This window comes from Telopea speciosissima, chromosome 6 (genome assembly GCF_018873765.1).
Source record: "Telopea speciosissima isolate NSW1024214 ecotype Mountain lineage chromosome 6, Tspe_v1, whole genome shotgun sequence".
Lineage (NCBI taxonomy): Eukaryota > Viridiplantae > Streptophyta > Magnoliopsida > Proteales > Proteaceae > Telopea > Telopea speciosissima.
The window spans coordinates 43,354,397-43,426,485 of record NC_057921.1 but is presented as its reverse complement, the minus strand read 5'-3'; the positions used below and the strand labels follow the sequence as shown (position 1 = coordinate 43,426,485).

General features: G+C 39.3%; 3 protein-coding genes across 5 annotated transcripts in view; all 3 read right to left on the bottom strand.

Moving 5' to 3' along the window:
- The window catches only part of LOC122663645, a 22,795-nt gene extending 6,736 nt beyond the window's left edge, over nt 1-16,059 (bottom strand). Inside the window, exons 1-3 of one of the 2 annotated variants that reach the window (XM_043859251.1) lie at nt 15,856-16,059; nt 15,489-15,555; nt 14,602-14,732 (exon numbers count right to left, since the gene is read on the bottom strand). In XM_043859251.1, coding sequence (XP_043715186.1) covers nt 14,602-14,732; nt 15,489-15,515 — 158 coding nt within the window. In that variant the 5' untranslated portion in view covers nt 15,516-15,555; nt 15,856-16,059. Of the gene's footprint in view, nt 1-14,601; nt 14,733-15,488; nt 15,563-15,855 lie in introns of both variants that reach the window. The other variant, XM_043859250.1, reaches the window with a different exon arrangement.
- Nucleotides 16,060-32,198: 16,139 nt separating this feature from the next.
- LOC122663656 (CDT1-like protein a, chloroplastic) lies at nt 32,199-58,916 on the bottom strand. 2 transcript variants are annotated; one of them, XM_043859267.1, is made up of 9 exons: nt 58,632-58,916; nt 58,412-58,531; nt 57,376-57,601; nt 56,282-56,971; nt 54,601-54,802; nt 54,407-54,497; nt 53,341-53,402; nt 52,286-52,296; nt 32,199-32,327 (listed from the first exon to the last, which is right to left on the bottom strand). In XM_043859267.1, the coding sequence occupies exons 1-7, from the start codon at nt 58,856-58,858 to the stop codon at nt 53,345-53,347; spliced, it is 1,614 nt and encodes a 537-aa protein (XP_043715202.1). In that variant the 5' UTR covers nt 58,859-58,916; the 3' UTR covers nt 32,199-32,327; nt 52,286-52,296; nt 53,341-53,344. The 2 variants fall into 2 exon arrangements, with proteins under 2 accessions (XP_043715202.1, XP_043715203.1); XM_043859268.1 differs by having other exon boundaries at nt 54,601-54,799.
- A 6,900-nt stretch (nt 58,917-65,816) lies between these two features.
- Nucleotides 65,817-68,023, bottom strand: LOC122665777 (CDT1-like protein a, chloroplastic). The gene is made up of 4 exons (XM_043861914.1): nt 67,705-68,023; nt 67,485-67,604; nt 66,524-66,749; nt 65,817-66,077 (listed from the first exon to the last, which is right to left on the bottom strand). The coding sequence occupies exons 1-4, from the start codon at nt 67,929-67,931 to the stop codon at nt 65,817-65,819; spliced, it is 834 nt and encodes a 277-aa protein (XP_043717849.1). The 5' UTR covers nt 67,932-68,023.
- Between the last annotated feature and the right edge of the window lie 4,066 nt (nt 68,024-72,089).

Here is a 72,089-nt window from a genome sequence, read left to right as displayed (position 1 = left end):
TATATCAATTCCCCCCATTGTTGGAAAAAAAATTCGTCTTTGAGTTTAGAAGTGACAGAGAATTAGCACCACACGACCAACTTTCATTCTAAAATATAGTTCTAGCTACTCTTTAACAAGAAGAACAAAAATCAGCAACTCTTGAACCCTTCTCGTCTAAGACATAAAGGATTATCATAAACTCCATAAGCTCTTCAGCAGTAGAAACAACATTGTGAACTTTCATGGCTTCAAGTTGATTTACCTTTTAATTCTTCTCAGCCATGACCTCATTTTTTATGCAATGAAGCTCATCAACTCTAAACACTTCTTCCTTTGTTAGATCAGCAACCACATATGCTTCCTTGGTAGAAATTTCTCTGTGTTGAACCTCTTGCTTCCGAGGGACTTCAGGAGTCTCATCTTTAGGAGGAATAGTGGCCCTTTGGTGCAACCTTCTGAGCTAGTTTTTGAATTATCTCAATGAGCTGGTTGATGGAAACTTGTAATTTTCCCGTAGAATCCATAGCGCTGATCATAGTTGTCACAACAACCCAAGATGGTGGCCAGACACCTAGGCATCTTCTTGATTCTAAATTTCGACAACATCATAGGAGGCTATGGAGGAACACCAAGATCCTGTAGAAGGCCTTTAAGCCAGAGTACCTCACAAATACCATGCGCCATGGCTCGAAACTCAGCCTCTGCACACGATCTTTAAACCATAGTCTGCTTCTTGCTTCACCATGTCACAAGGTTTCCTCCAATAAACGTGTAGTAGCCAGTTGTGGACCTGCGGTCATCAGGCAAACCAGCCCAATCAGCATCAGTGAAAGCTTCAACTTTCATATGACCATGTGGAGAGAAAAGGACTCCTTTGCCTAGGGCTGACTTCAAATATCGTAGAATACAATTTGTTGCCTCTAAATGCGTGGTATGTGGATCGTGCATGTGGCTCACCAAACTCACTGTGTGTACTATATCAGGCCGAGTATGAGAGAGATAAATCAGTTGACCAACTAGTCGCTGGTACTATCCTTTATCAACTGGTTCTCCATCCTTGCTCTTCAAGTGAGAATTAGCCTCAACAGGCACATCACTTGGACGACTTCTGAGTATTCCAGTTTCTAACAAAAGATCCAAGGTGTACTTTCTCTGGGAGAGGAAGATGTCGTGGCTTGAACGAGCCACTTCTATGCCCAAAAAAATATCGAAGGTAACCCAAATCCTTGATTTTAAACTCCTAACCCAAGTATTTCTTAAGATTGGAAATTTCACCTAGATCTCTTCTTGTCACAACTATATCATCGACGTACACAATAAGAACCATGATATGTGGACCAAATTGTTGATGAAAAGAGTATGATCAGCATTGCTCTGTATATAACCCACGGATATCATTTCCTTGTGGAATCGACCAAACCATGCTCTGGGAGACTACTTTAACCCATACAGTGTACGTTTCAACCTGCATACTTTCCCATGAGTCTCCTTGATTGCAAATCCACGAGGAATTTCCATGTAAACTTCCTCTTCAAGCTCACCATGAAAGATTTTTGACATCGAATTGTTGCAGTTCCCATCCCTGATTGACAACACATGAAAAGATTACCCGAATGGTATTCATCTTTGCAACAGGTGTAAAGGTCTCTTGATAGTCTATGCCGTAAGTCTGAGTGAAGCCCTTAGCCACTAATCTGGCCTTATCTGTCCACAATAACGTCAGCCTTTTGTTTCACAGTAAAGATCCATTTGCAGCCCACAAGCTTCTGTCCCTGAGGAAGAGTCACAAGTTCCCAAGTGTCATTCTTACCAAGTGCATGCATTTCTTCTAACATAGCTTCTTTCCAGCAGGAGTGTGTCATAGTTTCCTGCCAACTCTGAGGAATGGAACCAGAATATACAGAAAGCACAAAGGCACGATAGGAAGGGGGAATCATAAAATAAATTTGAAAATAGGATGTTGAGTACACGTCCTAGTTACTTTTCGGACAGCAATGGGTAACTCAAGATAAGGATCAAGTGAGGGAAGAACATTACCAGATTCAGTGGGAGGAGAACTTGGATCCGAGGGCAGCGATTGAGGTGGTAGAGCAGTAGTGGTAGTGGTGTTATCTTGTTGTTTGTGAGAATGACTCCGAACAAATACCTTCAATGGTTTGGTGCCTATATTCACCCCCTGGACAGAACGATCATCACTAGTAGACTCCGCTGAATAGGAGAATCGGCATCAGCTGGAGGAACCAAAGAGTCATCAACAGATGTGTCAAACGGGAAAATCAGCGCACCTTCCCCAAAACCAGACTCCCCCTGAAGAAGTGCTGACCGTTAATAGTAAGCCTCGTTATCTTGAAAAACCACATCCAAGGTGACCAACAAGTGACGAGATGGAGGATGGTAACATTTGTAGCCCTTCTAAGTAGCAGAATAGCCAAGAAAGATGCAGCGAAGTCTGCAAAAATCAAGTTTTCCTTTCTGATGATGATTCTAGGCGAAACAAACACACCTGAACACTTTAGGTGGGACAATGAAAGTAGTATTGCCTTGGAGAGCTTCCAAAGGAGAGCGACCATCCAAAACACGAGATGGCATCTAATTCATTAAATAGGCTACTGTGAGAATGGCATCACTCCAACACTGGGAAGGTACATGCATCTCAAACATTAACAAGCGAGCCACCACCAACAGATGGCGGTTTTTTCTTTCGGCAACCCCAATCTAGGCAGGTGTGTCGACACAACTTGTTTGATGAATAATAATATGATCGGCCAAGTAGGACTGAAATGCACCATCCTTGTATTCTGTGTCATTATCACTCCGGAAAAGTTCACTTTAGCATCAAACTAAGTCTTGATCATATTGTGGAATGTTCGAAAGCAAGAGAACACTTCGCTCTTGGAATGAAACAAATAAACCCATGTAGTACGAGCGTTACAATCAATGAAAATCACAAACCAGTGGTAACCCGTCACAGACACGCATCGAGCAAAAACCCAAACATCAGAGTGGATTAAAATAAAAGGACAACCCAGTCACATGATCAGCTCTTGAATCAATAATCCAGGTAACAGGGGCTACAGATGAACTATGACCAACAAAAGCCAATACCTGAGTTGACAAAATTAGAAGAAGCTGGGGCAAAGATGGCAGCAACATATGTAACACCCCGCAAGCAGGTCATGAATATATTGTAATTTGATATACTAAGGTATATTTATCTGTACAATGGTAGGTATTATATGATTTTAAGATGTATTGACCTGATACTTTGGCTTGATATTTTAAGACTTGGAAGACCTAAGTGGTACGATAACCGGGTTGAAATTGTGAATCGTTGTATCAAGCAAGGAGAAGGATTATTACTGTAGTCTTAGATTGGTAGGAGGCCAACTAGGAGCCAATACTACAGGATCTAATATGAACTAGTAGTCCAATGGGGCAGAACAAGGTTTTAGGTCAAAATTAGGGTTACGGTTTGAGGTGTTGGTTATCCTAGGCAGGTGTGGGGGAGTCTATCAGTGAAGGTTACTTTAAGTTTTGATGGAGGAATGTGTGTTGGAATGAATTGGCAGCAAGTTAGGTTTAGGGTTTTGGGTTTTGAAAGGTGGAAGATGATGGGATCTTGATGCAAGTTTATCACCAAAATGGGCTTATTTCTTTAGAAATAAGTCTAGGGTTGGGATATAAATATGTTGGGCCTTTGATCCCATGGGTTTTCTATGTAATAGGCCACTTTTATGGGCCTAAAATATGGGTAATTAGGTTGCATACGGAATTAGTTGTTTTCGTTCCATACTTAGTTATATTTTGGTGTTTTTGTTCATAAATTGAACCGGTTCAACCAATGGTTCAATTTAAGTTATTTTAGTAGTTTTCTTTCAAGTGTTTAGTGGGGCTAGACTAGGACTCTGTTTGAGTCTATTTCAGTTTCCTTGTTAGTTTAAGTTACCTAATAGGTTAAGGATTGGGTTAGGCCTTTCCTTTTTAGTGTAGCAGTCTATTTTTGAGTCTTTTATATAAGGTTGTAATGGGTTCAATTATGGAACACGAATTTTGATATTAATAAAAAGTTTTTGCTGCTCTTCTTCTCCATTGAAGATTTTTGTCTTATATTTGATCAAGGCTGGTGGGATCGGTGTTTGATCCGATTGAAACCTTACGGTGGGAAGCCCGGGTGCTTCGTTGGTAGGATTAGTGTTTGATCCAATCGACACGTTACGGTGTGAAGCCTGGGTGGTTCTTTTGAAGCTCTCCTTCAAGTTCAAGATCAAGATTCAAGATTTATTCAAGATCTTCTAACCAACTGAGCTAGATATATTCAAGATCCTCTAACCACTAAGCTACATATATTCAATATCCTCTAACCAACTGAGCTGCCCTTGCAACAACAGTAAGTTTGATTCATCCCATCCCCTCGCATTCTTCTCCTAATCCTCCAAACCACCCTAAAACCCTAATTTTCCCACCCATCTCCCAAAATTCTTAACAAACCATTCAACTAACAACACCTTCACATAATTGGATCGAGTATTCCCTTGCCCAATTGGAATATTCGAACCAAGCTGTTTTCCCATACACTATTCAAACCACAACATCCCTCCATCACTGAACAACATTCCCATAACCTAGATTCTGCCCAGACCAAACCGGTCAGCAAAATCCCTCCTTTTTTAGTTCGAACTCTCCATACCTACCCATATAGCATTCGATCCAAACCCTAACCCTAATTTCACCAAAAACCCTATTTTGACCTAGCCAATTCACCTATTTATAACAGATCCTGGTTTACTGGCTCCTAGTTGGTCTCCTACCAATCTAGGACTACATTAGATCTAAGGTTTATAATAATAGGAAATCAGGTAGTTGAATGGGCTTAATATTTAGGTTGAGTGTGGGTAGGGTGGAGGGGAATATATGCTGAAAGTTACGGCTAAATCAGATGGTTAAATCTAGAGTTATGGAGGTTTCCTAGTAGAGAGAGGAGAGGGGTAAAAGTGTAATTTCACACAATCGGCTGGGTGGATGGTAATGAAATTTGGATTGAGTCGTTCTTAGAGTTTGAGGCAGATTCGATCAAAATTTTAGTAGGTTCGAACGGTTAGATTTGGCTGGGAAGAATTCTCACGAAAATCACCTTGCATGTGACCTTCTAGAAGGGAAGAAGAAATAGTTGAATGGGCTTAATATTTAGGAAATCAGGTAGTTGAATGGGCTTAATATTTAGGTTGAGTGTGGGTAGGGTGGAGGGGAATATATATGCTAAAAGTTACGGCTAAATCAGATGGTTAAATCTGGAGTTATGGAGGTTTCCTAGTAGAGAGAGGAGAGAGGGGTAAAAGTGTAGTTTCAGACAATCGGCTGGGTGGATGGTAATGAAATTTGGATCGAGTCGTTCTTAGGGTTTAAGGCAGATTCGATCAAAATTTTAGCAGGTTCTAACGGTTAGATTTGGCTGGGAAGAATTCTCACGAAAATCACCTTGCATGTGACCTTCTAGAAGGGAAGAAGAAATAGTTGCAGGTTTTCAGTTCTAGACTTGTTTGTGGATGAAGAACAGATTGAATCAGACTTGGGGTGATGTTGTAGACTTGAACAGTGCTTGATGATGTAGAATCACTCTTGAAATCAGAACTTCAATGTAGAACTTGAACATAACAGCAATGGAGAAAACAAATAACCAATTCAAACCACCTGGGTTTCACACCGCAAGGTGTCAATCGAATCAAACACCGATTCTTTCAAACGATCCAACCAAGCTTCACACCGCAAGATGTCGATTGGATCAAACACCAATCCCACCAACCTTGATCAAACACAAGACAAAAATCTTCAATGGAGAAGAAGAGCAGGAAAAAGCTTTTCATTAATCAAAATCCGTGTTCAATGTTTGCCCCCCTTACAACCTTATATAAAAGACTCATAAATGAACTCCTACACTAAAAAGGAAAGGCCTAACCCTATCCTTAACCTATTAGGTAACCTAAACTGACTAGAAAAGTGAAATAACAAAGGAAATAAACTCAAAACATGGCTGGACTTATAGAATCCTAATCCAACCCAACTTAAATAACAATTTAATAGTCACATGACCACTTAACCAAGTCAAATGATCACTTCAGTGATCATATGACCACTAACCAAATAAAAAGAAATCTACCAACTAATCCCGTATGTAACCTTAGCACCCATCCATAAAAGCGGCCTATTACATAGAAAACCCATGGGATCAAAGATCCAACATGTATATAACCCAACCCTAGACTTGTTCCTAATAAAATAAGCCCATTTCGGTGATGAATCTGCATCAATTATATACTGTAATGTACTATAATTGTATGAATGTGTTTATATTTATGAGGAAATGTTATAAGAATCTTTTTATTTAATTCAGTTTCATATGATTTAATAGCTTTATGTTGAGAATGTGAGGGAATCAGACTAGTTTTGCTATATTAAAGAATGACTGTTTGGTATACTTGAATATACTTGTATCATTGCTTAATATGAATTGATATAAGTACTAGTATCTTTGCTTGGTTTGCATAAGCATGGGTTTGGTTATTTGCTTTATGAAGTGTTATTTGGAAATTGAGCATAATGTGAATTATTGAAAACTTATCTTGTGTACATGATCGGAGAATGTATGTGGACTGTATATGACATGCAAAATGATAAGAGGTTTATATTGAGATGTTACATGACAAGTGGTGTATGTATGTATGTGTACGAGACATGTGAACAAGAGTACAAGTTATGTGAACAAGTATACAAGATATGTGAATCAAGTGTATGAGATTGGCAATAGTAGTATTAAGAGAACATGACCCTGTGAATACTGTCCCTTTTCAGTAGGAGGTTAGCTACTGGATGACGTTTCTTACAAGCTGTCATTCGGGACTATGGGTTATTCCCTTGGGATTACGAGTCATCCTTTGGGACTACGACAATACGAGTCATCCTTCGGGCCTACGAGAACACGAGTCATCCTTCGGGACTACGAGAACACGAGTACGAGTAAGAACCATGTCATTCCTCTCCCAGGTTGCAGTACTGGGATAAATAATTGAATAAATGACATGAGGCCGGACACCTCAATTGTATGAGTACTACCGGTATTTCACAATATTGGCTAAGACCTAACATAATAGTAACACGTCATATTTGTACACTATAATTAAAGCACATGAACACTTGTTTGTATTGTATTATGTTTTCCTCACTGAGCTGTTAGCTCATCCCTGTTATATACTTCTTTTTCAGATGATGAGTTCAGAGGAGAGGTAAGCACAGCTCCAGATTCTATAGGTTGTTAGTGCACATGGCACACTAACCTTAGAGGTAGGTCATGAGAACTTAAGATGTTTGGATAAACAATGTGATAATACAATATTTTGATGTAATATAACTATTGATAACTAAGTTGAACTTTAGTATTTGCCACCAGTAGATGTATATACAATGTGTAAACCTTAAATCCAGCTCCAAGTGTTATTAAGTCTTCCGCTGTGTATGTATGTGATGTATGGGAGTTGGGTTATTATACAAATGTAAATGATGATTTCTGACCAATGCCCATGAGGGCAATACCTAATACCCTATCTGAATCTGGGGTCGTTACAACAAATGGCGTGGCTTGCAAGCTCAAGCTTGGTCATAAGACGCTTGAGAAGACGAGCTCATCCTCAAAGAGTGAGTTACCTATGGGTGCAACTGGGGTAACTTCCGTATGGTGAGCATGGGCTGAACTAGAGGAGCCACAACCACGTCCACAACCTCTACCACGACCACCATTAGCAGGTCGACCATGTAGCTTCCAACAAAAATCCTTTGTATGGTGCTCTTTCCCATAATACTCACAATTAACAGTTTCCTTATCAGATGAAGAACGATCACTGGAACATGTAATACCACGGTTGGGCATGAAACCAGGCCTAATAAACAATGCAGATCGCTCCTGAGTGATAGGTTGTAACATGGCAGCACACCTACTTTCTTCCAACTGAACAAGAGCATACGATTGTTCCAAAGTGGGAAAAGGGTCGCGACTAAACACCTGGGCACGAATCTGGTCGTATTCAATGTTAAGAGTTAAGACCAGCCAGAAAATCATAAACTCAGAGCATGTCTTCACGCTTCTTGAAGTTAGTGGCATCAGTGGTACATGAGGCTTGAAAGGTTTCATAAAAGTCAAGCTCTTACTAGAGACTGCGTAGTTCATAATAATACTGCGAAAGAGAGAGCTCTTTTTGTTTAATTTCGTGGACCCTCTTCCTTAATTCATAAATCTGGGCCGCATTCCCAACTTGAGAGTAAGTCTCCTTCGCCGCTTTCCAAATTTTCTCAGCGGAATCCAACAACATGTAACCGCAGGCGATGTTTGGTTGCATAGAATTGATAAAAAATGACATAACAAGAGAGTTATCAAAACTCCACTTCTTCCAGGAGGGATCAGCAGTAGAAGGCTTCTTAACTTCACCTGTGAGATATCTAGTGTACGCACGAGAATCAATCGGCAAGAAGCACGAACGTGACCAGATAAGATAATTAATCCCATCAAGCTTTATAGGACTAATAGGAAAGTAAGGAAAAACATCTGGGTACCCTGACCCATTCCCTCAATGTCGGTTGATGTAACATTGCCGTCTGACATGACTGACATGCAAGGAAGCAACTTTGGAAAGAAAGGAACATCAAATAGCACGAGCAACACCACAATATCCAAACATGATCACAAAAAAATCCTGCGAGCAGTCCGACGAGGCTGGATTAATGCATCAAGGGAACCGCGAAAAAAAAGGAGGGCCCTCGGTGGAGAAAAAACAGCCACCGAGGGTTATATCAATGGCGGCCCTCAATAGAGGACGGAAAAGAGAGAGAAGGCGGAGGTGAGAGGCGGGAAAGAGAGAGAAAGGCGAGAGGTTGAGGGGGCCAAGAGATGGTGTTGGGTGTTTGGCGGCGGCGGTATTAGCTTAGGATTATGACGGTACCGTGGCTAGGGTTCGGATCCCAAGAGATTTCCCAGCTGTGATACCATGACGAAATTCTTGGGAGAGAATAATGACTTGTGTCAATGTGACACAGGCCAGCTTTATATATAATAGAAAATAGAAAGATCTAGAATAGGAACAATTACAAGATTATCCCTAGGATAATTCTAACCTTGAATCCCTTATTACAACAATCACATTGTATGTAAATAATGAAACCAATCAAAATGTTAGAGAAGGCATCAAGTTTATAAAACAAAAAAAGTGTGCAAACAACTAGGGGTGTGCATGCCCAAGTGATGCAGGTTCAACATAGATATTGGCTTATTTCTTTAGAAATAGGCCTAGGGTTGGGTTATATACATGTTGGGCCTTTGTTCCCAAGGGTTTTCTATGTATTATGCCACTTTAATGAGCCTAAACTAGGGGTCCATAGGTTGCATACGGGATTAGCCCAATACTTAGTTTATTTTTATGTTTTCTAATTGAACAGGTTCAAATTGGTTGCATCCAATTGGTTCAATTTAAGTGATCATGTGACTTGGTTAAGTGGTCATGTGACAACTTAAGTGGTCATGTGATGTAAGTTGGGATGGATTAGGACTCTATAAGTCCAGCCATGTTTTGAGTTTATTTCCTTTAGTATTTTAGTTTCCTAGTCAATTTAAATTACCTAATAGGTTAGGGATAGGATTAAACCATTCCTTTTTAGTGTCTAAGTCTATTTTTGAGTCTTCTATATAAGTTTGTAAGGGAGGCCAGCATTGTAGACCAATTTGATTAATGAAAAAAGCTTTTGCTTGTTGGCTGCCATTGTTGCTGCTCCTGTGCTCCTTGTGAATATGCATCCTTGTGGTTCTATCAAGGTGGAAAGGGACTGGTGGAATCCGGTTGACTCCTTACGCCGTGACGGCTGGGAGGATCTTCTTCAAATTTGAAGGTGGCTTTATCCTTCACAACTGTCGAAGCTTGCTGCCAGTGGAATCTCCAGTAAGTTTGATGCCAAAATTCTTCTTCTAATCCTCTAATCCTTTCCCCCAATTGATCCCCTTTACTTTTTGTTTGAATCCCATAAACCCTAACTCCATTAAAACCCAAAATCTGCAACTCAATTCTGTCCAGAATTGCAGAATTTCAAAACTCATCCAAACCCTAACCTTTTTATACCATATTAACCCCCTAGACCTACCCATTACTACCCTATAAACCCCTTTCCCAATATCCAACCCAAACCCTAAGAATTGACCTAAATCCTAGTGCTGTCCATTCGAACCAGCAGCCCCTTTTGTTATTTGATCCGGTTGTTTGGCTCCTAGTAGGTCTCCTACCTATCTAGGACTACATTAATTGGTATCAGAGCTATGGCGGAGGGAAGCTCCAACCAAGCCTCGAAAGACCCACCTCCATTCGTTTTTAAGACCCGAGTTCGTCTACCCAATGGGAGCACAACCATATTAATTGTTGATGAGAGACGACGTAACAACATTATTTCACAATCCGTGGTAGATATGTTGTCCCAATCAGGAGAGATTTGCATCATGCCTACAGGTAAAGTCTGTGTTGAATTTGGGTGTTCTTCATACCATGATGGTGCTTGGTGTCAACCGGTACCCATAGTTGTCACGGCGTCACGGCGATCCAAGTCGGTGGAGGGGTGTCACGTCGATATATCGACATGTCGCCCGCCATGGCGTTGCCATGGCGAGCATGTCGACCATGTTTTATTTTTTATTTTCTCTATTTTTAATGTGTTAATAGATGTATACTCAAGCCATGTTTTATTTTTTCTCTATTGTTTCTCAAGTTTTACGAAGAAAATTCAGAAATCGAAGAAGAAATCGAAGAGGGAAAGAAGACATCTAAAGAAATTGAAGAGGGAAAGAAGAAATCGAAGAGGGAAGAAGAAATCGAAGACAGGAAGAAGAAATCGAAGAGGGAAAGAGAGACAGGAAGAAGAAATCAAAGAGGGTCGCCATGGCATAGGTCGCCATGCAGCCCTCTCCAGCGCCAGGACGCCATGGCGACGCCATGACAACTATGCCGGTACCACATTCAAAGAGTTTTATTGCAGTAGGTGGTGATTGGTTGGACGAGCGACAAGGTTGGATTGAACCTGAAAACAACTCGTGTGTCCTACCTGATCGACACCGTCTATACCATTTATTTACTCTAAAAGGGTTACAACCAAAGGTGACCACATCGACTGTACAGCCAGAGGGACTGCCCAACATGTCAACTCAAACGCAAGTGGCATCGACTGTGTTTGAAGTTTCACCAATGGCAGATGCACCAACAGAAGATCCTACTGAAGTGATCTATATTGAAGAAACCAATATAGATAAGGCTGAACCAGTAGAAGATGAAAAGCTGATTGAGAGCATTCCAAAGGAAAACAATGACCTTCAAGATGCTGCTCTTGAAGAGGTGGAGCTTGTGTCTCATGCATTAGATGAGAAGGTTGCTAGCACTGAAGGCTCTATGGACGAGACATTGATAGTTGCTGTTGATTCAAAGGCAGAACACATAGAGTTTGTTATGCCACCATGGATCTTCGAAGAGAAAGCTCCACGCATTGAAGACTTTATCCCCAATGTTCCTGCCTCACCGGAATTTTGTTTGGGGATGGTCAAAGCTGCTGGTCACATGTTGATTCCCCCTCATCACTGCAAAATTCGAGAACGAATTTTTTCAAGTTGGGGAGAGTTGATGCAAGTTCAACATAGATATTGGCTTATTTCTTTAGAAATAGGCCTAGGGTTGAGTTATATACATGTTGGGCCTTTGTTCCCAAGGGTTTTCTATGTATTATGCCACTTTAATGAGCCTAAACTAGGGGTACATAGGTTGCATACGGGATTAGCCCAATACTTAGTTTATTTTTATGTTTTCTAATTGAACCGGTTCAAATTGGTTGCATCCAATTGATTCAATTTAAGTGATCATGTGACTTGGTTAAGTGGTCATGTGACAACTTAAGTGGTCATGTGATGTAAGTTGGGCTGGATTAGGACTCTATAAGTCCAACCATGTTTTGAGTCTATTTCCTTTAGTATTTTAGTTTCCTAGTCAATTTAAATTACCTAATAGGTTAGGGATAGGATTAAGCCATTCCTTTTTAGTGTCTAAGTCTATTTTTGAGTCTTCTATATAAGTTTGTAAGGGAGGCCAGTATTGTAGACCAATTTGATTAATGAAAAAAACTTTTGCTTGTTGGCTGCCATTGTTGCTGCTCCTGTGCTCCTTGTGAGTGTGCATCCTTGTGGTTCTATCAAGGTGAAAAGGGACTGGTGGAATCAGGTTGACTCCTTACGCCGTGACGGCTAGGAGGATCTTCTTCAAATTTGAAGGTGGTTTTATCCTTCACAACTGTCGAAGCTTGCTACCAGTGGAATCTCCAGTAAGTTTGACGCCAAAATTCTTCTTCTAATCCTCTAATCCTTTCCCCCAATTGATCCCCTTTATTTTTTGTTTGAATCCCATAAACCCTAACTCCATTAAAGCCCAAAACCTGCAACTCAATTCTGTCCAGAATTGCAGAATTTCAAAACTCATCCAAACCCTAACCTTTTTATACCATATTAACCCCCTAGACCTGCCCATTAATACCCTATAAACCCCTTTCCCAATATCCAACCCAAACCCTAGGAATTGACCTAAATCCTAGTGCTGTCCATTCAAACCAGCAGCCCCTTTTGTTATTTGATCCGGTTGTTTGGCTCCTAGTAGGTCTCCTACCTATCTAGGACTACATTACCAAGTCTTTAAAAAAATGCTTTGTTGCCTAGGAAACACCTTGACAACTTTGGCTATGAATTATGATACCAAGTAATTTAGAGTGATCCTGAACCAGAGAAAACCAGTGGGAGATTAGCTTGAACAGCAGAAATTTGATATCTGAGACTACGTTATTTAGAGCAACAAAAAATTACAGTCGAGATTAGGTATGACCCTGTAGAACCGCTCTACAAAATATCTCAGAAAACAAACAAAGGATTTGTCCTGCACAGGCTATTTCTATTAGCAATAAGAAACAGGGCAGCAGTTCTGAAACTAGGACTCTAGCTGCTGTAAAGTAGAATTTAAGAGGAGAGCAAACCACAAACTAGTATGCTAACTTTGAAGTAAAACAGACCTACAACTAGTGAGAAATTGAAATAGAAAATAGACAGATTTGAAGGGTAAAACAAGGGTGCCCCAAGTAGCAAAAAAATAGATAAATCTAACCTGTTTGAATAGGGTAAGTAGAATAGGAAGATAGAAGGAATAATAGGGCAGTAACCCACCAACAGTGCTTTTGGACACCTTAGCCTTCAGCTGGAATCCACAACAGCAAAATTCAGAGAAAAAAAAACAGAACTGATTTTAACTTTAAATCCATGGAAGGCCTATGGCTTTTACATATATTTATAATGTAAGCTAACCTACGTAAGATAGAGTCAGAACTGATGATAGATAAGCTGATCCAAAATAAAATAATAAAAAACAACCACCTATTTTACTAAAAGACAGACACGAGATAGAGACAAGAGATAAGAAAGGGACAAACTGGATTGCTATCATTAGACCTATTCCAGCTAAAGTTAATATAAAATAATAAATAAGAAGAGAAATAGAAAATAACTACTAAGACCCCAACTTAAGTAGCTAATAAATGCTGTATTCCTCTCTCCTATCCATATTTTAGGCTCATAGCCCATTACTTTGAAACCCCTTCAACCAAAGGCCCAACACATATGTAACCTAACCAAGTACTTATTTCCACTCAAATAAGCCCACTTCTGTGGTTTGTCTACATCAAAGTGTGACATGTGGAAACCTACGTGCTTCCTAATAACCTCTTTTATCCCTTGGACATCAGCTCAGAGCTCTAGACAAGGAAAAAAATTGGTTGGGTAACTACTGCAGCTACCAATTTATGTCCATTAAGATTTTCTCATATACAACCATATCATACCGTATCATCACAAAAGAAATATATATTCTGGGCTGTCCACCAAAGAGTTCCCGAACATATGTCCATATAACTTGTATCAAGATAATTCTCTTCTGGAAGGAAAGCACACCTAAATCTCCCGTAATTTCTGTCTGCCTACATATGATAGATAGTTGCACAGAACTCTCTCTCTCTCTCTCTCTCTCTCTCTCTCTCTCTCTCTCTCTCTCTCTCTCTCTCTCTCTCTCTCTCTCTCTCTCTCTCTCTCTCTCTCTCTCTCTCTCTCTCTCTCTCTCTCTCTCTCTCTCTCTCTCTCACACACACACATGCACATATCTCTGCTGCACCTTGATTGTCTTGGGCCCAATTCCAATACCTGCTTACAAATAAGACAGCAAAATAACAAGTGATTGTGGCACTACTCATCTGACTGGCATAGAATACATCTAGATGACAGCAATAGGCCTCACCAAAACAACTTATCTAGGTTCAGAGGAGACTCGTTTGAAGTCATCCATACAATAAAAGAGTGCCTTGCTGTAGAGACCTTGAACCAACTTCAATACTTGCTTTGATATGTGGAAAGAAGATATGAACATCTAAATAGAGCATATCTGTAGACATACTTTCCAAAATAATCTTATAATATAAACATTAAAAAGAAAGTAGCATTGATGCATTCATTGAGGGCATATCTCACACCTTAAATGGAGGCGGTGCTTCGAAGAGGTCCATCCATCTGATCTCCTACTTAACTGACGAGCTACAAAAGGTTTCAACTTCACTCCTTTGGTCGATGAGATGGGCGTTGAGGAAAAGGCCGCATAGGAACCCTAAAAACCAAAGAACATCAACTATAATCAACAGAGCAAACATACCACATGAGACTTAAGAGGTGGGTCTAGTAACTTCTTGATCTGTAATTAAAGCCACATTGCTACAACAGATAAGTTCATGTCCACAATTATGTCAGGTATGCTGGTTCACAGAGCAGAGGGGGGCTCCCAGGTTCTAACACCAGTGATCGTGTTACGTGTGTATGAAAGGCCTCATGTACATGAGAGGCCATGGCTTGCATGGCTATGTATGGGTAATTTACATATATTACGGTGATAGAAATGGTTATCGTAAAAGGTAGCGTTGTGCGTGAGTTGAATTGGTTTTCAGTAACTATGAGAGTTAGTGGGTTAGTTATTTATATATGGAAGGAGTCATGAGTGGTAAGATGTATAACGGCTATACAGCCAATCCTATTTATTAATAATTACAAATGAAGAGGATAAGTGTTCAAATCCCTAATTTATCTTCTGCGATAGAGGGTAGGCTTCCTCACCCGAGGCAGAGGCCTGGCTTCCCTTAAAGCCAACACATAGCTCTCTCTCTCTCTCTCTCTCTCTCTCTCTCTCTCTCTCTCTCATCACATCTCCCACCAGGCAAGTGACAGACCGTGCAACACATTTTCTGTGTGATGATCAGACAACCACAACATTTTTGGTGCACTTGCATCAACAAATTCGAACATCATGGAAGACAAGGTTCACTAGTTCTCACAAGACTCGAGAATTTCAAGTTATGGTAGCTGTAAATACCTGTGTCTGATTGGCTATTAGTGCCATTCCCTCCTCCTCAAGCACCCATTCATCTACTCGAGCATGCCTGATATCTGAACCACATAATAGTCAACAATACTACTCTTTGCAAATTGTAAAGATCCCAAGCCTCAACCAAATGATTACTTATGAACAAAAAGAATATAGAACAAGAAATGAATCAAACAAACCAGCTGAACAAACCCTAATATCAAACAGCAGAACCCAAAGTTATAGAAAACACCAAAGGGTTCCCATTAATGAAGACTGCGGAAAGTTCTAACAGAAATCGCTCCTCAATTGATACTAAATATGATCAAATTTTCAAATAATAACAATAAATAATCAGAAAAACCAAAATACGTACCAAAGAAGATTTGCTGTCGAGATAATTGGAGAAAACAAAACACCGCCAAAGAGGAATTATAATTAAAAGGTATAAGATATAAAAGCAAAAGGATCAGCTCTACCCCGAAAGAAAAATGTAAGCTTTCTGCTTTCCTTCCACGGGTTCTGAAAAATAAAAAGATACTTCAAATCAGAGAAGCGTTATAAGCAAAGAAATTTGCAGATAAAGAGGGGGAGAGGAAGGGGATGGGAGGGAGAGAGAGAGAAAAGGCCTCGAAGCAGAAATTGCGATAAGATGAGAAGTGACTGCGGTTTGGTCGTATTAAACCCGGTCGGAATCAAACCGACTGGGTCCGAGCTGGATTGAGTGGGCCAATCTCTGGTCAGGCTGGTTAGGCCAGTGCTCTCATGCAGGAATGTTATTTCCACCATGGAAATGCCAACTAGTAGGGGTATAACTTGGGCCTGAAAAGCCCGAGCCCACTCAAAAATTTATGGGTTTGGACTGGGTTATTTCATCCCACAATCTGAGCTTGGGCCCAGAATCTCAATCTAAGGTCGATTAGATTGGGGCTTTGGGGTAAGGCCTCAGGATAGGCCCAGCCCAAATCCAACCCGAAGCCAGTGGGCTGCACTTGGGCTGAGGCCATCATAGCTCGATGTTGGGCCGATCCAGGCCTGGCCAAGGCTAAGGTAACTTGGGCCAGCCCGTCCAAGTTTCATCTCCTAAAGACTACTATCAAAAAAGGGGGGGAAAAGGGGAGTATTTGTGGTTGACAACTGACGGAAAAATTTTGTAGGTGGACAAACTTATTGTGCCATGTGGAAAAATGTTTCGACAATTCTGAACCATTGGATTACTCAAAATTATCAAAAAATGTCGTGTCAAATTTTAGCCCCAAATTCACTCATTTACCCTCCCATCTAATTGCATAAACTCTTGTTTAGCCATGCACTCTTCTGGTAGTCTTGAAGTTTTTCATACTTTGTTTTGCCACATGGCCAACTCTAATTGTGTTGAAACTTGACATATGAGTAGGAGACATTGGGTCTACCTATCCAGAAAATTTCACCCCACTAATTTACCAAATGGTAAATCTAAGCACTCAACCATCATTTTTTGCTTGTGGGTTGCCATCCATCAAAGTTGATTTATAAATATTAAGTTCCATAGTAGTTGTTTTGGTTTTTTGAGCATTATTGTAGCATCTATCAAGGATGTTCTCTTAGTCCTTATTTATTCATTCTTGTCATGAAATCATTAAGAGTTGAATATGTTTAAGGGCATTAAAATTGGACAGGAAGCTCCTCAGATTTCTCATTAGCCTTTCGCAAACTATACATTAATTTTCTGTCGTGGCTCTGAAAATGATGACTGCTCTATCCAAGTTGTTTTGAATTTGTTTCAGTATCTATCTAGGTAACAAATTAATTGTGTTTGACATTCTTGGTGTCTCTCCAATGGAGGAGGGTTCTCTCTATCTTGGTACCCTAGTGGTGCCCAAGAAAGGGAAGAAAGTAATTTGGAGTAGTTATGTGGATTGGGTCCGTTCTAAAATCGAGTGGTGAAAAGTGCCTCTTCTCTCCCAGGCTATAAGGACAATCTTAATTCAATCTAGCCTCAACCGAATTCCTTTTTATTGGATGTCGTGTTTTTATTTCTCAGTTTTGGTTTATAACCAATTGGATTCAATGAATGCAATATTTTGGAAGAGAAGTCATGATAATTGTAAGGGTTGCTCCCCCATCTCTTGGGATTTGATGTGTTTACACAAAACGTTAGGTGGTTAGGTTTTTTTGGGGAACTCAACTTTTAAAGCTGAATTAGATTACATAGCCTCGATTCCACCTTTCTGGTGTGTCTCTTCTCCACCTTCCTGGTGTGATCTTTTCTAAGTTTCTCTACCTTGTCTCTGGTTCTTATTCCCTCTCTTTCTTTTTTCATGCATCATCAACGTCCTAGTTTACTAGCCCCACCTATTCCACCTCGGCAACACGAACCTCCTAATATGAATCATCCACCAACTAATCACTCCCATACTCCATCAGATGATTCAACTGAATATCTCAACGATGAGGATGATGTTTTCTTTGTTGATGATAATCTTGAAAAAACTGGGCAACATCAATGGGATCTGACCCTTGTAGGCTTGGTTCTAGCAGGAAAACCTTATAGAAGACAGGCTATTGACGAAGCTCTTCTCAAAGCATGGAATACTAGGTTTTCAGTCACTGTTTCAGCGGTTGACAAAGATTTATTTTACTTTCATTTTCAGCATGAATTGGATCTCCAGAATGTAATCAATGAAGGACCGTGGTCTGTGGCCAACAATCTAATTATTCTGAAAAAATGGAATGAAAATAGAACTTAGGCTTTCTCTCATACTTATTTTTGGTTACAGCTTCATGAGGTTTCTGAAGAGTTTCTACAATTGGATTTTGCTTCAAGGATTGCAACCAAATTTGGTACTCCTTTGAAAACCATGATTATTCGATCTTTCAGGGGTGGTATGAGACAACAATATATCAGATTCAGAGTTCTGCTGGATATAACGAAACCATTGAAGAATCATTATAGGATTATTCGCAGAGATGGCTCCTCTCATGTTCTTTTAATTAAGTATGAGAAGCTTCCTCAATTTTGTTTTTATTGTGGTATGATTGGTCATGAAGTTCAACGTTGTACTACAGCTTATGATGAGGAACTTCTGCATCGACGTATTCATGGTTGTCCTCCATCATCGGAATGCCCAAAATTTACATATAGGCACTTCAATTTTGATCTTCGAGGAGCTATGCCAAATGCTCGCTAATGCGAGACTGCTCCATTCAGAGCTCTATCTTTTGCTGGGTTGCCGAAAAGACATCAACATGGTAATTCTCCGTCATCTTCTCAAGCCGGCAACACACCAGGATGAATTTCCTATCGTCCTCTCATTTTCCAAGAGGCTCCTCGTACTACTCAACAAGGTATTAACTCCTCTCCACCCAATTTGCATTCCAATGGCTCCCATAACCATCTTCCAACTCATACAACAGCCAACGATTCCAATTCCCATACATCCACATTTCCCAATAACCCTCCATTAGCTCAATCTCAACTAACCGCATTACAAATGCTCCAAAATTCTGAATTTTCTCAAACACTCTTACACCTTCTCCCATATCTTTCAAACTTTTCACTTTCTAACCCCTCTTTCAATGCCGTTGGTTCCCATGCTACTCCAACTACCCACCTTCCCAATGTTATCCATCCACTTCCAACATCCTCAATTAACTTGAACGCACCCCCACCTAATGTGCATTTCCAATATTCCATTGATCACTCCCCCCAACAACCCACAACCCAAAGTCTTCTTTCTCACCATCATGACCCTGACAAAGCCTGCCCATCCACCAAGAGAGCTCGATCTGCTATGGAAGATGACTCCTCCAGTATTCATGTCTCTGATGGTATGATCAAGGATGAAGATGTGGCATCCCAGCATTTTTTATCATCTGGCCTCGTGGCGGCTGTGGGTTATCAGCCCCACGGGTCATCATGAAAATCATAAGCTGGAATTGTCAAGGTCTTGGGAGTCCCTTGACAATTCAGAGCCTCAAGAATCTCCTCAAATATAAAAGACTTCACATTCTTTTTTTGATGGAAACCAAAAGTAATAGGAAGAAGTTTGAAAAAATTAAAGTCAACTACCTTCTCATTCATCTTTTGTCGTTGACCCTATCAACTCTGTTTGCGGTCTTGCTCTTCTCTGGTGGTCAGATCTTCAAGTTGATATTATTGATTCTTCCCAGCATTTCATTGATGCTCAAGTTTCGTTACATGGATTTCCCCCATTCTTTATTAACTGTGTTTATGGAGAAGCTAGGCAACATCTGAGATAGGAAATTTGGGATCAAATTCTTTCTTTTGGAAGATCTAGAAGTGCTAGCTGGCTTTCATTTGGAGACTATAATTCCTATCTCACTTGGATGGAAAAATCAGGTGGTGACTCCTCTACTAATAGAGATTGTGATGTTTTTCGAGAATTTACTAATGCTTGCAATTTCATTGATCTGGGATATAATGGTTCACTTTTTACATGGAATAATAAAAGGAAAGGGAGAGATAATATTCGAATCAGGCTGGATAGAGGTTTTGCTAATCCAAGTTGGATTCAAGATTATCCTAATTTTTTGGTTTTGGTCAAGGCCGCCCTTGGGTCGGATCATGCTCCTATTGTCATCAACTCCTCTGATTTTACATCATGAGCTAAACGGCCTTTCAGATTTGAAGATATGTGGTTTACTCATCCGGATTGCGAATCTATTTCGGCTTCTAGTTCTCCATCTCAGCTTATTTCTAAGAAGTTGGAAAATACTAAAATTTCATTTAAAAAGTGGAACAAAGATTGTTTTGGCAATATTCATTTCAAAATTTAGGAACTCAAGGAAGAATTGGAGCAACTCCAAAGTCTCCCTGCTGACCGTTATTCTCAAGATAAGGAGAACGCCATCATCTCTACTCTTGAAAGGGAGTTGAATAGAGAAGAAATTCATTGGAAGCAAAAATCAAAGATTGATTGGCTTAAAGAAGGGGACCGAAATTCAAGATTCTTTCATGTTTTGACTCTCAGGAAACCATATAATAACAGAATTTTGAAGCTCAAGAATCCTTATGGGTCTTGGACTTCTTCTGCAAATGAAGTGCAATCAGTTCTTTGTAATCACTTTAAAGCTATCTTCAAGGAGGAACCCACGGATATTTCTGCTATTGAGGAAGTTCTTCAAAATGTGAGCTCTGTTATTTCTATAGAGATGAATGAAGAATTGATCAGAATTCCTTGTATTGAAGAGATCAAGTCCAGTTTATTCTCCCTTAGTCCTTTAAAATCTCTAGGCATTGACGGTTTTCCTGCCAAATTTTTCCAAAATTATTGGGATTTCATGAAGGAGGATATCTACAAATTTGTGGTGGATTTTTTCAAGAATGGTATTTTCTCACCTGATTTGAATAAAACTCCTATTTGTCTAATTCCTAAAGTGAAGTATGCTAATTATGCTGACCTTTTTCGGCCCATCAGTTTGCACTTTGACAATAGAGAAATATCTTTTTTTGTCTCAATGTTTCATCTTGCATAATATTCTTGGTGAACTTTTCTCACCAAACATCAGGTTGCCAAGGGCACGTTCCAGTAAAATTTCTTTATTATACTCCCTTATCCCCCCCTTCTGTGGTAAAGGGAGTAGGGGGCATCTGTTATACATAAAATATACATATATACGTGGTAGGGCAACATGAAAGCTCTGACAGCAAGGTGGGACCCTCTGCGTCCCATATCACTTAATGTACTTAAGATATTAAGCCTTCTATTCACTTCCAACCAAGTGAGTCACTCCAACCAACCAAACCCTGTGGGGTTGTAATAGCTCACCATCTACCCTAGTGGGTTGTAGCTCAAACCGACCCGAAGTATAAAAGAAACAGTGATGGACAGGGGTAGGTATTCACATTTATTGCTCATGAAGAAGGTTCTTTTTGTTTGTTGTATACAGGTCAAAATTTTCATTTGCATAGTGTTTTTTCAAGAATTTTTTACAGCTTGAAAATTTTACTCTTCGTAATGAAGGCAAAACAGTTGCAAATACAACATACTGAATGCTAGTTTTGCAATAAAATTTGCTATTACCTAAAAAAAAAATTGTTGGTTTTGCATCTATACTGTAATAGCATAGTAGATAGAGGCACTTTTATGAAGAGTTGATTTTAAGCTGTCGATTCTTTTTTTCTGATTCAAGTTATGTACTGGTTTTCATTACTGTCTCATGGAAAGTAAGTATCTAGAGTTTCTGGCGTGCAAGGCTCCACTTCCGCAACTCTCTCAAACTGTGAAGGAAAAGAAAATAAAACAAGAATTAGCATACTATTGAATAAGAATCTCCAAAAAATATAAAGTGCCAGTAAAAATGGTTGGCAAACCTTTACGCTGTTGTATCTCTATATTATAACATGGTCCCTCCACCTTTGAATCTCCAATTGCATCTCATGTAGTATCTTTACGCAACGGTTAAGATCAGAGGGCATAAGGTAAGGACATACCCATGGTTTCTCCACTGGATATAATATGACCCTACTCAAAAATACAAGGGAGGCAGCGTTGGTGGATGGCAAAAATTCTTTCAAGTCTGGACACAGCAAGTAGACCTCTCCCAGATAGAGGCATAGGTACTCGAGCTTGCTGTCGAGCCTTACCAACTGACTGACACGGCCATCAACAAGGTATTTACTACAAAATAAAAAAGATTTAATCATAACCATTAACTTTTAAACTTTCATATTAATCAGCATAATGAACAGGGTTTTATCCACCTTGAACCCATTCTAAAAACTAGAATAAAACCTAATTAGAAACTGAACACTAAGGGAGAAAATGATACTGAAATCATTAGACTTTAGAACCCTTCCCAAAGGCTGTTTTGTCCTTAAGTTGTGATGTTTTTCTTCAAATCTTCTCTATTTTCTTTTAAATTGAAACATCAAAATCTCAATTGCTTATCTCTAGATCCCATAGAGTAGGATAAATTTCTTGAAATCACATTACAGTCCTGTTAACGTCAAAATCCTAAGCAAAAGAAGCTACTCTAGCAACAACAACATCAACAACAACAACCATAACCTTATCCCAACTAAATGGGGTTGGCTACATGGATCCAATAGAGGCTATGACAGTAATAGAATAAGAGAAGCAAACAAAAATAAGAGGAGTAAAAGAAAGTAAAAAAAAAAATAAGTAAATAAATAAAGGAAGAAGTCCAAGCAGTAGTCAAAGTAGCGTCCCAGGAACATTCCCCTACTAGGAGTCGACTATACGGGTCTTTGTCCTCCAAACAACTCTATCTTTGGTCATACTAGGATCGAGCCCTACTACCTGCATATCCTTTCTTACCACTTCTCCAATAATCAATTTAGGTTTGCCCCTACCTCTTTTAACACCGTCAAACTGAATCTAGTCACTCATCTTTACTGGTGCATCCATAGGTCTCCGTTGTACATGACCATACCACCTCAAGCGGCTCTCAGGGGAGCTTCTCCTGTATTGGTGCAACTCCCAGTTCTGTTCTAATACAACCATTCCTTACTCTATCTCTTCTGGTCTCGCCACACATCTTTCTCAACATCCTCATCTTCGCTAGACTCTAGCATTAAAAGAAAATCTGGGTTAACATACCTTTAAAAACAAAGTTTGGACACTCAATGTCATCTTCCAATTTCTCTTCTAATCCATTACCTCAGCAATAAATTGTTGAGAGTGACCTAAAATGCCCTGCCCAGATCCCGACTCGGACGAGGGAACGATGCTCACTGACTGGTGTGCAATAAAGAATTAAAGTTACACATTCCCTCATAAGGCGTCTTTTGGGGGATTGACAAGCGTTTAATCCTATAATTAGTATCAGAGTAGGTGATCGCGAGTTCGAGTCTCTTCGGTGCCATGAGTGTTCTGTTATTGGACGAACATTTGGGGTGGGAATTGTTGTGAATGACCCAAAATACCCTACTCAGATTCTGGCTCGGGCGAGAGAGCGATGTGCGCTGGCTAGTGTGCAATAAGAAATTAAAGTTGCACATTCCCTAACAAGACATCTTTTAGGGGATTGACAATCGTTTAATCCTACAATTGGTATCAGAGCGAGAGCTCAAGACCATGATTTCTTTAATCCTACTAAGAGTTAAAGATCATGGGAACCTCTGCTAACCGTAAGTTCGAAGGTTACAACATTATCCGACCTCCCTTCTTTGAAGGTGAAGGATTCTCCTATTGGAAGAATCGCTTCAAGAACTTCGTGTGTGCCAATAACATTGTCGCATGAGAAGTTATAGAGAATGGACCTAATACCATAGATAAGCCCAAAGAAGAATGGATCCTAGTTGAAAAAACTAAATGCAACTTAACTATGTAGCTATAAGCTTTCTCTAATGTGCATTAGGAGAAAAAGAGTATAACCGAACATGCATGTGTGACTCCGCTAAGGAGATGTTTGATAAGCTAATAGTGACTTATGAATATACTTCTAAAGTTAAACAATCTAAGATTGACATGTTGGTAAACGAGTATGAATTATTCAAAATAAAAAATGATGAAGATATATATCATATTTACTCGATTTACTAACATTGTGAATAAGTTGAAAGGATTAGGTAAGGTTTACTCCACTGGTGAGAACGTTCGAAAGATCCTAAGATCCCTCTCAAAGGAATGGAGACCCAAGACTATAGCAATAAGATAATCAAAAGACATTAACAAGTTAAGCCTAGATGAGCTGTTGGGATCACTCCAAACACATGAGATGGAGCTAAAGCAAGACACCAAGGAGGATGAGCCTAAGGAACCTAAGAAGAAGGTTGTCGCATTCAAAACCTATGATATTAGCGACGATGATGAAGAACTTTCGGATGATGAAATTGGCTATCTGTCAAAGAAATTCTCAAGATTTTTGAAAAACAAAGGCAAAATTTTATTCAATAGAAGAAGATTTTTCAAAGACCAAAAAGGTAAGAGTATTTCTAAAGATAATTCTGATTCTTCTTCAAAAGAAATTGTACTATGAGTGTAGGAAACCTGGACATTTTAGAGGAGATTGTCCTAAAATGAAGAAGTATAAAAAGGCCTACAAAGTTAAACACACCTTCGACTCAAGTGATGAAGACGAAAATAATGAAGAATCACAAGAAGAAGAGGAACAAACGAATCTTGTTTTAATGGTTACCGAAGAAGAAAAAACTCAAAACGAAGTAACTCCTATTTCCCCTTCTAAAGATAAAGATTATTTAGAATTAGAAGAAGCTTTTAAAGATTTATATCAAAGTAACATAGAATTGGCTACTACTAAGAAAAATCTCATAAAGGAAATAAACACCCTCAAAGACCAAAACACAACTCTAACTTCTCAAGTACATATCTTAGAAGAAGAAAAAGAGAAACTGTGTCAAGCCTTAGAATCCTTCACAAATAGCAAAAAAACCTTTGGTATTTTACTTGGAAATGCCTCCAAAGCATCCTTTAACAAGGAAGGAGTAGGTTATGATATAAACAAAGATGCAAGTTCAGTAAAGTAACAAATAAGAAAGTGAAGAAGAAGTTCTGCAACTATTGTAAAAAGAAAGGACACTCAATTAAGGAATGTTATGCTAGAAAGAAAACTTCTCAACTTCGTAAACCAAATCTCAAAGGAAAGACTCCATACTACCCTTAAATTATTGTGTGCAATAATTACAACAAGAAGGGACACACTATTTGGGATTGTCATCATATGAATCAACCATTTCACCATCCTAAAAGACCTTACAATGGTCAAAATAGGAAGAGTCATCCAAATGTGTCAAAACTAAGGAGAACTCCAACTAAGGTGCAAAGACCACCCAACAACCAAGGTTCATATAGAATGTCTCAAAACTAAAGACATTGGAATCCTCAACCATACACAAGTTGGTATGGGAACCAAAATGCATCTTTTGGGGGATTGGCAAACGTTTAATCCTACAATTGGTATCAGAGCAGGTGATCGCGAGTTCGAGTCTTTCCGGTACCATGGGTGCTCTGTTATTAGGCGTGCATTAGTGTTATGGGTGCTCTGTTATTGGGCGTGCATTTGGGGGGGATTGTTGAGAGTGACCCAAAATGCCCTGCCCAGATCCCGGCTCAGGCGAGAGAGCGATGCCCGCTGACTGGTGTATAAAATACAACTCTAACTTCTCAAGTGAATAACTTGGAAGTAAAAAATGAGAAATTGTGTAAAGCTTTACAGTCTTTCACTAATGACAAAAAGACCCTTGATATTCTACTTGAAAATGCCTCCAAAGCACCTTTCAACAAGGAAGGGCTAGGCTATAATGTGAATATGAGTTTAAAGCAAACCCAAAAGCCAAGTTCAAGTAAGATAGCAAGCAAGGGAGCAAAGAAAAATGAGTTTTGTAACTACTGTAGGAAGAAAAGACACTTGATTGAGGAATGCTACTCAAGAAAGAAAAGTCCTCAAGGTAAGAACCCCAATCCCAAAGGGAAGACTCAAAATACCCCTCAAATTATTGTATGCAATAATTACAACAAGAAGGGACACACTATTTGAGAATGCTATCATATGAAGCAATCTTTTCATCGTCCAAGAAGACCTTACAATGGTCAAAACTGGAAAAATCATCCAAATGTGCAAAGACCACCCAAAAATCAAGGTTCACATAAGGTACCTCAAAACCAAAGATCTTGGAACCCCCAATCATATCCAAATTGGTATGGTAACCAAATGGCATGAAAATCAAGGAAAATGTATGATACTAAGATTGATGGACCCAACACACAATGGGGACCAAAACTTTATTAAGTTTTTTTTTTTCTATCCCCGCTTTTTGATAATGCCAAAGGGGGAGAGAAATGGGGAGATAAAATTGTAATTTATATTTTGAACATAAATTGTCTTGATATTATCTCTTTATATCATTTGATACCCTTTATTTGTCATCATAAAAAAGGGAAAGATTGTTGGGGTAAATTCCACACATCACTCATTATGGTTTTTGATGATAACAAATAAGTTAGTTGTACTAACATGTGTTATATTGAATAGAGAGATTTCATATGAGATGAACATCAAGTAAGGGGGAGCATGTAAAAGCTTGATGCACTAAGACAAAGATTTCAAAAGAATGTTGTAAAGTGAAGGACTACGTTCAAGACTTCTATTCAAGCAACTCAATGGGATACAAGACCTCATAGAACTTGTTTAATCTTGTATCATGTTTATAGTCACAATTAATATATTACACACACTTGCATACATTCATTTAGATGGACTTTAGAAGGTTTAAATTAAACCCAATCCATGTGACCAAACCAAATTGGATTCATCCATGTAAGTCCAATAAAGGACTTAACAAATTTCAGCAGAAATTTGAAAATCCAGTATACCAGATCATGAAACAGCATACCAGATTGGAATCCAACATACCGGATTATTTATGGCTTTTGGAATCCGATCTTGAAATAGATTCTTAATTAAATTAAACCATCTAGCCTATAAATATCCACTTATTTAAGTCTCTAATGACTACTAATAATCATCATTAAGAGACTTCATCACAAGTTTTAATTGCAATAGCCTAAGTGAGCATTCAAGCATCCAATCATTACAAGCTCACACACTCAAATTCCTCAACCTCATCTAGCTTCAAGCTCCAAGGGTGGAAGGTACCATACACTCCTACTACGGTTGATGTAACCCTTTTCCTAGTAGTTTTTACTTTATGTTTTAATTGAGTCATCTTGCTCGGAATCAAGATTGGTTGAGTCCTCTTGCTCGGAATCAGGAGTAGTTGAGTTCTTATAGCCTATTGATTAATGGATCGGAAAGTGGGCATATTATTCCTTTAAGAGGAATCCGTCAAGGAGACCCGTTATCTCCTGCTATTTTCATTATCTGTGCTCAAGCGCTTTTAGCTATTATCAGATCTGCAATCAATAAAGGAGATATTCATGGGATTCGTATTCGGAATCGGGGTACTGAATTTTCTCATCTTTTATTTGCAGACGACTGTCTCCGTTTCGGCAAGGCACACATTAATGAAATCTCAGCCTGAAAAAATATTCTTGATCTTTATTGCAGGGCCTCGGGTCAAGAAATTAATTTGAAAAAATCTTCCATCACTTTTAGTCCCAATCTCCATTCCCAGCTCAAAAGATGGTTCTCTCGTATCTTGAAAATACCATATGGGGATGGTCCTTCAAAATATTTGGGGCTTCCTACTGACTTTGGAATTTCTAAGAAGATTCTTTTTCAAACTACAAAGGATCGAACTCTTTCAAAACTTCAAGGCTGGAAGAAGACACTCCTCTCTTCAGCTAGAAAAGAAGTATTACTTAAGTCCTCTGCTCTTCCAATGGTCAATTTTGCTTCTCATTTTAAGCTTCCTATTCTCTTACTGATGAGATCTCCAAAGCAGCTTCCAATTTTTTCTAGGATGATGATTCTAATAAAAGTAAAATTCATTGGGTTTCTTGGGAGAGGATGTGTAGATCAAAACAAAAGGGTGGTCTTGGATTAAGGGATCCTCACTTATATAACCAAGCTCTGCTGGCGCGTAATGGCTGGAGGATTTTGAATAATCCTTCTTCTGTTTTTGGGCAACAATGAAGAAAAATATTTATTTTTCTAATGTTGATTTCTTGCAGGCTAAATTGGGTCATCAACCTTCTTGGGGTTGGCGTAGCTTGTTGGAAGGTAGGGATCATCTCCTTCTTGGCCTCATTTGGATTGTTGGTAGAGGTGATAAAATTTCAATTTGGAATGATAATTGGATTCCATCTTCTCTAACTTTTAAAATCCGTTCTCTGAAGCCCCAAAATTGCAATATTGAGAAAGTTTTTGATCTCATCGATGCTTGATCGAGATATTGGAGATTAGACTTAATCAATTAGATATTTTTACCAGTGGATAGGCATGCTATTCTGAAAATTCAGTTAAGCCTTTATCCCCATGATGATAAACTTGTGTGGGGTGCTACCAAGTCGGGGAAGTTTTCAGTCAGATCTATGTACCATCTCCTTAATAATAGGAGAGTAGCTTCTCTTGTGGACCGCCACAGTTCTTCCTCAAATCCTAAAGCATACCAGTTGATGAAGGAATCTTTTTGGAAACGTATTTGGCATGCTGATACCCTTCCTAAAATTAAGCTCTTTTTATGGAAGTGTTGTGCGGATGGGATTGCTGTTGGTGCTGGCCTAATTTCTAGAAATATTCCTATTAATCCTTCTTGTCAAAGATGTGGAGCAGAAATAGAATCAGTGGGTCATATTTTCCTCAATTGCCCATTTTCTAAAGCTGTTTGGTTCGGCTCGTCTCTTTCTCAAAAGGTCAATTTTCTACTGCAAGCTACTATGAGCGATTGGTTTAAAACTTTGGATCCATTGTTTTCGGAGGATAAGAAGATGGCCCAAGATCTATTTTCTCAAGCTTCATTTTTATATGGTATATTTGGAGAGCTAGGAATGATATTATTTTTAAAAATAGATCTTGGTCGCCGGTGGAGGTTATTCAAATGGCGGAGAAAGCTTTCACTGAATTCAAGTTAGCAAATAACCACCTTACTCTTCTACTCATACTCTGGAGCCATCTCGTACTTTGGATTCCATTACTACTCATAGTTGGATTCCCCCTGCACCTTCTTGGGGTTAATTGAATGTTGATGCAGCTAAGACTAAAGGATCTAAGAAAGGTGGTCTTGGAAACATTATAAGAGATCACTTTGGGCATCCTCTCTCGGCTTATTCGGTCGGTGTTAATTGTGACTCTGCTTTCATTGCCGAGGCCCTTGCTATTCGGTCTGGCCTTCTTCTTACTGCTGGGGGTGGTTTCAAGAAAGTCTTGGTAGAATCATATTGTTATTCGTTAATTCAGCAGTTATCCTCTTCTGATCCAGAGCTTGCCATTCAGAGTATTCATCATGATATTGTTCAGATTCAGAAATCTTTTGATGATTGCTCTTTTTCTTTTGTTCCAAGGTTTGCCAATAGTGTGGCTGATTCCTTGGCTAGGTCGGCCCTTTCGGTTGAGTCTCCGATTGCTTGGCCTATTACCACTCCTTGGCTTCTTCATCTTTGTGAGAATGAAGCCACTGTTTGTAATGACTCTCTAGCTCAATGAATTTTCTTCTTACCAAAAAAATAAAAAAAAAAGGTTAGGTTTTTGGGGTTCTGTTATTCATAATAAGGCACTTCTTCTTAAGCTTGCTTGGAGATTGTTGTCTTTTATATGCACTCAAATGCTTAAGGCCTGGTATTTTCCTAATTCTTCCATTACTGTTAATAAAAAGGGGTCTCTTATTTGGAATGGTTTTAACTCAAGTGTTAGAGAAAAAACTAAGCAATAATGGGTTGCAGATATGTCATGCTTATATTGTTTTTCTAATCGTTTAATCTCAAATGATCATTGTGTCATGCATGTCTCGAATTATCAAGCTTTCCTTTTTATTGATCATCCATTAATTATTTGTTTTTTTTTTAATGGTAAAATCCCTTAATTATTTGTGATGGCTGCTATGATGAGTTAACGGGTAGTGCTAGTTGGGCGGTAATCTATTTATCAAATTCACAGTTTTGATATGTTTCCATGAGTTGTGGTTATACAGGAAATGTGTTGGCACAAAAAACCAGAGCTGTGTCCTACAGTGTTTGCAGCAAGCACTGACACAAGGATTCCAGAAAAGAGACATGGGTGGACAATGTTGAGGTTGTGAGGTAGGTGATGTAGGGTATTATGGCTGGGTGGCCATAATGTAGGTGGCTTATGAAGTTTATCTTCACTAATTAATGCACTAGATTTGCCTCAGGCATATCTATCAGGCCCAATATGGATAGCATATCATCTTTCATTTCCAACCTGAATCAACCTAAATGCACTAGAGAAATAGAATGATGTATTGGTCAACGGTTAGAATGCTAGGTCATCTTATCCACATGGCAAAAAATATAAGGCATGTGAAAAACAGTTCTCACAAAATAGTCAATAGACATGTAAGAGATGTATTTTTGTTTTGGATAAAGTTTTCCTTCGCCCATAGAGGACGGTTCACCCATCATCCAAGGATTTACAAACCCCTCCTAGAATTTTAGTATGTTCCAAAATACTCTCCTTATACCCATTCCCATCCTTTCGCGCCCCTCGGTGAATGGAATCCATGGGTGGAGGGAAAGTCGATGCTTTTGTTTTTGGTTTAAAAAATATTTTCATCCAGCACCCATAAAAACTCATGCTCTCATGTCACATGGTAGACATGTTGTTTTTATTTTTTTTAAAGAAAAATTTTATTAAATATTTAAAAGGGGCAAACAAACCTATGACAGATTACTAACAGAGAAAGCTAAAGCTTAAACAAGAGGGACTCAGTCCTAAACCATATGGGTGAGGGCTTCAAGCCACTCACTTACCTGATAGAAATGGTAGACATGTTCATGGAGAGGAAAGAGCAATTTTTATCCGTTGCTGTGCACTGCAGCGCTGCTGTGCCATCGTGCGGCACAGCAACGGACATGTGTGCACTGTGAGCCTCACTGTGCATCCATGGCCGTTGCTGCGCCGCACGATGCGCACAGCAGCGCGTCCAGTACTAGAGTAGATAAAAATCCAGAAAAGAGGTCCACATGATAGAGAATCTCACACCAATCTTTTTTTATTTTTTTCGATCTATCCTACTCAAGGGCTCATAGGCCAACTACAAGCTAACAATCAGCAACTTGGGGGGGGGGGGGAAGGGGGAGGGGGAGGGGAGAGGGGTGCCTTTTAGGCACAATATGCAATCTAGGAGAGTCGATCCTTGACCTCCTAGGGACATGCACTCAACAATCTCACACAAATCTCATAAGTTCCAATTTGAAGCAAGCATTGGAAGTGGCTAAACATGAATCAACCATAACTTTTTACAAAAATCACATCTCATGTATGGAAAATTAGTGCATTTCTGTAATTTTATTTCCACTTAAAGATCATTTTTAAGGGATATCCACTACTTGTTTTGAACTGAGTTAATCAATGCGATCAAACAGCGTTTTTTCCCCTATTTTTAAATCTTTTTTTTTCTTTCATTTTGGGGGGGGGGGGGGGCATTTTTCTATCACAACAAACAACATAAATTCCTATTTTACAAGAAAATTTCACATTTACATGGAAACAAACAGAGCTTGTAGGGTCATCTGGTAGGGCATTATGCTTACCCTTTACCTGGCAGATAAATAAAAGTATCTAAGCCAGATAAAGCTTTAACAATGTTATTTTATTGGAATACAATCTAATGTTATCAAACACACTTTTCAGGTACTTCTGCAACTTGTTTTGAGCTGAAATTTAAATAATTATGGGTGTTGACTCCTCTTTCACATAGAAGAATTCATCTCTGCCACATGGCAAGTTAGTGACAAAAACAAAGTTAACCGGCACATGTGGAGTTAACAATACCTATAGGCAAAAAGTGAACAGTTTAAGAAGGTGCTATTCAAGGACTCACAGATAGAGCTCCAAATATATGGATTGATCCACTCATTTCTAAACATAGTTAGAATATCTAAATAACAGGTTAAGTTGGACAAGAGGGGGCAAGAAGACCACACTTCTGGCAGTCCAATGATGTATATGGCCTGAATGATCAAGTTTAGATATATAAGACAATTAATTGGAACCGCTAACATGGTTACAAGTATTAGATGTCCCCTCATTGGTAATCATCATCAAAGAGTTAGAAAGCTGTCCCGAAAGGCATGATTTTAAACATAAACATATCTAATTCGGACCATCGAAAAATATCCCACACCCCCCCCCCTCCCCGAAACCAACAAATATAAATAAATCAACAGCTGCTGGAGGTGATGGTTTTCAATGGTAAGTCAATTGAAACATTGGATCCATAGAGCAGCCAAATACATTGGTCCAAAGGATTATGATCTGTCATATCGTCTCAAAGGGATGATGAATGGGCAAGCAGATGAGGCCAAACCAAGGATATCTGTGCCAAAAAAGAAACTGGTTAGTAAACTAAACACAGGACCCAGATCCTCTCTAGGCGCACATCCGATGGCTGGGCGCACTCGGCAAGAATCCCAGCGCACTGCCAGCCGTTGGATGAGCGCAGGAGAGGATCTGGTTCTATCATCTGTTGATCTTTCTCTAGCCTGTTCACAACAAGGCAACTGACTACACAGTTGACATTCCTTCATATAGGCTGATTGATTTTCCAATCGTTAAATCAATGTCAAATGGGACCATCTAATGGTAGAAGCCGTGCCAATATGGCAGATGTTCAAACGAGGGCAGTAAATTTTGTAAGATCAATAAGACATCTGCCAGATGGGACCCTAATGGCCAGTTCCAAATTATGGTTCTCACAAATAGAACGGAGGCAAGGAAAAAGAGAAAGGGGCCACAGGCCAAAGCATACAGCCCCAGCTGTCATACAGACAAAGCTAGTGATAAGGCAAACACCCATGGGGAGCCCTTGGTTGGACCTGTACAAGACAAGGAACTAGACTAAAGAGCATATCAAGAATTGTTGCTTCAGTATCATCAAAAAAAAAAAAAAAAAAAAAGAATTGTTGCTTCAGTGACCAACTCCAAGCCATGCCAAGAAGAAAGCACTGCACAACCAGAATACTAACCTCCGACAGAATTGTGACAAGGATGCTTCACACATGACCTATGCTGTTGCTAGAAGCTACCATGCAACTAGAAAGACCAAAGCCAGCATTCTGAATGCAACTGCACCAGCTGGTCCAAATGAGCAACCATTCCAATCCTTTTTAACCATTGGCTATTGAAAACTGTTGATGTGATCAAAGAATATTTGAATCATTCGATTAAACCATCAAGCTAGATGATAAGTGGATGATTAAGCTATTGGGTCATGATAGGGGCTCAAGTAGCATAAGAGAAAAGAGCTCAAAATTTGATAATCACACGATGGTGGCAAGGTATAACCTAAATGGGCAGAAACAACTTCCATACATGGTTGGACCATTCAGACTGAACAATATGATCCCTAAACCATTCTCTCACCACCCAATACAGTCCAACCTCTGTTTATAAACAATAACCCAAGCACATGATGTGGATATATAGCCTTCTTACCAAAAAAAAAAATGTGGATATATAGCCCAGATAAGATGGGGTGGTCCTTGTACAATACGTAGGAACACTATGCCAACCAACTGAGTAGGTGCAGGGTGAAGGGCATACACATAACAACCCTACCACTCCCCTAGAGGAAGGATTTTAAGCCTTCCATTAGAAGCAAACATCACATCGGCCAACTCCTCCCCTCCCCAGCACCCTGTGCCCCCCCCCCCCCCCACACCCAAAAAAACATAAATAAAGAAAAAGAATAAATTAAACTGAATATCTTCAAAAATTCCATTAGGATATCTAAAAACCAAAATGCAAATGCCTCTCGACATTTGTCAAAATCCTTAAAACCAAGGCTTACACAAGTGTAAACAAGCCAAGCTGGGCTCATCACACTAGGAGTAACCCAGCATCTGAGATGCCAGGCTCGGGCTCACATTGTTGCAGTTAGGGTGGACTCAGCTGGGTTCATGTAAGCCTGGCAAATTCATTCTGTTGATTCTGGTCTAATGCTTGTAACCATGATGAAGTTCATCCAGGCCAAGTTATGGTCATCCCGGGGTTCGGAAATCCTATTTGGGTTTACTGTGGGCCCACCCAAGGACTAGATATCTCAAGGCTAAGAAATAATGACAGTTCTGTAATTATACTGAACTTCCAAAAGGAGAGTGGTAATCTTGTAATAAAACAGAATCTTAATAGGAAAGATATGACAGCGAATATGATTTATTGTAAGGGGACAAACTTGGAACAAAATAAAATTAAAGGACACAACAGAATTAGGATAAAAGAGGAGTAATTTGGAAAACAAAATTAGAAAAACAAAAGATATTAGAATCACGGGGTGGGGGGGGGGGGGGAAGGTTGTCTTCAACCTTGGACCAAAACACAACCAACGGAGATGGAGTCTCTTATGAATGAAATGCCTCATTCGGAAGCCCATTCAAGCAGAAACTTCAAGGTAAGAGTCACAAGATACTACTCTCTCGATTGCTTCTAAGAATCACTCAAGTCAACAGGTGGAGAGAGAGAGAGAGATTAAAGTTTAATATCAGATCTGGCGGCAAGTTATTAACCACTCTGGTTTACAGCTTTGGTTCAGATCTCTACTTTGGGGGTTTGATTCGTATGTGAAGGAACAATCTATGCTCTGACTAACAACCAGTGATGGCTTGTCGGTATTCAAAGTTAATCAGCCAATAGTTCCACAAGGTTGCTGGAAAATAAAGTGAACAATAGCAAAGAACTTAAATAACATATGGGTAGTGTAACAGAGACTTAGGAGAGATCAAACGTGGAAAAATATGATCAGAAGAAAAGATGAGAGAGAGAGAGAGAGAACCTCGCACCAATTATTATGCCACACCCACAGTGAGAACACTTCAATCAATTTTCTATTCCAAATCTGTTTATCAATTACAAGCATACCCATATTTAAAGTTGTAAAACTAAGACTCCTAACTGGAATGTAAAACCCAAACTAATCATACTCTATCTCATGTTTCCTACGTATCCTACTCAAAGCAAAACATGGTAAAATAAAAGAAATAAAAGACTATGTTAAACCCAAAATTAACTAAACATTACCAGCCTTTATTAGACCAAAACCAGGGTTGGAGCGGTTCCATCTAGGATGGGGTTTCCAAACCCAGTCATGTTGGTCCAACCATTCAAGTGTCACTGCATCAATTCTCCTCTGAAAAAAATCAACTCCGTCGAGTTTGGATAAAGACCAAGGAGGTCATCTGAGTCAACATGCTAGAGGAGGAATGATCCCGCTCATTGTTGTCAAGGTATCGCCTAAGTGCTGCCTTGGCATCCCAGCATTTTTTTAGGGTCAAGGCGAGTTGTCGCCTTATTGTCAAGGCGTTATTTTTGTTTTTGTTTTGTTTTTTTTTTTTTCTATTTCATAGATGTTCTATGGATTTATATATATGACTTTTGTACACTGCGATGCATTGAATCACTAAAAAGAAAATAAAATAGAAATGTAGAACTTTATTACATTTCTTATATTTTCTATGGGCTTGTGTGCATTATTTTTGTACACTGTGTTACATCAAGTCACTTAGACCCCAAAAAAAATCAAAAGATGTAGACAAGGGGCTCAAAAGGAAAATGAAATCCTTGAACTCTTGCTCCAACAACTCCAGCGGACCAGCGCTAATTCCTTCGATGAGTATGACCATGAACCCTGCTCCAGTGACAGACTGTGACCTTGAATCTTCTCTCGGTAAGTTTCTTTTCTTTTCTGTTGCAGTTTCTTCTTCCGTCTACTTTCCTTTTTTCCCTGGAGACACTTCTCTGTTACTCAATTCCTTTTTTTTTTTTTTAAATATTCTCCTCCTCTTCCTTTTGCCTTCCTTCTTTTTTCCTACAAACACTTCTCTGTTACATGGTTCCTTTTCTTTTAATATTCTTCTTCAATTTTTCCCCCAGCAATACTTCTCTGTAAATTGATTCCCATTTTTTTTATAAATTCTTGTGTGACACTTCTCTCCAAATCCATTCCTCTTTTTTTTTTTTAATTCTTCTTCTTATTTCCTCTTTTCCCCCTTAATTTCTTCACTAGTTCACTTCTCTGTTACTACCTGCTTTTTTTTTCTCCTTTTTTCCCTGTTAAATGTTAATCACTTAATTTTTTTTTCCTGAATTCTGAAATGTCTGTCTACCTCCTCTTAAGTCAAGGGGAGAGAATGAGGATCAAGGATTCAGAGCAGCTACTAGGCAAGCAAAGAAATACTATTTCTGTTTAATTCATATTGACAATGCTATTTTGCTGCATTATGATTCTTGTTAAGGAAATATATTCAGTGATTGCTTTTTATTGTGGTCTCCACAAGACTTAACAAGTGTGTTGCTTTATGACCCTCGTTAAGGATGCTACTTGCTAGTATGTTACATTATGGCTCTTTTTCCTGCTGTATTACGACTTTTTTTTAAAATTCATATTGACAATGCTAGTATACTGTGGTATGGACAATGCTAAAGTCATTGTCTTATATCAATAATTCTAATCTCGCTAAGATCTCAAAAAATTCGAGAAATTTAACCTCCTCGAGACGATCTAAGAGTATGAAATCTCAAACATGCATTAACTCAAAAAACTCGACCAAAATTTCGGTGAGATTCCGGTACTTTTGTACTATCTCGCCAAAATGGTACAAAATGCCTCATAAAAAGACACAAACTTGAGCCAGACTTCAAAATTTTGAAGTAAACTCGACAAAGAAGGGGTGGGGGGGAACCTTGGTTCTTGATTCTTTTGCCACATACTACTAGGACACTATTGGGGGTTGCCCCATCACTATGACGAGATCGATTGCTGCTTACTGTGGAAGATTTGGCTAATTTCATAGTATTGTATTGTTGGGAGTTGGGACATGGAAGACTGGGGTGTCTATGACTTTTGTATTGTTCATTGTACTTGGGTTGGGTATCTATGTAATATGCATTGTTCACACTTCACTGTACTTTGTAATTTGTAGTAGAAACTTTTAAGTCTTTAACTATTTCTTAATAATTATTCAATTTTGCGTGTCTTCGTCCATCATTGCATAATTTACTTGTTTTACTTGCCAATTATGTCTCATAGCACTAAAACAATGTATAGAATAGGCAATATTACATTAAGGGTTTGACGTTTACTGCCAACCAAGGGTGCCAATCCAAAACACCAAATTGAATGCTTTTTTTTTCTACAATTTGAAGATTTAAATATGTTTATTAAGTCTAAAACAAGCTTCCCTTCAAGTTTCAGAGCCAACTATGGCCATTTGCCCACCGAGACATCATTCCGAAACAAAAAAGAAAAAATGCACAAACTCGTCGACATCTCAGTCGTCTCGACCGAGACGAGTTTTCGAACTATGCTTATATCATATTGGATTGATGTAGCTTCTATGTTGATTTTTTATGACTTTATGTGGTTTAATGCTGATGGTAACATACTAAATGATGTTTAAAAATAGGGGGGAAATAACAATTGCGCGCCTAGGTCACCAAAGCGTTTAGGCAGTCCTCCAACGCCTTAGTCGCCTTAGTGCTTTGACAACAATGATCCCGCTACCTTCTTTAGCTTAATTTCGGGGAAATTTGTGGGAAGAAGCTTCATTTCTTTGTTGCCTTGCTTGAGAAAATAGGTATTTGCATACCCATAATGTTATACCTTCTTTATCAAACAACCATGGTCGACCACAAAGAATGTGATACATCTTCAGAGGAAGGACGTCACATGGTACTATATCTACAAACCCACTAATAAAGCATATGAGCAAGCTCCAATCAGTGATCTTGAGATTGGTGTTGTTCACCCGTGCAACCTTGTAGAGTTTTGGATGTTGCTTTGTCCATAATCCAAACTTACGAAAAGTGTCTTTAGAGACTATATTAGTGCAACTACCTCCATCAACACCATGCTGCATAATTGGTCATTGCACTTCCCGTGGGGCTCGAAGATACTGCTACGGCGCCAATCTTCATCCTCAGAGATCTTATGAGTGATCAAAACAAGACGAAGAAAATAAAAGGTTGTCGCTCCCCATCACTGTCATTGCCGTTGACTTTGCTTGGCTCACGTCTGCTCCAAATTAACTGCCTTAAGATTCAATAGCTCTTCCAAGAGAAAAGGTATAAAAGATTCCTTATCAATGTAAGCTACCAGACGGTTGGGACCCTGAACAATAATATGCCCATATCCCTTACACGTAAAACACTGAATGGCAGCCTTTGGCATCATAGGAGGTCTATCAGAATCATTGTTAGCAAAAACACGTTTAAAACTTCGTTTCCATTTTTTTGGCGTTTAAAACACGATTTGTCGTATGCCTCTCAAATGAATGGAAAAAAGGCATAGTTTTGCCTTCTGCATTTTAAATGCATGTTAAACGTCTTCATGTTTGTTTGAAACTAAAAAAATGCCACGTATATCCTATGTAGGGGCTCAGCAAAAATGGTTTCATTAAGAAGTGAAGTTCCCAATTCAAAACAGACTCCACACCAAAGTCAATTTCCAAGAATCCTAAGTGAGGTTCCCAATTCAAAATTGACTATAGCTATAATGGCATTATTTTAATAAAATTTTCATTTTAGAAGGTAACAAAAAAAAAAATCCTAAAGCAGTTCACGTGCATAGAGTATATATCAATAAGGGAGCATGAGACTCCTCCTTTCATTTGACGCATGTCCTAATTAAAATATAACCATATCGAATCAATTGCTTATGCTGAAACAGTTCCCTATGCAAGAACTAAAGGTCCTTTTATTTCATGTTTATTTCTTCTTTTCTTTTTTTTCTTGAAACTTATAATGGGTTGTTGAATATAAATGCATTAACGTTGGATGTTATAGCTATTTTGAACATTAGATATAGGTATTCAGGTAATAATTCCTCGATTTATACGAGTATACTGCCCTTTTTTTTGTCATGTTTTTTTTTTTTTTGAAATCTACATGTTTAAAAGTCATACTGTCCATTTATGTTTTTTTGCCGTTCTCTGTTTTTTGAGTTTTTTTTAACTGTACCGTTCAGAGTTTTGCACAGTTCAAAACCCATACCTCCCATTTCCCTTTTTTTCCATTCCTGTTTTTGCTAACTATGGTCGGAACCATACCAAGGTGAAGAATATTGATGCAGAACAAAGGGTGTACTCAAAGAAGAAGAGGAAGAAGGCTGCTGCCTACCTTGGCAGCTAGCCACAATTTTCATTTTCAACTACTGTTGGTGTAACACTGTTCACGTGAACAGTGCTGTTCTATTGGGTTGCTATGTTTTTATTTTGAGTCTTGTAATAAACCAATGAACCGGTTGGTTCAAATTGGTCCAGTTTCAGTTATGTCAGCCATGTGGGCTAAGTTAGTAGTTAGTTTCTACTTTCATAATCAGTAGGTGATTAAAATTATTAGCTCACATCAGTTTAGAAACTGATTGTGTCTTGTACTCCAAGCAAAGGGGGATCAAATTGGAAACTTTCTAATTTTGGACCCTGCTACTCTTTTCTAATTTATATAAAGCAACCCAAGGGGCTGAAGAGCCCATGATTTGATTCTAAAAAAATATCTCTGCTGTTATGCAAGTTTTGCTTCCATGAAGCTGTTCCTTGGTGTTCGATCCTTGGAGAGAGGAGCTGGTGTTGAATCCTGCTGACTCCTTGCGGTGGGAAGCCCATGAGGTTGTTTCTTGTTGGCGATTCTCATTCCCTGCAAGTCTTCAAGCCTTCCGAAGTCTCTCCCCTTCAACCGAACTCCATTGCTGCTGCCCAGACCTTCATTCCCAGGTAACCTTCTATTTTTGACTAACCTTCTAATTCCATTCCCTCTCCCTCCTGCCTTATCCAGCCATTAGTTTTCTTCAAGCTTTTCAGCAAACCATTCCCCCCCTCTAAGACCTGCACTCGATCCTATCCTTAGCCCCATCTGACCTGCAGATCACCTTCCACGGGAAATCTCCAAAATCCCATTAAACCCTGTTTTCCCAGTCTGCAGAACCAATCAGCAGAGACAACTGCCCTGCTGCAGATTTGTTTCCTTAGCCTTTTTTTATTCCCTATTGATCAGACTTATTCCCTCACATTAACCCTGACCTTAGACTTACCCATTAATCTACCAAATCAACCCAGCCTTAACCCATCAAACTGAACCAATTTTTCCCTGATTTCAGATCCTGTTTGGGACTGGTTGAGCCTTCAATCCTGTCCTACATTAAATATGGCCGGTTAAGTCGTGAGATGCCATAGATGAACCACTTGCTTGTGGCTTGTTAAATGACTTCACCTAGGGAGAAGACTGTTGTTGACTGGAACTATCACCCTTAGAGAAAGTATCTGTAAAAATCTTTCAAATGTATGACTGCTTTAGACTTTCTCCCCATAGTTCGACATCTCGCCGAGTTTCTCGATTTTTTGAGAACCCGAGACGAGACTGTAGGCGATATTCAAATCTGCAATATCTCGGCGAGATATCGGATCCCGGGTCAATATCTCGGTTTGACCCAGAAAAATGCCCATCTACCACTTTATTAACCCATCTAGCTCGACAAATCTCGCCATAGCTTGGCCAGTTGTATCCAATACCCCCAAAATGACTCTCTTCTTCCCAAAACTACTCTCTTTCTTCATTTTTTGGATGGATTTCAAGACTTGAACTGTAGCTGTACATTTGAAGATTCAACTACACATCTTCAAGATTCATCACAAATTTGAAGGATTTTTCAAAGGTAAACTATTCTTCCCCAAATCTTTTTTTTTTTTTTAAAAATTGTTCAATCCTTGGTAGATTCATGTCATTTTAAGATATGTTACACAACTTTGGATGATCTATCACTTGATGGAGTCCGAATTTTTTTCTTCTGTTATTATTATTTTTTATTATATTTTCTGTAAAAAAAAAATGAATTTTTTGAAAAAAGAAATTGAAAAAAATAGGATAAATAGTGATTGTTTGGAAGTGATTTTCATGTATGTTGGACAACTTTGAATGCTCTATAGCCTCATGGAGTCATTTTATTTTTCAAAATTAATAAAATATATTATTAAAATTGTAAAAAAATATATAATATTAAGGAAAAAACCTGTTTCTGTTGGAAAATTATGCACAACATATGTACATCATGTCCAACTTCAAATGGTGTCAAATACATCATTACATTATAATATTTTATATTTTAAGGTATAAATATTTTTAATAAAAATTCTAATTTTTTTTAATTAAGAAATAAATACTAGGGTTAGGGGATAAATAAGAGATAGTTATTTGATTGTTCTACTAGCTTAACATTATGTTTAATAGTTATAAATACAATACTTTAAGTCTTTAATACATTACTTTAAGTCTTTAATAGTTACTAATACATGTTTTTTTATGTAACAGTGTAAAGAATAAGACATTTGGTATACAATGGGGGACCATGTTAATATAGCATGGCAACATGGATTCCCGACGTCCGAAGATAAAAAGAAGTCCAAGTGTAACTATTGTGGAAAGCTACTATCTGGAGGAGTCACTAGGTTAAAACAACATTTGGCCGGTACAAGTAAGGACGTTGCCTCATGCAGAAATGTTCCGAGCCAAGTGAAAGTGGCTATGGCCTAACACTTGAGTGGAGGACAAGCAAAGAGAGCTAAGAGGGAAAGACAGCAAACAAAGTTTGATGAGGCAGTGTTAGAGAGGCCTGGTGTAGAGATCCATGGAGGAGATGATATTGAATATAGGCCTACACCTGGTGAGTTTAAATCAGAGGCTGAGTGGAGAATTTACCAGCATACTGTGGCAGAGAGTAGACAAGGTTTGCATTATGAGAATATGAGAAGACATGAGCAGGAAAGAGGAGCTGGTGGATCTGGCTCACCTGCACCAGTGCAACAAGATGAGAGGAGAAGCACTGACACAAGACAGATCCCACGGCCCCCAACCCGACCACGAGCACATTCCCCAGATCCCATTTTTTAGCAGGATCCATCTATTTTTAAGCAACAGGATGCCTACCAGCCAACCATCCCGCAAGTGTTTGGTGGTAAACAAGAGGAAATACGGAAAGCCTTAAGCAAGTTCATGTTATACAATGGCATTCCAACTAATGTAGCACAAGGAACATACTATCATGCATTCCTTGACGTTGCAGGGAGGGCTGGCCTAGGATAGAAGGGGCCTTCACCACATGACTTATATAATATATATTTGCCTCAGGAGGTAGAGGAGCTGAAAGAGTACTTTGAGGGTTTGAAGCCAAGGTGGGAGATGTATGAGGTTACCCTTATGGGTGATGGTTGGACTGGACCTACTAGACAGTCCATTATCAATTTCATGGTGAGTTGCAATGGGAAGACAGTATTCTTGAAGTCTGTCGATGCATCGAAACATATAAAGGATGCATCATACTTGTATAAGGAACTGAAGCTAGTGGTGGATGAGATAGGACCAAAGAACATTATCCAAATGGTGACGGATAATGATTCTAACTTTAAAAAGGCTAGAGAGAAGTTGATGAACAAGAAGAGTAAAAGGATCCGCCTCTTTTGGACTCCATGTGTAGCACATTCCATTGATTTAATGTTGAAAGACATGGGGAAGAAAACTTTGGTGGCAGGTGTAGTCAATAGGGCAAGACAAGTGACCACTTTTGTATATAACCATGGTTAAGCCATTTTGAGGAAAAAATGCAATGGCGATTTAGTAAGGCCTTGTATCTCTCGATTTGCCACCAATTACATTGCATTGAAGAGCTTTCAGACGAAGGTTATAGGTCTAAGGTCTATGTTTGCAAGTGAACAGTGGTTTGGTTGGCATGGATCTAATTCAGAAGAAGGGAGGGCAGCACAACATACCATTGCAAGTGACCAATTCTGGAAGGAGTTTCATATTAGAGCCAGTGGTGGCAGTACTCAGGATGGTTGATACAGAGAAGAAACCTACCTTGCCCCACATTTATGCTGTCCTTCAGAAGATGAAGGAAATGGTCAGAGCTGCGATACCTCGGAGTGCAAGGTCATACACTAACATCATTGATGCACGGTGGGAGAAGCACTTGAGTCATCCAATGCATAAAGCGGGTGAGTTCAACACTTCATCATACTTTACACTTTATATGAGTTTTTACGTTTACATATTCAAACTCAAAAGCATTAAGTCACTAACAAGTTATATTCTTGGTTTCCACTTTACCAGCATAATATCTGAATCTAAAGTATCAGTACTCGCATAATCTTGGGCTACACACAAAGTTGTTAGTGGTAGTTCAAAATGTTATTGAGAAGTTGCAACCCAATGCCAAGACACAGGCTGAGTGCAATGATGAGGTGAAAGTATGGGACTTGGTACTTTGGTAGTAAGTAATGTAATTACTAAGTAGTAAATACTAATGCCTCTAACAATGTTTGAAGTACGAAATGAAAACAGATCCAAAACTTCTGAGAGGCCTCAGCAAGTTTCAGTCGAAAAGCTGCAATGGAGGGTAGACAAAACTCAGACCCTAGTAGGTGGCATGGCATTACATTTACGAATTATAATTTTATCCCTTTAGAATGTACATATTCTTAATATTCTATATTTGTAATGCAACCGACTAGTGGGTGCTTTATGGTACAAGTTCACCCAACCTGAGGAAGGTAGCAGTGAGAGTGCTCTCACAAACTTGTTCATCCTCTGGATGCAAGCGCAATTGGAGTACATTCTCATTGATCCACTCGAAGAGGAGAAACAAATTGGATAGCAAACGACTGGAGCAGTTGGTGTATGTGCATTACAATATGAGACTAAGGATGAGGCACATACGTGAAGGAATGGACACCAATGATAAAGAACCCATCGAACTAGCCAACATTTTCCAGAAGGACTCTGATAATGATGAGGATCCCCTATTCCAGTGGGTGAGGGATCGTGGTCCACCAGATATAGATCAACCTGGGGGTAGGCCCAACCCCACCATTGCATCCGTAACCGGTACAGATGTTGAGGACTATATGTCGCAAGAGAGGCGTGCACATTCAAAGTTACCGAGACTTTTTTAGGCTGCAATCAATGTTCGAGAACTCGTTTCGTTTCGGTATTTCGGGCTGACCGAAATATTCAAAATTTCGGATATTTCAGTCGAAATATTGTATTTTTCTGGTATGCTTCGGTAGGTCATTTCGGTGGGTTTTAGGCCAAGTTAAAGCCTGAAACTTCATGAAAACTCTATTTTAGGCTATATAAACACATTTAAATGTTCAAATTGTAAAAATAGTCACCCAAAATTGTGTTTTGGATTTGCACCATTGATTGGCAATGTACGGTCGAACCCTAATGTATAACTTAGTTAATTACACATACACATTGTACATTAAACAAGTAAATTGACTTGGAACTAAGTTGGAAACATAATGACCCATAAGTTAAGTCATAAATCATAATATTAAGTATATAAGACATTAAGTCAATAACAAGTTAACAAATAACAACTTAAGAGTTAAGAAGATGATATCAAAAATTCAAAATCACAATATCCCCAATTGTCCCCTACAAGTCAAGTAGTCATCATTCATCAAGTGACTCAAATGTTTACAAATTTGCTAATAATAACTACTCCGCCGTCCAGGATCAAACACACTCATGGTCCGCTGGAGCCGACGTGTATTGCGGCAAGGATTCAAATGAGAAGCTTGAATCTTGTGTTCTCCAAGTGGTTCCGGCGTAGATGCGGCAAGGATTCAAATGAGAAGTGAAAGAATGAAGAAGAAATGAGCAAAAACCAAAAACAGGAGCTGTTTTGAAGTCTCGGTCGAAATTTCGACTGAGACTTACGAAATGGGGTCTTTTATATAAAATGATTTCACGAAAAAATCGATATCTCGCGAGATATTGGAAAATTCTTGAGATATCACGAAATTTTGAGAATTTTGCTCGAGTTATTGTATTTTTTTTTATTCGAACTAGCATTTCGTTTTGACCAGGTCAAAATTCTCGAAATTTCCGAAATCTCGATCAAGATTTCGCGAGATTTTGAACATTGGCTGCAATAGGAAGTGCTGCTGCTGATGACGATGATGATGATGATGATGATGGTGGTGGTGATGGTGGTGATAGTGATGGTGATGACCCTACTGGTGGTGGTGGCATGCGAAGTGGTGGTTATTATGATGATCGTCATGAGGGGACACGCAAGCAGTACCAGTATGATGTGGGAATGCAGGCGGACCCTGTGTGTTACATAGGTGAGTCTCAGTTTACGCATGCCACACAGGATCGAGACCATGGTAGCCATGCTACGTACAAGAGAAAGAAGGGTCGCAAACAATCACAGGCTCAGGATGATGACATGAGTACGAACACCATGCTTGCAAGTTTCAGAAGCATAAGTATAGATACTACTTGTGAGCGACAGTCGTGGCATTCATCTCAGCCTCATCATGACTATGATTATGGCTAGGAGAGCACCGGTTCCGAATATAGTGGCTATGGTAAGTTTAGGCAGTCAACACATGAGTTTGACCATCAAAGCACTAGATCTAGTTTTGGGCCCATATTCCCAGTCCCAAACCAGCCATACCCATACATGCCTCAATATGACAGTAGCAGTGGATCTCACGCCTCAAACCAACCGCCTCCGCCTCTTCTATACCATAGGATAGGGGAGTTGGAATATGTTGATGACAACACTTATAAGTGTTGTGGCAAACTATGTGCAAAACTATAGCAACAATATGACATGGGAATTCTATGTGGATATGGTTGGGATTGAATACATTAACATATCACATTTTATGTAACATTTGTTTAAATATTGATGTATTGTACACTTTAACATTTCTAATGCTTATTTAAGTTGTTTTACATTAATTTAATGTTTTGATTGCTTTCTATTACTAAACTATGTGTAGAGTAGGGTATTTTAGTACGTCGTCGCCTACCAACCTATGGTCCGAAGTGAAACTCATATTTGGACTATTTTTTTGCAAAATCTAACAGTGCCATTGTATTTAAATGGCCTAAAATAGGCTGAATACCAAGTTTCAAACCCAAATTAGGTCTAAAACCCACTGAGTTGAGGCTTCGAGTCGGAAAAAAAAATGCACCAACTCGGCGAGATCTCGACTCGACTCGACTCGGTTTTTCCAAGGGGCCGAATTGGTACCGAGATCCAAGTTCTCGAACCTTGTTTCTCCCTAATATGCCACCTATACAGCGTCTTCCATCATAGGCAATCAACTATGCAGAATTGTGCCACCAATATTTTCTCATCCCACTCAAAATCAGATCGAGTGGCCAAGCAGTAAAACTAGCCACCTACTCCTCAACTGCCATGCTTTCCTGTCTCAACTGTGCAAACTTAAGGTGCATGTGTTGCTTGTAGTTAGTAAACAAGAATCTCTGGTTCATGGTTTCAACCATCTCAGCCCAACTAGTCACAAACCCAATGTCTCAAGTCCGATTATGTTGCTAGAATGCTTGTGTTTGATCCACCAAACTCAAGCTATGCCCTTTAGCTTACCCTATGTAAATAGAATCTTACTCGCTTCAGTCAACCCGTACCACCATCTCCAAACTGTGAACCCAGTCAAGATACTGCTTTGGGTTGTTATCCCCATAAAAATCGAGGACGTCTAGCTTCGCTTTTCTTTCGGTCCCATACAAAGGATCATCATATTAACCAACTACTTATGGTGGTGGTGGTGGTGGTGGTGGTGGCAGTAGAATAACATGAGATGGGCCCTATAAGACAGAGTTGGAAGAATCCCTAGACTGCATGGGACTGGTTCCTTTATCTGAAGTCACCAGTTGATCAATGGAAGCTTGCAAAAATTCCAATAGTCTGGATGGAATTGATGGCTATACTAAGGGTATTGTGAATTAATGGAGAAAAAGAAGAAGAGAAAACGAGAGAGAAGAGAGAAGTCGAGAATGTGACTTGGGGAGCCACACGATGTGTGTGTCTCTCCTCTAAACTTCAAATATATATCTGTCCACTTAAGGGTAAAACAGGAAAACAAATAAAAATTAAAAGAAATAACTTAAACACCTAAAACTACCAATCTACCCTCTCACATCTATTCTCGGTATTAGCCATCTGCGCTAATACCAAGTCACAATAACACTGCCCCTCAAGCTGGAGCATATATGTCAATCATGCCCAGCTTGTTACAAATATAATCCACTCTTGCACTTCCCAAAGACGTTGTGAACACATCTGCAAGTTGTTCTCCTATACGAACATGACCAGGAGAAATTACACCTTGTTGTAACTTTTCTCAAACAAAATGGCAGTCAACCTTAATGTGTTTCGTCCTTTCATAAAACACTAGATTTGAAGCAATATGGACAGCAGCCTGATTATCACACCACAGTTTCATTGGAGCATCATCAACAAAACCAAATTCAGTCATTAATCGCTTTACCCACATCAACTCACAAGTAACATGTGCCATAGCCCTGTACTTTGATTCTGCACTGGACCGAGCAACAACTGTCTGTTTCTTACTCTTCCAGGACACCAAATTTCCACCAACAAATACACAATAACCTGTAGTGGATCGCCTATCAACCGGAGACCCAGCCCAGTCAGCATCTGAAAAACCTGCTATCCGCCCATGACCATGATCACTGTAGAGAAGACCACGTCCAGGAGCCTTTTTAAGATAGCGTAAAATATGCATAACAACTTCCCAATGAGATGTCCAAGGAGCAGACAAGAACTGGCTCACCACACTAATAGGAAATGCTTTGTCAGGTCTGGTCACTGTGAGATAGTTCAATTTTCCAACAAGCCTTCGATACTTCTTTGGATCGCCTAAGATTTCACCATCCTCTACAACAAGTTTTAAATTGGGATCCATAGGAGTATGTAAAGGTTTAGAACCTAGCATTCCTGTCTCTGACAAAAGATCAAGAACATACTTCTGCTGTGAGAGCGAAATCCCTTTCTTTGACTGAGCAACTTCCACACCCAAAAAATATTTTAACTTTCCCAGGTGCTTGGTCTGAAATTTTTGCTGCAAGTGTGTCTTCAATTCATCAATCCCAGAAACATCATCTCCTGTAATAACTATATCATCAACATACACCACAAGAAACAATTTTCCAACCTCAAAGCAACGGAAAAATACAGAATGATCACTCACACCGTGTCAGCCCAAACTCTAACACAACTTTAGTAAATCTGCCAAACCAGGCCCTAGGGGACTGTTTCAGCCCATATAGAGACTTCTTCAATTTACACACCAAGCCAAACTCCCCCTGAGCAACAAACCCAGGAGGTTGCTCCATATAAACCTCTTCTTGCAAGTCACCATGCAAGAAGGCATTCTTGACATCAAGCTGATAGAGAGGCCAACGATAAGTGGCAGCCAGGTAGATCAAAATACGAACAGAAGTAAGTTTTGCCACAGGTGAAAAAGTATCCAAGTAATCCACACCATACACCTGGGCATAACCCTTGGCTACTAGGCACACTTTCAAGCGAGCCAAAGATCCATCAGGATTCACCTTTACCACATACACCCAGCGACAACCAATAGCAGTCTTCCCTGAAGGTAAGGGAACAAGATTCCAAGTCTGCTTTTCATCTAATGCCAATAATTCCTCATCCATAGCAGCCTTCCAACCTGGACTAGACAATGCCTTTGCGACAGACTTAGGAACAGGATGGTTCTCAACAGTATGTAAACAAGAAGAAAAAGTGGAAGATAAACCATCATAAGAAGCAAAGTTAGAAATAGGGTGTTGCATACAAGCCCTAACCCCTTTACGACGAGCAATAGGAATATCAAGATCAGAAGAAGATTCCAAAGAGAAAAGTTACAAAGTAATGAAAATCCAAAGTGGAAACGACAGGACACGGACCCCAAACATCTGAATGAACTAAAGAAAGCGGTTAGTCAGACCGTTTACTGACTCTAGGAGGATAACTTGCACGGTGGAGTTTCCCAAACTGACACGACTCACAGTTAAAACTAGAAATTGACCGAAAACGACCATTAAGAAGCTTCAAACTGTCCAACTAAGGATGACCCAAACGACAATGAGTCTGGTGGGGTGACGCCACACCGGTACACGCCATAGATGTAGTGTCCTCAAGTAAGTAAAGGCCCCCCTGATGCACGACCCCTACCAATCATTCTCTTCGACGAAAGATCCTGAAAGACGCAAGAGTCAGAAGAAAAGGTTACAGAACAGTTATGGGTTTTAATGAACCGACTTACAGATAAAAGATTAAAAGGAAAATCAGGGACATAAAGAACAGAAGACAAAGAAAGAGAAGGTGTAATACGGACAGTACCAGTACCAGTCACCTTAGCCAAGGAACCATTGGCTAAAGTGACACTTGAAGAGGACTTCTGAAAAGAAGAAAGGATACCTGAAACGCCAGTCATATGCTCGGAGGCCCCTGAATCAATAATCCAGGGACGGGAAGAGACAGTCGAAAGGCATGCAGTGGCATTACCTGTCTGAACAAATGTCGCAGTTGGAGACTGGGCGGACTGAGAAATTTGAAATTGGGTATATCGGGCATATTCATCATCAGACATCTTCACTGTTTTACCTTCAGGCTGTGGAGATACAGGAGGATCAGCTGTAGCAGAATTGGCAAACTGTTGCTGATTTGGTTTGCCATGAAGTTTCCAACAGAAACGTTGGATATGTCCTGGACGACCACAATGATGACAAGTGCGTACTGAACCTCCAGAAACATCAAAATTACCTTGAGAACCCAAGGTAGGAGCCTTATTAGACAAACCAGCCCCACTTCCACGACCATGACCACGACCACCACCAGAACTAACAGTACCACCACTACCAACCCCACTGTTGAGCCCACGGTTGGATGGAAAGGAAGCTAGGGCTGACGTATCACCATCAGTAGTAGTCTCACGAGAAACACGAAGAACCCTGGAAAAGGTTTCAGATAACGTGGCAACCTTGTCACCCCCAAGAATCTGGGACCGAACAGAATCAAACTCTTTCCCAAGACCTCCTAAAAAGCCCATAACAGCCAGTTGTTCCCGCTGGTTCTGCATCTGTTCCACATCAGCAGTGATAAGAAGTAATGAATTGAGCTCTTCATACATCCTCTTAAAATCAGCGAAGTATTGGGTCAAAGAACGACCCTTTCGATCAACCCTGTAGAACTCCTGGGACAAGTCATAAATGCAGGACAGATTGTTTTGTCCAGAGTACAAAACATGAAGATACTCCCACAATTCTTTTACTGTATCAATGTGTGTTACCAAATCAACAATTTGGTGATCCATGGAATTCAACATCTGTCCCAAGATACGTGCATCAACTGTCTCCCAAGAAGAGTCATTCTCAGGCTTAGCTTTGAAGAGATGTTGATGCTGATCACGGCCAGTCAATACTAGCTTAACAATTTTCTTCCATTGTAAAAAATTTGTAACTCCTTCCAATTTCTTCTCGGTAATCCGATTTGAAGAGGAAGAAAAGATTTCAGTTGTGACTGATTTGGAACCTTCGGCAGACTTTATTTCATCACCCATTGTGTGCTTGATGAAGTGAAGGATGAAAAGAATAAAAAATATTGGCAGCAAGGACAGCAATCGATAAGGGATAGAAAACCCTGATAAATATCGATAAAGGCAGCAAGGGCTGCAATTAATCTCCCCAAAATATGCAGCAAAAGATTATAATCGATCCCCTCAAAGAAATCCCTGACAAAGTCGATACAGATAGCAGAGACAGCAGCAATCGAACCTTCAATCAAAACCCTGACAAACCCTTCACTTCATCGAAAAACCCCTTCAAATATTCTTCAGACAACGAGATAGACCTAGTTCTTAATTTAAATCATGAACTAGTCTCTAAACAGTCCCACAAACAACTCCAAAATACAGCATAGGGTGCTGCACCCCTTCAAGTAGAAAATAGAAGAAACCACAGGTCTTTAAACCCTTACAAAAAAAAAAAAAATCTGCAATTGAATGTTGCAGATAATAGAAGTAAAAATCTTCGAAGGTTGTAGCAGACCTTACAGCTCTGATACCATGTGAATTAATGGAGAAAAAGAAGAAGAAGAAGAAGAAGAGAAAACGAGAGAGAAGAGAGAAGTCGAGAATGTGACTTGGGGAGCCACACGATGTGTGTGTCTCTCCTCTAAACTTCAAATATATATGTCCACTTAAGGGTAAAACAGGAAAACAATTAAAAATTAAAAGAAATAACTTAAACACCTAAAACTACCAATCTACCCTCTCACATCTATTCTCGGTATTAGCCATCTGCGCTAATACCAAGTCATGATAACAGGTATCAACACAATCTGTGAGGTTGTCAATTTCGTACTGGTTTCATCTTTATAGGAGTCGAGTTGTTGAAGAACCACAGTATTGGCCACCATAATTCAGATATGGAGGAATTTCAGCTCTGATACCTAACTGATTGCAATCCTAGGGTTTAAAAACCCTATTTGGGTTCGTTATGGGCCCATCCAAGCACTAGATAACTCAAGTTAAGAAATAATGGAAGTTTCATAATTATACTTAACTTGCAAAGGGAGGGTGGCAATCTTGTAGTAAACCAGAATATTAAAAGTGCTATTGGGTAACTTAATAGGAAAGGATATAATGGGGAATAGGACTTATTGAAAGGGAACAAAATAAAATTAAAGGACACAACAGAATTAAAATAAAAGAGGTAATTTTGGAAAACAAAATTAGAAAAAGAAAGATATTAGAATTGTGGAGGGGTTGAAGGTTGTCTTCAACCTTGGACCAAAACACAACCAGCAGAGATAGAGTCTTACAAATGAGATACCTCTCTCATGTGAAGCCCATTGGAGCTAAAACTTCAAGGTAAGAGTTGCAAGGTACCACTATCTTGATTGCTTCTAAGAATCACTCAAGTCAACAAGTGGAGGGAGAGAGCTTAAAGCATGATATTAGATCTGGCGGCAAGTTATTAACGACTCTGGTTTACAGCTTTGGTTCTCTAAATGGGAGGGGGTTTTCAGAACTCTGCTTTGGGGGTTTGATTTGTATGTGAAGTAACAATCTATGCCCTGACTATCAACCCAAATCAATTAGTAATGGCTTGTCAATATTCAAAGTTATATTGTCTAATAGTGTTGCACGTTACTGGAAAATAAAGGGAACAATAGCAAAGTGAAAGAAAATATGGGAAGTGTAACAGAGACATAGGTAGGAGAGATCAAACCTGAGAAATAAGTACAAAAGAAGAGATGAGAGAGAAAAAGAGAAAGAACCCCACACCAATAACCACTCCACACCCATGGTGATCACACTTCAATTAATTTTCTATTCCTAATCTGTTTATCGATTACAAGCATACCCATATTTAAAGTTGTAAAACTAAGACTCCTAACTGGAATGTAAAACCCAAACTTAGCTCAAACTCTATCTCATGTTTCCTATGTATCCTACTCAAAGCAAAACATGATGACATTAAAGAAATAAAAGATAAAGTTAAACCCAAATAAATAACTAAAGCACTACCAGCCTTTATTAGACCAAAATCCGTGTTTGAGGACCAGTTCCGTCTGGGCTGGTGTTTCCAAACCCGATTGTGTTGGTCCAACCATTCGAATGCCACTGCATCAGAAAGTCAATAGAAAGCACACAGATTGAATAGGCCCAAAGTCCAAATGGCTCATACTGTAGGAGTTGATTCAGGCCCAAGGCAACATGAAATATATGCTACATTTGATGCCTAGACATAGCCAAGCTTTTCAGTAAGTCACGAGCCCAGCGATGCAAATATAAAAATATATAAAGCAGAAACATGCTTGGCTCATGGCAGACGGGGCTCACAAATGAGCTGAGCTAGCTCAAATCTTCAACAGCTCAATGCACAGATGTGCCACCACAGATCACATGCAAGACAAACCTGCCCAAGCACCCTGCTCACATGTAGTGCCAAGGCCACAACATCTATTCAAACCTCTTCATAGGTGATACCATACAAGAAGGCCATGACAAAGCGTCAACTGTTTGTATGGTTTACATTCAGTCTGGTGGTCCAAACAGAGAACAATAGAAAATAAGTAGTAATAATATATGTCAGAAAGATACAATAAGCATATATTTCGACAAGTGGTATGACGGATGATTCTCAAACTAGAAGTCTTGCCAACTAATCTATTTCATTAATAATTACAGCCTTCATTCAACAAGAGCACAGACCATGGTCCGATGGTTGGACCATACAGTTTGAAGTGTCAAAAGAATCTGTTGGAACTTAAGACAAAAGTCAACAAGTCACAACAGGCTTCACTTACACACAGCTTTCACCCAGTGTTTGATGTTCTGAACAGTCAAACAGCCTAGTTCACTCACCTGTTTTTCTTTGGGACCTATTTATTATTATTTTTAGTATTTTCGTTGTGTCCCATTTAGAGGAAAATTTTGCTAACATTAAATACCTGGGCCTAACTACAGTGCTTCAACAAGCCTTTCACGAATGGACACCAGATCAGACACTTTCCTGATGCTGCAAAAAGCCAAAGTATAAAGAAATTAGTATAAACGCCACCCAAGCACAAAGTTCAAAAATACACGAGCAATATTATTTCAGTAACTTTCCAAACTGCAGATTTCCAATCAAGGAAATTGAGGAAGCAGTGACCCAACAATTATGGACATGTAGAACAATCCACAAAAGCAAACTTTAACAACTAGTTCCACTCATTGTCTCATTTACACTGCTTACCTTTGCCTATTGGCAAGATAGAGCATTCCCGGCTCTTTCCAACTACATTTATTCCAAAACCAACTGAAATATTTTCATTTACAAAACAAGAACAATCCACAAAAGCAAACTTTAAAAGCTAGTTCCACTCATTGTCTCATTTACACAGCTTACCTTTGCTTATTGGTAAGATAGGGCATTCCCGGCTCTTTCCAACTACATTTATTCCAAAACCAAATGAAATATTTTCATTTACTGAACAAGAACTATAAACCCCTGCACTACCCCACCTCCCCCCCCCCTCCCAAAAAAAAAAAAAGAAGGAAAAAGAACTGTATAAAAGTATATGCTAACTACTCCTAAATAGAGTAGCAAACCAAGTAGAAAATACAACAAAAATAAATTAAAACATGTGGTAAATTATACTCTCCTCAACCAAGTAATACATAAATGAGAGACCATAAATACAGCTGTGATCAAACTGGTTAAGCCATTATGAGATACTATATAATTTTTATTTTCAATGTACAATGGAATTGGATTTGGGCTTGTTGCACCTCATCAGGCCTTCATATGTTTGAGCCACACATAGACTTGATGAATTTCTGGGGAAGAGGGTACAAAGATGTGTGTGCCCGCAGAATACAGGGCTAGTCCACCAGGATATGGGATCCTAAAAACATGCCACATGGTAGATGATTTGGAAGCACAAAGACCTTTGCAATCCAAATTACCAAAACCTCTCGTTATCCATTAATGCTTCTTTGTCTTTCTTATTTTTTTATGATAGTTGGATATGCACTCACCAGTAGAAGATATCCCCACTAGGTACCAACTTCTTGCTAATCCAATCTGGAACTAGCTCTTCCAAAAGCTCAAGTTGTTCTTCAACTTCTCCTACAATACAGAATAACATTTGATCAGCATCAACTTTAAAGGAAAAAGGGGGGGGTGGGGAAGAGAGGCATCATTGATGATGGTCAATGGTATCTGTACATACTTCTGTCAGTAATATCACAGTTATTCCATATAATTTTGTGCACAAGCTCCTGTTTCGTGATCAAAGAAAAGCTGGCAGACTGAAATATAATTTGGACTAGATCAAACAAATCAGGCAAGGAAGCAAGCATCTGCCGGCACTTTACTGAATCTTTTAAACTTATCTCGCCATCCTCAACTACTTGGTCCTTATTTTCCTCTTCCTGTAAACATAAGATATCTGAGATAAGTGGGAGAGGAAAACTAGTATATTACAAAACAGGTGCTTCATCTGAAAAATAAAAAAGGGGCAACCTGGATGATCAAGCATCCAATCAATTGATTTCTGACACATTTTTTCCATAACAATACAAAGAGAATGATAAACTGGATTGCCAGGATCATACAGTTGTGGACAGCTGAGATATATTATGTATAGTAAGTCTGATTCTACTATGTCTAGTAAATTTCTGTTTTCTGAGCCCTATTTGAAGTTAATTTCACTTGGACATTAATTTGTCTAATTAGGTTGAGTCTAAATTATAGTACGGTTTAGCTGGGTCTTTGTAAATTTTATGGTGTACTTCATATGGTTTTGGAATATGGACCAGAAATTGAGTTTTTCCTTAGTAGCTTGGAGCTCCAACCATAGTTGTCAAGGCGTAGCCTAGGCGTCCAGGTGCCTTTCTCTCGCCTTGATTTCTGGTGTTGCGTTGGTCGCCTAGGCGACGCCTTGTTGGTGTTGCCTTTGGTTTTTTAAACCCCCCCTTGTTCTCCTAGACACCTTGACACCTATGGCTCCAACTATGAAACCCTAGGTTAGTTTTCCTCTTTCCTCTTTCCTCTTTTCTCTTTTTTTCCCAACATTTACAGATATCAGCTACAGCTCGGTCTTTTATTGTTTCTTAAACCCTAACATATTTTAGATTCTATAAGTCTTCCCTTCTTGGCTGAGGCCTCTAAAACCACAATTTCCCATAGTTCAGCCAAAGAAATCTAACCACTATACTATCCTAGAACCTTTTTTTCTTCTTTATAAATGAGAAAATTTAGGCTACTGCAGATCATTTAGCTTCAGTAGATGTATACACCAAATTGGGGCCTGCTATCTAAGCTCTGTCTGAAGATTTTGTATAATAAGGATGATCTCCAGTTGTGAATTTTGAAATATAAGTTCTTTAGGATTTGCAATATCTCTATGCTAAAAAGAGTTACCATTGATTTTGGAAGGGGCCTATGTCAGTTAAAGATGTTTTTAAGACCTGAGCTTGTAGTAGGATAGGGAATGTTCAAGTCAAAAACATGTAGTCTCACCCTTTGATACATTCTCGTGTCCAACTTCTTATCCCAAACTCTTATAAGTTGGAATGTTGAATTAGAACAGTGTCTATTTCCTCAAGAGGTGGCGCAGCATCATTTGAAAATCCAAATATTAACTAATTTGAATAATCACTATTGCTTCTGCCTGTAGTATTCCAAACTGGCTCCTCTACCCTCTCCATTTCTTTATTATTCAAAATCTGGTACTAATACACTTTCATATCAACTAACTAATGACAGAAATAACAAGTATAGCCCATAGATATGCAAAGGAAAATAGGTAAACAATAAAATATGAAAGGCAAATCTACCCAACCCTTGTTAACACTGACCCCAAAAAAAAATGTTGGCTGGGAAAAACGCAAAAAAATCTGTTGAAGTACCATTTTGGAAAGTACAGAGGAAGATCTGAGCACATTTTCATTCATCTGAATCCCCATTGTTGCTGAACTCTGAGGGTAGGAATTAAGAATAACTCCATGCTGCTTTGACTCCTCCAAGCTAACACTTGAATCACTCACATCTTCATTCAAAGTCGAGAAGTCTAAGGACCTCTTCGTAGCTGAATGGCTTAATGCCCTAGCCATACCAGTGCTATTGACTATCTTGTCATCAGAAATGGGAATCAATCTCTTTGGTGTTTGCTGCACTGGTGTTTCCATGATCAAATTATCAGCAGCTGAGATAAGCTTCACAAGAGGGCTTTTACAAGCATTGGAGTTCATGGAGTGCTGTGGACTGAAGATTGGTTCAGCAGAGGAAAGAGTGTTGGACAATTCAGAAGGTTCTTTTTCTTGCGAGCTTCCAGAATGCCGATTAGTTTCACTACCAGAGTTTACAGATAACTGAGGCACTGAGGAGGCTAAGATTTGAGTCTTTTCTTCTTCTGGGATGATAATCTTCTTAGAGAAGTGCTTTCCAGAAATACATAGATGTGATGAGTTTGACAGCAACTCAAGCTCAATAGAGGTCGGAGAAGATATCTTAGGTAATCCCACGGGCAATGACTCTGGAAGACTGATAGCAGTTTTGTTAAATGGCTCTGGTAATGTGGCCTCTGGAATATCACATTCCTGCATCTCAACATAATCAAAGCAAGGGAATGGTTTTAAGTACCATAAAAATTACACCTGCATAAGACACATAGGGAATGGTTTTAATTTAAAAATATTTTCAGGTTGATTAGAGGCATACATTCCCTTCTCATTTTCCTTCTGAAAGAATTTACCTGAGAGAGAATAAACTGATATGACTACTGGACAGATCTGCTCACATATTTCAATATGGAGTGGAGTCCCTAACAGTTTTGGGCTCTGAGGTTCAACCAAATTTTGGAAGACATCCAAAAAAGAATGCTTCTACAATTGAATGATATGACCCAATCTGATTGAATCATACTACCCAATAGACATTATTATTTAGTTAACTTGGAGATCTACATGGGGAACATCCAATTCTGGCTCAGAAAGAATAATACCTTAGGATGAGTATCATAGAAATCTAAGAGCCTAGCGCAAAAAACTTGCCGCATTGCCATAGATGCTGTCTGGTCTGGATGAGCTGGTAAGGCATCAAATAGTAGAGAAATTTTCAAATCTGGCTTCATACAAAGGGTTTTCTCATCATGAACTAGAATCTTCTCAATCTTAACTGCTTCAGGAAGTATGTACTTTATCTGTGCAAGATGGCAGTACGAGAATTTCCTGAAAGAATAAGGATACATATTCAGCCATAATATAAAAAGTAATGTTAAATAAGATTTTTCAACCAAATGTTCAATGCATTGCACCTTATGCAGATTATATATATGTATATGCATGGGAAAAAGGAGGATGATAGAAAAACAGACCGATCAAAGAATCTTAAAATCTGCTTCCATAAAGGGCCATTACCCAGAGCTGGTCCCCTCTATGCAGAGTCTTCGGAGGGGTGAGTTTGGAGACAGTCCTAACCTTTGAGATTTGCGGAAAGTGACCACTCTCAAGACTCAAACCGAGCATTTGACCAGGCAGCCTGACCTTTTACCATTTCTCCAAGCAATGGCCCCTTAAAAATCTACATCTACAGAGAAAGGGGAAAAAAGTGGTTGGGGAGCTAATGTGTCGGAAAAATGGCCACATAAATAATTTAAAATATGTGCCAGCAAAAATGTATGCCGTCCCAAAGTTTTGATCAATGAACTAGGTAGACTCAAAAATCATTTGACCTGTTAGTAGGATTGATGATTGGCTCATCATATGCAATTATGCATCCACTCCATCAATAATTCTACTCAGCAAGCTAATAGATAGAGAGATAGAATGACAAACAGGTGGACAGAGGGGTAACAAGAGGGGTAACTATATCGACTCAAATTACAAAAATACTAATAAACGAAATTCATCGTATTGGTTAAGGGTAGTTATGAAAACAATGGTGGTATTAATTAATGCTCAAAAGAGGTCAAAAAAGGGAATAGAGATGACAGAAGATCATATTCTCTACAAAGAGCTCATCTGGAAGTTCCCAAGTACCTTTTCGTTAGCACCTCCACCTGAGTGCAAATATTTTGAAAAGTTGGAAACTTTTTACACAGTTGAAGCAACCTCACAGAACTGTCCATACGATCAAGGAGATCTATCAAGGTCTTGCATCTGGTAGCAGAGGGACACAGCCATAGTTACCAAAGATTTCAGGGACAATCTTAACATAATAGAGGATGGAAATTTTCCCTTTGAAGTTTGAAGTGCACACCTGTCTAAGACATCAAGAGCTTCATCTTTCAGTAGATCTCTCCTCGAAGGTTCAATTGTCTTTGCAGGAGTTTGAAATAAAATGGCATTTCCCTGGTTTTCAAAGGTTTCACAATTTTGCACAGGGGGAAGAGATAAAGCACTAGATTTCTCTCCAACAGGAAGAATCTTTTTACACTTGAAATCCAGGACATTTTGCATACTTTGCTCACTTCTTTTCTGTTCCATGCTCTGTGGTGATTACGCAGGACAAGCTGGAGCAACACTAAAAACTAATCAACTCACTGAAGAACCAAAAACATAACAATACTTGTGCGAAAGATGTAAAGTTGGTTTTTTTTTTGGGTATTCTATTCTAAGGGGGGAGAGGGAAGGTGAGAACCAGGAGGCTCGAACCTGAGACATCCTGGTAGGATGGGCTTTTACACACCACACTCTACCAACTGTGTTAGGCAGTTGTTCTCATGCACAGTTGATGTTACTCTCACAAACCATGCTACTCTTACAATTTTTCTTCTAGAGAGCCCCTATGCCCCTTATATCTACAAAATTTCCATTCATCAAAGAAGGGGTGGGGCTGGGGGTGAGAATAATCAATCCTTTACAATGGAAGAGTGAAGTCAAATCAATCAAAGCAGGTGAGCCTTGATGAAGCAGAGTATAGACCTCACTAATATCAACTAAAATAAGAGTGGGGAGAAACAATTATCATGAAAACCAGAGCACGCCTGGATGATCAGACAGCCAGAATTGTCAATTGCTCCTAATTGAGGTTGTTAAAAGCCCCTGAACCATCAGTTTGCTGAATGCCCTTGACTGCATCAAAGACCTTTGGAACTTGGCCAAGGCTATAGACTAGAAAGTTCAACCTTTTTTATTTTGATAATCAGAGATTTTCATAAAATCAAAGCTTTAAAGCCAAGTCATTCATAAAAAGCATTAGCAAATTATTTGTTAATGTTTTCTTGTGTATGAGTAGAACTAGGAGTTGTGGAAGATTGCTAACTCTTTGATAGGCAAATTACTCCCTCTATCTCTCCCCTCTCTCTCACTGCACGACCACCAAAAAAAAAAGGAAACCCACATGAATGAACAATCTCTCTTACATCTCGTTCCCCATTCTCATGCATCTCTATCAGTCTCCCTCCCCCCCGCCCCCTTTTCTTAGATTCTCCCCTTACCTTCTCTTCAAGTCTATCTCTATTCTCTCCCCTCGTTTTCACTGTTTCTTCCGACCATGCAATCTCTCTCCCGGCAGTTCCAATCATTTGGAGCTCTGTCCAACCTTGGAGGACTGTGTTGAGAGGATTCACGCCAAATCATTTACCCACTTGGGAGAGTTGAAGTTGTAACCACCATAGTTATCAAGGCGGCAAGGCAACCATGGCGTTTGAGGGCCTTCCTAAGCGTCTTGGTGAAAGGGCGGCCACAAGGCGTTCAAGTTTTCTTTTTTTTATGTAACCATTTTATTTGACACAAATAGCATATTAAAAATTATATAATTCTACTTCTTTGCCAAATAAATATTAAAGAGTCAAAAAACCAATGCAAGCAGAAATTGCGAGCGTTCATTAGTATAAATGTCAACCTAAGCAAATTGGTGAGGTCTACCATGATTTGATTGCCAAAAATTAAGTGTTCCCATCAAAATTTTGACGAAATATTAGGGAATATGAAGGTGGGTACACATGACGTGTCGGCTAAGGGTAAGGCATATCTACAAACACCTTAAAGACCTCCACGGGAAAGGGGGAAAGATAAAACGGAAAGAAAAGACCTGTCTCCAAAGTCCATCCAAATGCAGCCAAGAGAGCGGCCCAATCCAAAGTTCAAAACCATTCATAAATATGAAATATTTACAATTTCTGGTCTTGTGATCACTTCATTTTAGTCCAATAAAGAAATATTCAATTCTGTGACAAAAAGGAGGAAAATAAAGAAAGACAAGATTGAATGAAGTCAAAGGAACTGTTTTGTTACTACACAGAACTCTTTAGAAACAAACAGAAGACCATACAAGGCTGGAAATGTCGGTGGAGAGTGGAGAGGTTAGAAGGGGTTCAGATTTTAGAAGGGGAAAAAAAAAAGCACAATACTTACACGATGGAGATGTCGCCGCCTCGTCGGACGCCGGTGGAGGTTGAGGCTGGACCGCTGGAGAAGGAGATGGAGAGTGGAGAGGTTAGCAGGGGTTTAGGTTTATAAGGAAAAAAGAGAGCAATACTTACAAGGCTGGAGATGTCGCCACCTCGCCGGACGCCGGTGGAGGTTGAGGCTGGACCGCTGGAGATGGAGAGGGTGGAGAGGTTAGATGGAGTTTAGGTTTAGAAGGAAAAACAAAAAAAGCACAATACTTACAAGGCTGGAGATGTCGCCGCCTCGCCGGACGCCGGTGGAACCTTCTGGGACTGAGTGGGACTGAGGAGTGAGGTCTGAGCGAGTCGCCGCTGCTTCTTTCTCCTTGTCTCTTTCGCAGATTTTCTTTTTTCCTTCCTTTTCGGTCATATGACTTAAACATATGATTCTATACTTCTCAGACCATGGAACCAAAACCATAAACCAATAAATTTATGTCAATTAGAATTACTTAAATAACATAAAAAAATTAAAAAATATAAATTAAAAAAAAAGAGCTTAAGGCGACGCCAGAAGACTATGCGTCCTAATAAGGCACCCAAGGCGATGCCCTGGACGCCATGGTCGCCTAAATAATTATGATAACCACCCTAGATAATTTTGGGCACTGAACTGTAAAATTCTTTGATGGATGAAAACACCCATTAGCCAACAAACCAACTTCATATGTTCAATGGAGGTCTTTGGATGTTCCAACACGGAGGATTGATTTGATTCAGATTGAAGGAACTAAAAGAGTCAGGGGCGGATCTACAATGACCTTAAGAGAAGTGGTAAGGAAAGACATGCATAGCTTAAGCCTTGTATTAAGAATAATCTCGACTAAAGTTGATTGGAGGGCAAGGATTCATGTAGCCAACCCCATTTAGTTGGGATAAGTCTGAGTTGTTGTTGTGGTCAACAAGCCAACTCGGTGTTAAGTAACAATGATATAGCCTATATAATGCCAATCTTGTATTATTTATTTTAGTGGGCGAGCTTTGGGCAACGTGTTGGTTGCGGGTTCAAAACTTTGTAACAGTCTCTCTTGCGAAGCAGGGTAATGTAGATTTATCACCAAACTGATATTCTTTTATTAGGAATAAATCTAGGGTTGGGTTATATACATGTTGGCCACTTTTATGGACCTAAAATATGGGTAATTAGATTGCATATGGGATTAGTTGTTGTAGTTCCAGACTTAGTTTTATTTTGGTGTTTTTGTTCATAAATACCAATGGTTCAATTTGTGATTTTAGTAGTTTTTTTTTAAGTGTTTAGTGGGGCTGGATTAGGACTCTATTTTGAGTCTATTTCTTTCCTAGTCAGTCTAAGCTACCTAATAAGTTAAGGATTGAGTTAGGCCTTTCCGTTTTTAATGTAGGAGTCTATTTTTGAGTATTTTAGATAAGGTTGTAAGGGGGAAAGTATTGAACACGAATTTTGAGGTTAATGAAAAGCTTTTGCTGCTCTTTTTCTCTATGAAAGATTTTTGTCTTGTGTTTGATCAAGGCTGGTGGGATCGATATTTGATCCTATTGACATCTTATGGTGTCGAAGCCCAGGTGATTCATTAGTGAGATTGACGTTTGATCAAATCAATAACTTGTGGTGTGAAGCCCGGGTGGTTCTTTGAAGATCTCCTTCAAGTTCAAGATCAAGATTCAATCTTTATTCAATAACATCAACCAAACAAGTTGCTGCCAAGATTTTTCAGCAACAACAATAAATTTGAATCATCCCATCAATACCCATTCTTCTCCTATCCTCTAAACCACCCCAAAACCCTAATTTTCCCACCCATCTTTTGAAAGTTGAAACAATCCCATTTTCCAAAATTCTTAACAAACCATTCAGCTAACAACACCTTCACATAATTGGATCGAGTATTCTCCTACCCTATTGAAATACTCGAACCAAGCTGTTTTCCCATTACCCCTTTCAAACCACAACATCCCACCTATTTCTAGAGATCATCCCATTACCCAAATTCTTCACAAACCAATCCAACCATCAGAAACACACCATACCTGAATCAAATTTCATTCCCTACACTAGAAATAATCGATCCAAACCCTAGCTCTAAATTCCCATCCTAAACCCTAGATCCCCATCTTTTGCTCTTTTTCAAAACCCGAAACCCTAAACCTAAGTTTCTACCCATTCAAATTTACACACTTTCATCCATCAAAACATCTCAAGACCTCAACTCCCTTACCTTGGCTTGACATAACCCTAACCCTAACCCTAATTTAACCAAAAACCTATTTTTGACTTAGTCAATTCACCCGTTCATTACAAATCCTGGTTTACTGGCTCCTAGTTGATCTGTTACCAATCTAAGACTAAATTATAGAAGGTAAGGCTGCATACATTTGCCTTTTCTAGACCCTACAGTAGTAGGATCCTCGTGTAGTGGGACACTTTGTTTTCTTTCTTGTATTATATATTTAACATGGTGAAACCGCCAAGCCTGATGCTTTGACTATTGAACCACCTCAATGATGATCAAATAGTAAGATATCCAGTTTGTTTAAGAGCAAGATACACATATAGGAAATATTAAAAAAGAGAAATGCAATGGTTGTAGAATATCAAAGGGAGGAAAAGGGAAACACCAAAGCAAACATCCTAAGGGCAGGCTAGCAATTGACAGATGTTAATTCTATAGGGAATCCAGGCCAAGCAGGGGCCGGAGGCCGGTGTGATAGAAAATCATAGGTCTTAAATTATAATATGCTATGTAGGACACAATTGGAATTACTTAATTGTACTCAATTGAAGCTGAATTAACACCCATAATTATGTGAAAGGTCATAGCAAAAGAAAGGAAAGCTGAAAAACTCATAATGGAAGGGGATGCACGGGCCATATATGTTTACGTACAACAAGCTTCAAGAGGCCCATGGAGGCAGCTTGATCATATATATATATGCTCGACCATTAACAACAGGCATATAACAATCAAGAAATTTATTGACAGATGAACTAGCAAGGGCTGGAATGACAAGGGAGGGCACTTACATAGGGAGGGTACCATCCTATTTAGTGGCTCTGCCCCCTGTAATGTCCCCTTACTGGGGTGGGTGGGAGGGTGGGGACTGGGGAGGGGGAGTGGTAAAAGCAGTACAAAAAATGCAAAAGCTAAAACTCTGATGCAGATGCATTCGAGTATCACAAAGTTTACATTCAAAAAATTCACGACAATAAATTCACACAGCGTCTAGGCCAATGGGGGAACATGCCTGGGTATCGACCTAGGGGACAATTTCAAAAAAAATAAAATAAAAGATTTAAGAGAGAGAGAGAGAGAGAGAGAGAGAGAGAGAGAGAGAGAGAGAGAGAGAGAGAAAGAGAGAGAGAGAGAGAGACGATATCTGTCATTTGATGATGACAATGAGAGAGGAGGGAAGTGAACGAAGATGAAGAGGAAAGGTGTAGAGAAGATGACGAAGCAGAACGATTCAATCTTTAGGAGATGCTAGTTGAATGGTCCCTACCTATTTGTGTCTGTTGAAACAAATGGTTCCTTGTATTGAATTTTTAAAACAAGTATACTTTTTCTGTGCGAACCTGTTCATGGGGCAAAATTTATTCATCAACTTGGGACGAAAATTTTTGTGTAAAGGGATTTAGTTCCTTGTTAAAACTAATATATAACAAGGAGGGTAGTATAAGTACTTAGGTCTTCTAAAATGTATAATTCCTTCAGTTGATGAAATAATAATAGTCTCGAAATGTTGATGTTGGAAGCATGATTGTTACATCTACACCAAACTCTAACCTAAACCTTGGTTGTAGGTCCGGAACCCAAGGTCATAGCTATCAGTACCTTGTGGTGCATTGATCTGGTGGTTGAGATAAACGAGGTAGCCCCAACCATGGCCACAGCGCAGCGTGCACATGTTAAGAAACACCCCTAGTACGTTCTTTTTACCCCTTATTATATTTTGAAACTTAAAATTCAACACTCCTACAGAAAAGAGGAAATCCCAAAAAAAGTATAAATTTTTTTTGGAAAACAGAAGGCTGCTTGGTCGTACCCCCTACGCCCAGACACATGGGTGGCAAAATGACCACCCTGCTCCCATATTGGATGCTTGGGCATATGCTCCCATTAGTCCAACGTTCGCGTAGGGTCATGCGACCAAGCAGTGCTCTCTCTCTCTCTCTCTCTCTCTCTTATAAATCAAAAAGTATACAACTAAGACGTGGAGCAAGCAAACAATCGCTAGCTTGATTGATTGGTGGTTTGCCAATTGATTGCATATTGTTCCATAAAGACACCCCTCTCTCCCCTCTGCCTTGGTAGTTTTGGATTGTTGACCTATCTTAGCCTTCCCCTTATCTTGTAGTTGACCTATGGACCCTTGAGTATGATTGAAAAATAAAATAAGAAAAAAAACCCTAGTGAGGAGTGAGGACCAATATAAAGTTAGCAAAAAGTTCCAACCCAGCAGCAGCCCATAAACGATAAACGTTGTAGGGCAATTGAAGTATGTCCCTAACTTCTACGGCAGGACCACTTATCAAAAGGACATAAGAGTATAGGACCGAGGGAGTCCATTTACAAAATGTGATATTTAATGAATCTGTGACACCAAAACAATAACTTTAACAAGAAATCCCACTTCCCTACCAACCAACAGAAGGTCGGTGAAAGCTTATAGTGTATGGGTTACTTTGATTTAAGAGTGGCTTCCTCCATTCCAATATTGGTTAAGTAGGGATGACCCCAAAGATAGTTTCTTTTATCTCTATGGCAGCTCATAGGGAGTATGTTAGAGACAATTAGGTTCTTTATCTATGTAGAACCAAATATGGACCTAACCCAAATCCATCTTTTTAGATCCAAATAACCAAGAATCAAATGGATCTATCACTAGTGGTAATGGTGGTAGGGTTTGGAAACACCAGCCCAGATGGAACTGGTCCTCAAACCCGGGTTTTGGTCTAATAAAGGCTGGTAGTGGTTTAGTTATTTATTAGACAATATAACTTTGAATATCGACAAGCCATCACTAATTGATTTGGGTTGATAGTTAGGGTATACATTGACTTCACATACAAATCAAACCCCCAATGCAGAGATCTGAAACACCGAGGACGCTAAGATTTGAGTCTTTTCTTCTTCTGGGATGATAATCTTCTTAGAGAAGTGCCGCTTTCCAGAAAATTTACATAGATGTGATGAGTTTGACAGCAACTCAAGCTCAATAGAGGTTGGAGAAGATATCTTAGGTGATCTCACGGGCAATGACTTTGGGGGAAGACTGATAGCAGTTTTGTTAAATGGCTCTGGTAATATTGTGGCCTCTGGAATATCACATTCCTGCATCTCAACATAATCAAAGCTAGGAATAAATACCAAACCCCTAAAAGGGTCCAAAGATTCAGAGCATATATGGAGAAGTACTTATAAGTACCATAAAAATTACACCTGTATAAGACATATAGGGAATGGCTTTAATTTCAAAATATTTTCAGGTTGATTAGAGGCATACATGCATTCCTTTCTCATTTTCCTTCTGAAAGAAGTTATCTGAGAGAGAATAAACTGATATGACTAATGGACAGATCTGCTCACATATTTCAATGTGGAGTGGAGTCCCTAACAGTTTTGGGCTCTGAGGTTCTACCAACTTTTGGAAGACGTTCACAAAAGAATGCTTCTACAATTGAATGAGAATGAATCATACTACCCAATAGACATTATTATTTAGTTAACTTGGAGATCTACATGGGGAACATCCAATTCTGGCTCAGAAAGAATAATACCTTAGGATGAGTATCATAGAAATCTAAGAGCCTAGCACGAAAAACTTGCCACATTGCCATAGATGCTGCCTGGTCTGGATGAGCTGGTAAGGCATCCAATAGTAGAGAAATTTTAAAATCTGGCTTCATACAAAGGGTTTTCTCATCATGAACTAGAATCTTCTCAATCTTAACTGCTTCAGGAAGTATGTACTTTATCTGTGCAAGATGGCAGTATGAGAATTTCCTGAAAGAATAAGGATTACATATTCAGCCATAATATAAAAAGTAATGTTAAATAAGATTTTTCATCCAAATGTTCAATGCATTGCACCTTATGCAGATTATATATATGTATATGCATGGGAAAGAGGAGGATGATAGAAAAACAGACCGATCAAAGAATCTTAAAATCTGCTTCCATAAAGGGCCATTACCCAGAGCTGGTCCCCCCTATACAGAGTCTTGGGAGGGGTGAGTTTGGAGACAGTCCTAACCTTCGACATTTGCAGAAAGTGACCACTCTCAAGACTCAAACCGAGCATTTGACCTGGCAGCCTGACCTTTTACCATTTCTCCAAGCAATGGCCCCTTATAAATCTACATCTACAGAGAAAGGGGAAAAAAGTGGTTGGGGAGCTAATGGGTCGGATAAATGGCCACATAAATAATTTAAAATCATTTGACCTGTTAGCAGAATCGATGATTGGCTCATCATATGCAATTATGCATCCACTCCATCAATAATTCTACTCAGCAAGCTAATAGATAGAGAGGTAGAATGACAAACAGGTGGAAAGAGGGGTACCTATATCGACTCAAATTACAAAAATACTAATAAACGAAATTCATCATATTGGTTAAGGGTAGTTATGAAAACAATGGTGGTATTAATTAATGCTCAAAAGAGGTCAAAAAAGGGAATAGAGATGACCGAAGATCATATTCTCTACAAAGAGCTCATCTGGAAGTTCCCAAGTACCTTTTCGTTAGCACCTCCACCTGGGTGCAAATATTTTGAAAAGTTGGCAACTTTTTACACAGTTGGAGCAACCTCACAGAACTGTCCATACGATCAAGGAGATCTATCAAGGTCTTGCATCTGGTAGCAGAGGGACACAGCCATAGTTACCAAAGATTTCAGAGACAATCTTAACATAATAGAGGATGGAAATTTTCCCTTTGAAGTTTGAAGTGCACACCTGTCTAAGACATCAAGAGCTTCATCTTTCAGTAGATCTCTCCTCGAAGGTTCAATTGTCTTTGCAGGAGTTTGAAATAAAATGGCATTTCCCTGGTTTTCAAAGGTTTTACAAATTTGCACAGGGGGAAGAGATAAAGCACTAGACTTCTCTCCAACAGGAAGAATCTTTTTACACTTGAAATCCAGGACATTTTGCATACTTTGCTCACTTCTTTTCTGTTCCATGCTCTGTGGTGATTACGCAGGAAAAGCTGGAGCAACACTAAAAACTAATCAACTCACTGAAGAACCAAAAACATAACAAAATACTTGTGCGTAAGATGTAAAGTTGGTTTTTTTTTATAGGTATTCTATTCTAAGGGGGGGAGAGGGAAGGTGAGAACCAGGAAGCTCGAACCTGAGACATCCTGGTAGGGTGGGCTTTTACACACCACACTCTACCAACTGTGTTAGGCAGTTGTTCTCATGTACAGTTGATGTTACTCTCACAAACCATGCTGCTCTTGCAATTTTTCTTGTAGAGGGCTCCTATGCCCCTTATAGCTACAAAAGTTCCATTCATCAAAGAAGGGGTGGGGGTGAGAATAATCAATCCTTTACAATGGAAAAGTGAAGTCAAATCAATCAAAGCAGGTGAGCCTTGATGAAGCAGAGTATAATCCTCACTAATATCTACTAAAATAAGAGTGAGGAGAAACAATTATCATGAAAACCAGAGCAGGCCTGGATGATCAGATGGACAGAATTGTCAATTGCTCCTAATTGAGGTTGCTAAAAGCCCCTCAACCATCAGTTTGCCGAATGTCCTTGACTGCATCAAAGACCTTCGGAACTTGGTCAAGGCTATAGACTAGAAAGTTCAACCTTTTTTATTTTGATAATCAGAGATTTTCATAAAATCAAAGCTTTAAAGCCAAGTCATTCATAAAAAGCATTAGCAAATTATTTGTTTATGTTTTCTTGTGCATGAGTAGAACTAGGAGTTGGGGAAGATTGCTAACTCTTTGATAGGCAAATTACTCTCTCTATCTCTCCCCTCTCCCTCACTGCACGACCACAAAAAAAAAACAGAGAGAACCCACATGAATGAACAATCTCTCTTACATCTCGTTTCCCCATTCTCATTGGCCTCTCTATCAGTCTCCCTGCCCCCCCTTTTCTTAGATTCTCCCCTTACATTCTCTTCAAGCCTATCTCTATTCTCTCCCCTCCTTTTCACTATTTCTTCCGACCATGCAATCTCTCTCCCCAAGTGGCAGTTCCAATCACTTGGAGCTCTGTCCAACCTTGGAGGACTGTGTTGAGAGGATTCACGCTAAATCATTAACTCACTTGGTGGAGTTGAAGTTGTAATCACCATAGTTATCAAGGCAGCAAGACGACCACGGCGTTTGAGGGCCTTCTTAAGCACCTTGGCGATAGGGCGACCACAAGGCATCGTCTTTGGCGGACAAGGCGTTCTAGTATTTTTTTTTTATATAACCATTTTATTTGCCACAAATAGCATATTAAAAATTACATAATTTTACTTCTTTGTTAAATAAATATTAAAGAGTCAAAGCAATGCAAGCAGAAATTGCAAGCGTTCATTAGTATAAATTTCAACCTAAGCCAATTGGTGAGGTCTACCATGATTAGATTCCCAAAAATTAAGTGTTCCCATCAAAATTTTGACGAAATACTAGGGAATATGAAGGTGGATGCACATGACATGTCGGCTAAGGGTAGGGCATATCTACAAACACCTTAAAGACCTCCACGGGAAAGGGGGAAAGATAAAACGGAAAGAAAAGACCTCTCTCCCAAGTCCATCCAAATGCAGCCAAGAGAGTGGCCCAATCAAAAGTTCAAAACCATTCACAAATTGAGGCTGGAGATGTCGCCAAAGCACAATACTTACAAGGCTGGAGATGTCACCGCCTCGCCGGACGCTGGTGGAGGTTGAGGCTGGACCGCTAGAGATGGAGATGTCGATGGAGAATGGAGACGTTAGAAGGGGTTTAGGTTTAGAAGGGAAAAAAAAATTAAGCACAATACTTACAAGGCTGGAGATGTTGCCGCCTCGCCGGACGCCGGTGGAACCTTCTGGTACTGAGAGGGACTGAGGAATGAGGTCTGAGCTCTGTTCACATATTTCAATCTGAGAATCTCTTTCGCAAATTCTCTTCTTTTGTTTCCTTTTCGGTGAAATGAGTTACGACTTAAACATATGATGAGAAGCATGGAACTAAAACCATAAACCAATAAAATTATGTCAATTATAATACCTTTAAACAACATAAAAATAAGGGCAAATTTCACGGACAACTCTTCTAAGTATTTAATATGTTATGGACTTGTCAAACTTGGTCAAAACGACAACCTTCCCCCCTAATGTTAAGTATAGCTAACAATTAAAATTGAAATGTCTATTTTACCCACTTAGTTATTTAAATAAAGATAAAACTACATCTGAGGTGCCCTAGGCTAAAATGAATTAATTTCCAGATTTACCCTTCTCACCTCACCTCAACTTCCACTCCCAACCCTACCCCCCAATCACCACCACTATCGCCGTCACCACCGCCACACCCCTGCCCTCCTTCGACCCACCTTGTTTGCCACCCCATCTATTCCTCGTTTTCATGGGTGACCAGTAGAAATGGAAAAGGAGAAAAAAAACTAAAGGTGAATGTTGCAGAAGGAAAGATCGGAATTAATCGGGTCTTGATCACACATCCGGATATCTTCGTTTGAAGGCCAGTTGTCAATTCACGGAGTTCTTGGGCCCTCCGTTCGATTACTCTAGAGGACATTGAGCGGGAAAGGAGTCCTATCGAACCAAATATCTGCAATCCCAATTCGACTGTTCGGCTCCAATGAGTTTGTTTCTTTTGCGATCGGACTGCAAACAGTTTTTGATGGGATTCTTCAAGAGTCCTGTGATTTGAGTTTTATGACACTCTTCGTTTTGCTGGAATTGAGTTGTTTGGCATCATCTTTGTCGTTACTGGAACAATTGTGAAGTTCTATATCTCACCTCAACTAATTAGGTATTGAGAACTGGCTTCTCTACCTGAGAAAGCGTCCTTGATGACACTGGTTCCCAGTCATGATATTGAAATTACGAAAGGTTTTGATTGCGCATGGATTCTGGCCATTAACAATGTAGAAATCACTGTGCTAGATGATGTCTTGTCAAAGGGGTTTGTAATCCACAGGATATAGCATTCGAGATGGTGAAGTTGCAGACCATTTCCAGTTAGATCAGTTTTAGGTTTTCAGCTTGTCAAATCAACTTAGCTTTGCCTTGGGAGTTCTGGGAATTGATCTCTCTCTCTCTCTCTCCACCAATTCCTGCAACTCCGTGCAATTCTCTTTGCTTACTTCATGTTTTTTATGCCCTCTTACAATAGAGAAAGAAATTGGTGTAGTTGTTGCTTGTTAGCAATGATAATTCCACATTGAAGAAGAAATATGTTCCCACTGAAAGTAATTAAGTATTGCAAGTTTACATGGGAGACATTGAGTTTTTCGATTTTAAGGAGAAGCACTTTCCACATAGGGCAACTGTTGAAAGAGGATTTTCAAAATATCAGGTAGTTTATTCTTCCTTTTGAGATTTCTAAACAGGTTGGGGAAGGAATTCATAGGTTGAATTGCAGTGACCTTTGTTTAATCGGTAGGATCAAGGCTTGGCTGTTCGACTGTTTCTAGGGAGGAAGCATAGAAGTTAGGATTGTTTTTGATGGGGTCGAGGGAGGGCAGGGCGGGGCAGGTTGCAGGGTTGAGGCGGTTGTGGCCATGATTGTGGTGGTGATTGGGGTAAGATTGGGAGTGGAAGTTGAGGTGAGGTGAGAAGGGTAAAGTTGAAGGAGCAGGGTGGGCCGTGGGATTGGAGTTGCAGGAAAGGGGTTGCAAGAGGAGAGAAAAGAAGAAGAAGAAGCCCCACCGTCAGATTGAAGAAGATGAAGAGAATGATTTGTATTGGGGTTTTATTCTTAAGGGTATTATTGAGAGTTCACCCTGTTGGAAGGATAATTTCACCATTATAAAAAAATTAACAGGGACTTAATTGCACGGATCTAACGGAGTGGATTAAGTTGAAATAAAATCATAAAATAAAGACGGTCTTTGATATTTCTTTTCAAAGTATGGGATGTCCGTGACACATTGAATAATTACAGGGGTGTCTGTGAAATTTGCCCTAAAAATAATTAAAAAACATAAATTATATTAAAAAAAAAAAAAAGAGCCTAAGGCGACGCCCAGAAGGCTAGGCATCCTAAATCAACACCTTACAGATCCAAGCGTTCGCCTTTGTGACATAACATAATACGACACCAGATCAGCCAAAAGGCCAAACACCCAAATATAATTTTGATTTAATTGACATTCACGAAG

Coding starts and splice junctions, on each gene's coding strand:
- LOC122663656 (XM_043859267.1), bottom strand. CDS start 58,858: ATGGAACAGAAAAGAAGTGAGCAAAGTATGCAAAATGTCCTGGATTTC. Junction 58,532..58,631: donor GCTCTTGATGTCTTAGACAG/GTGTGCACTTCA, acceptor CTCTGCTACCAG/ATGCAAGACCTTGATAGATC. Junction 56,972..57,375: donor TCTATGATACTCATCCTAAG/GTATTATTCTTT, acceptor GTTGAGATGCAG/GAATGTGATATTCCAGAGGC.
- LOC122665777 (XM_043861914.1), bottom strand. CDS start 67,931: ATGGAACAGAAAAGAAGTGAGCAAAGTATGCAAAATGTCCTGGATTTC. Junction 66,750..67,484: donor GTGGAGGTGCTAACGAAAAG/GTACTTGGGAAC, acceptor TTATTCTTTCAG/GAAATTCTCATACTGCCATC. Junction 66,078..66,523: donor TCTATGATACTCATCCTAAG/GTATTATTCTTT, acceptor GTTGAGATGCAG/GAATGTGATATTCCAGAGGC.